Source organism: Tamandua tetradactyla, chromosome X (assembly GCF_023851605.1).
Source record: "Tamandua tetradactyla isolate mTamTet1 chromosome X, mTamTet1.pri, whole genome shotgun sequence".
Taxonomy (NCBI): Eukaryota; Metazoa; Chordata; class Mammalia; order Pilosa; family Myrmecophagidae; genus Tamandua; species Tamandua tetradactyla.
Window position 1 is genome coordinate 124129927 of NC_135353.1, and position 72089 is coordinate 124202015.

Sequence of the window (72089 nt, forward strand, 5' to 3'; positions counted from 1 at the left end):
TCATACATCACTTAAGGTGCAAATCTGAACTCTTCAGCTCATCTCTTTCCCTCATGACTGTATCCAGCATATCTAAATACAATGAGCCAACATTATTTGTGTTAGTTAGATTCAGTTATCAACTTGGCTAGGTGAGCATACCTAGTTTTGTTGCTGCGGACAGAAGCCAATGGTACGTGAACCTCATGTGTTGCTCATTACATCTGCAGTTGGCTGGGAGGCGTGTCTGCTGCAATGAGTGACGTTTGACTTAATTGGCTGGTGCTTAAATGAGAGAACGCAATGTAGCACAGCCTAAGCAGCTCAGCGTTCCTCATCTCAGCACTAGCAGCTCAGCCCGGGCCTTTGGAGATGCAGAAAGAAGTCACCCTGGGGAAAGTTGTTGGAACCCAGGGGCCTGGAGAGAAGACCAGCAGAGACCATCCTGTGCCTTCCACGTAAGAAAGAACCTCAGTGGAAAGTTAGCTGCCTTTCCTCTGAAGAACCAACAAAATGAATCCCCTTTTATTAAAAGCCAATCTGTCTCTGGTGTGTTGCATTCCAGCAGCTAGCAAACTAGAACATTATTAAACCTCTGAATTCCACAAAACTCTGTAAAGGTGTAAAAAACATTCTCACTCATAGACTTGCCTTGTATAAGCATACAGTTATCAGAATCTAATGGTGATATTTTGAGTATCTCTTTTGCCATCTCACCCCATTGACTGTCAGTGCCATCTTGATTATTGGAAACAGAGTCCTTAGTGCCTCTGAGTCTAGTCAGAGTAGAAAACCAATTTCAAAACCCATTTTAAGATTTTTGTTTCTCAAGAACTACTCCTGGTACCAAGCTGGGTTAGTCAGGGTTCTCTAGAGAAACAGAACTGACAGGAGAGATTTGTAAATATGGGACTTATAAAGGTGTCTCACACAACCATGGGCATGGAAGATCCGAAAATCTGTAGGGCAGGCTGTGAAGGGGGTGGCTCAAGTGAAGGGTCTGGACAGACTCCACAGGAGAGGCTTGCTGGCTGAAGAAACAGTGAAAGAGTCTCTCTTTTCCCTTAAAAACCTTCACCTGATTGGATTATCTTGTTGGGGGAGACATGCCTTAGTTGATCGCAGATGTAAACAGCCACAGATGCAATCAACTGACTAATGATTTAATACATCAGCCTTCCTGTTTATCAACCAGCCACGAAATATCCTTGCAGCAATGGTCAGGCCTGTGCTTGCCTGACTAGACAACTGGGCATAATCACTTAGCCAAGTTAACACAAGAACCTAACCATGACAATATGTGTATTAGTTTGCTAAAGCTGCCAGAATGCAATATATCAGAAATGGAATAGCTTTTAAAAAAGGAATTTATTAAGTTGCAGGTTTACAGTTCTAAGGCTATAAAAATGCCCAAACTAAGGCAAAGATACTTTGCTCAAGAAAGGACAGTAGGTCTGAAACACCTGTGTCAGCTAGCAAGGGATGTGGCTGGCATCTGCTGGAGTCTTTGGCTTTTCATTTCAAATAGCTTCCCTGTGGGCGTTTTCTTTCTTCATCTATGAAGGCTCTTTCAAAATGGTTCCCTCTTAAAGAGTCCAGAAAACAACTCCACTTTGATTGGGTAGAGACACATCTGCATGGAAACCATCTAATCAAAAGGTCCCACCTGCAATTAGATGGGTCACATCTCCATGGAAACAATAAAAAATATCCCACCCAGCAATATTGAATGAGGATTAAGGAACATGGTTTTTCTGGGGTACAGAACAGTTTCTAACTAGAAAGTATGCTAATGGCATCAGCATGTCCCAATGTTCGGAAGAGTAAAATGGAAACTGCCATCATTTATCAGGCATCTGCAATGGGCCAAGTCTTGGCCTTGGGTTCTATAGATGTTGCCATTAACATTCACAGAAGCCATCTATGCCAAGTGGTTCTGTGGCTATGGTATAGAAGAGGGACTGAAGCCCAAGAGGCCAGTAATTGGTGGAGTTGGAATCCAAGCTTTCTCTTCAATGGATTGGAAGATCCCAACAGCCTAGGCAGAAAGTGATCTTGGAAAACCCCTCAGCATGTCTTGCCTTCTGAAGGTCAATGTCATTACTAGGAAATGCTGACATTGCATGAGCAACAATAAGGTACCCCTTCCCCAGGCCTAAGCCAAAGTATCCAGCACTTATTTTGCAGAATCTGGATATGGGGAGAGTTTGGCCAAGACCACAAACCAGGTGTTTCTTTACTGTCCTCAGGAGTCTGCCATAGTATTTCTATTAACCTCCTACCTTGTGAAAGTGATCTCTGAGAAGAAGGTTATCAGGTCAAATCTCCTCTACAAAAGAATAGGTGGGTATTTCCAAACCCAGCTTTCATTTTCACATGCACACAAAATTCACAATACAACATTCACATGCCCAAAAGAAAAGAGGCTCTTTTCCTGAGACTTCTGGACATGGCTAGCAAAAGGTCGCTTGCCACAAGAACTCGGCCTTAGGTGGTAGGTTTGATCTGTGACTCATTCAAACCACCTAGGGAATGCAAGTTAATCTGTAGAGAACAAAGGGAAAGAAAAGGAAAATCAACATGATCAAGTGAGAGATTAAACGTGTGATCAATTCCATGATTGTTTTTGATACATGCGCCCGTGAACAGAGCCTGGCATGTGTTGGTCCCTGCACAGGAGGTATTCTAGTGTGTCTTAGACGGCTGAGACCCAGCTATGCCTGGCCCAAGAGGACCTGCTAGGTGACAAGGATGGTGGAACAAACCCAGAGTGCACACTTGGCCTCTTATCCTAGACTCTGACAGGAAAGAAAAAACTTTCTTCAAAGGCACACAGGCCTTTTTTTGGCAGGTTATACTGCTACTGGCTGACATTCTCAGAGAGAACAGTTATCTGATACCACTTTAAGTTTTCAAAAAAAAAAAAAGGAAAAAACAGATTCTCCTGGGCTTTTAGGGCCCCAGGAACTGGAGCTCCTCAAATAGTTACAAGACAATTAAGCAATGGGACTTCCCCCCCTTAATTCTCTAGGCTGCTGACCCTCCTACTCAGCTCCAAAGGCTCTCCAAGACATTTCCAAAACTCAGCGGGACCCCAGCTCTAAACAGGCTCAGGGTCTGAAATCAGACACCTGCTCTGTACGGAACTAGATGCCATCAAGATGGTCGCGCCCGTTGTGCCGCTATTGACGGACCCGTCGCGGCTATTTTTCTTCCTATTCCAAGGAACTGATGGAAGCGGAAAGCGTGAGGGCGCGAGGAGCAGGATCGCTGCAATAGTCCACTCTGAGTCGGCTTGCTCGCTGCCTAGAGACGCCTCCCCCCGTGTTCCGTGCGACTCATCACGGAATAAGGCCTCAACAGTGTATTTGTCCCTCCTTGGACGCCGCCATCTTGCCTTAGGGCAAACTCCGTCGGAATCCTTGTTGTCACACAGAAAGATATTGGCTATTGGCGACGTTGGGGCTACAAGCGGTTACTGCGCTTGCGCAGAGCTCTGGCCTGGGGCTCCTGGGATCTGAAGCGGAAATGTTCTAAGGCCCTGGGACAGTGGCTGGAGTTCAGACTGGCTGTGGTTATCAGGTCCTGAGATTTCTGGTTCTTGGTAGCCAAGTAAGGGCGGGAGTGTTAGGACGAGGTGTTGATGACGGGTTTGACTGTGTAGGATCGGAGGGGGAGTGGGGTAATTGCTTAGCTCCCTTGTGAGAGTTGAATGACAGGGGCATGGTGGTGAGTGTTCGTGGGTGGGGCTGCGGGGTGGCGATTGATTGATTCATTCATTCAGCGAATATTTATTGAGTGCCTAGTAAATGTCAGACATTTACTAAACACGTTCTAAATATTTTACTTTAATTTTCACAGTAGCCCTGTGATATAGGTACCAGGATTAACTTCACTTCATAGAGCGAAATAGGCACCGAGAGGCTTGGTAACCTGCCCAAAGTCACACTGCTTGTAAGCCAGAATGATCCTTTGTCTTTCTTTCTGTAGGACATACCCCTTTCTAACATACCCTATAATTTATTTTCATATTTATTGTTTGTTTGTCTTGTCTGCTGGAATATAAGCTAAGCATGAGCGGGGAATTGTGATATTTTGTTCACGGATGCATTTCAAACGCTAGAACGTTGGAAACAGGCTCATAGTGGGTACTCAGTACTTATTTGTTGAATGAATAAAAATGGTATAGCAGGTAGTCTGGTTGGTTCCAGAGCCCAGACTCTTAGGAAATAACACAGTGCTTAGCACACTCCCTGGGGATAATTGAGCCTTTAATCAGTATTAACTCTTAAAACTAGAATGAAGACCTATGCCTCCTTGAGTAAGCAGCTGGGTTTTACTTAACTCCTCTCCCTGGAAGATAGCTTAAGTAGTTCCTAATTGAATCTCACTGTGGGGTTAATTGTCTTTTCAGAGTTGGAGTGCATAACTGAGACCTCTGCTCACCTCCTGCAGACTCCACCTTATCTATCTCTACCTTAACTAAGTAACACAGTTTTCCTTAGTCTACATAAGAACCAGTCTGAGTCCTCAGAAGGAGGCTAGTTCAGAGGCAGAGATCTGTGATGTGGTGATGGATAATGGCTGCAGCTGAAGTGAGTTTGTCTCTGACTTGCTCTGCCTCAGTATGAACAAGAGAGCTCCTCTGAGGTGAATTGGAGGAGAGGCCCCAGCCCAGAGCTTTGACCAGAGGAGGGAGGGGACTGATAGGCAGCAGGTTCTGAAAATGGTGGGCCATCAGTGGCCCCTGATCCTCCCCCCAGCTGAGAGAGAGCAAGGTCTTTGTGCTGGCCAAATCCAGCTACCATCAAGGACTGTGTGATGTGGTTAGTTTGTTTCCTCTTTTGGTGACAGAGGTGAAAGAGAAGGATGGAGGGTTGTCTCCATGGGAGAAGGTGCTCTGCTATAGTATCTGCAAGGGCAGGATCAGGCTGGGAAACATCACCACCAGCCACAGAGGACACCATTATGCTCCCTTCTTTTGTCATTGGCTTTTTCTCGATTTAGTTAGTTCCACGGCATCAATATCCTGTCTGCCTTCAGGGTAAAGGCTGAATCCTCCTCCATCCTGACTGAAGTGCATGAAAATATATATTTTTAATTTCTAGTTCAGAGTAGTCTCTAGGTGTGCTGTCATCTAGCTCTGCTGCTTCATTTTCATGGTTAGTGAAACCCGGCTTGAGAACATGACTAGTTAAGCTAGCCATTGCTGAATCTTGTTGTCAAGATGCTGCCGCAGTGATTGCTGCGGTATAAAATGGTTATTCTGCAGAAACACTACTCCCTAAAACTTTTCTTTTGAAAAACTGCCAAACTCGGAAGAGTATGGCAATCAAATTGAAAAATCACGAGAAAAGAGGAAGTGATTGGGCAGAAACAGGGTAGTGATGAGGCCAGTGAATAACGGAATGAGTGTGTGGGAAAGTACAATAGTTTTCAGCTGTAAATATAACTGGGCTCTTAACCACCCTCTACCACTCTCTCTCTCGTCCCTTCCCCCAGCGTTCTGAGCCTTGGTTTGTTCTCCTTCCATCAAATCATCTCAAGCTATCCATTTCCTTCTGACTTTGCTGAGGACATCTCTAGGACTTAGTGTGGTAATAAGTGATTTGTGATAAACGTCAATATTCATTTTACTAGTAATTAATGTTCATCGTTAGAAATGAGATGTAAATAAAAGAAGAAAGTGAAATCACTGCTCAAAGATAATATCAACATATTAAGTGCTCTTCTGGATATCACGTACATATGTTTTGCCTCATAAAAATGGGATCGTGTTTGCATTTGCTTCTTTGTATCTACTGTTAAACATTTTAAGATATGAAAACAGAATTCATAGCATTTTTAAAGCCTGGCAGTATTCCTCTTTTAGTATGTGTCATATTATTTAACTAAGGTCCCTTTGCTGAACATTAGTTTGTCTACAAATTTTTGAATCTTGGAAACAACTACAGTTAATGTCCTTGCAGCTTTGTGCACATTTATGATTGTTTTGTTATGATAATTTTCTAGGAATAGAATTCTTGAAATAAAGGAAATATGTTATTAATGGCTTCTGAAGTAGGTGTCATTTAGCACAAGTCATACATCTGACCAGTAAGAGAACAAAATTTAATGTTCAAAATTTGCATGATCTTAGCAGAGTCCCAAGGGAGCAAGCTGGATCTTCCAGACCATGTTTCCAAATCATTGTCCCTTGTGTGCAAGGAGTTCTCTAGGCTGGTGATTGTGGTCCCATGGCTGTACCCACTGATCTCAATTCTCCTAATTCTGCTTTCGTAGATCTCCTTCCATTCTCCAGAGCAGAATACAATGGCCTTGTCCCAGGTGAGTTCCTCATTTACCCCCCCACTTTTTTTTCCCAATGAACTTGAGGCAGCTTTTAGGAATCTGTATTGTAGACCTAAAAAAAAAATCTATAGTCCCTGCTGTTCTGGCTCTTTTCTATTCAACCTGTAATCCTCAGGTTTCTTCAGTCTTTCCCCTCTTCACAAAGAAAGAGAAGGTTGGGTGGGGGAGGAGAAAGAGAGAGGGAGAAAGAAAGGGAGAGAAAGATGGAGTGACAGAAAGATGGGCAGACAGAAAGTGGAAAGTCAAAAATAGACGGACTGAAAGAAAGAAAGATGGAAAGTAAGGAGTGAAGGAAGAAAGGAAGGCACAGAGAGACTGATAGAAACAAGAAAGAGGCAGTTAGAAAAAAGAGGAAGATAGAAAAAGCTAGAGAGGAGAGAAACATACATACCTCTCTCATCTACTTCATCCTCTGGGAACTGTACTTTATCTTTTCTTTAGTTCCAGTTCACCTTGTTCTTTTAAATTATGTTTAACATAATTCATGCATAATGCTTTATTGTGAATACAAATGAAAAAGAAGCCAAAAGATCCTTATTTCTTCTTCAAGTACCACATTCTTTCTCTGAGATGCCCACTGTTAGCAGTTTGGTATAGCTAGTATAGATGCATTCACATTAATAAAATTAACCCAAACCACTTACGTATGTCCTGTATGTGTGTGTGTGTGTTTTTCACAAATAGCATCATACTCCCATACCCATCCTTTTTTCACCTGATTGTATTCTGGATGGTGCTCCTTTTTAAGAAGTAAAGATTATTTCAGTTCTGTTTCTTAATATGATGCATCATTTAGTTATCCCTTGATGGACATTTAAAATTTTAACATTATTTTACTATTATAGTGCCTCATGAAGTTTTCTGTATATATATTTGTTCTAGTGGAGGTATTTATAGGGGATACATCTAGAACCAGATTTTTGTATAATAGGTATTCACATTTTTTTTTTTTTTTTTTTTTTTTTTTTTAAAGGAAAGACAGAGAGAAGGAAGGAAGGATAGAAGGAAGGAAGGAAGGAAGAAAGGGAAACATTTTTAAACATTTTCTTGTTTTATTGTATTCTGTTTCTCCGTTTTTGTTACATGGGCTGGGGCCGGGGATCGAACCGAGGTCCTCCGGCATAGCAGGCAAGCACTTTGCCCGCTGAGCCACCGCGGCCCGCCCGGTATTCACATTTTTAACTTGCCATCCCGAATCCTGGACTAATTAATACCTTCACAAATTTTGCAAGACTAGATAATTTCTATATTCCAGATTTCCAGACTCTGAAAGATATAAAGGTACCCAATTTATTTTATGAATCCAGTTACCTTATATTTGATGAAGAGACTATCAGAAAGAAAATTATAAACCAGTTTCACTTTAAAATACAGATGCCAAAATTCTAAAAAATATTCTGAATAGAATATTGACAAGTTAAGTGAGCCTTTTTAAAGTAATATGTACATATGGTAAAAAAGTCAAAAGGTTTGTTTAGCAAAAGATGAAAAATAATTCTCCCTCATCCATCCCCAAGTCTCCTTCTTCAATTTCCTATGTATTCTTCTGAAGATAATGTCTGTATACCTATCACCTAGATAAACTAATTTGTTTCCTTTTTTAAACAAATTAGAACACATTCTGGTCTTTCTTTACCTTTTCTTAACTTAATGGTCATTCAATTTCACTGCCTACTACCCAAAGTTTACTTAGCCTCAGCACTGTTGCCATTTTGGGCCAGAAAATCCCTTGTTGAGGAATGGGGTGGTCCTAGGCATTACAGGATGTTTAGCAGTATCCCTGGTCTCTACCCTCTATATTCCAGTCACCACTCCTAAACCTCACCCCCAGTTGTGACAACCAAAAATGTCTTCTGACATTGCCAAGTGTCTGCTGGGGACAAAATCACCAAAGACCTAAAACTACCAGTCTATCTATTTATAAAAATGGCCACTTTATTCTCAATTGGGTTGAAATACCATTATTTTATTTACCTGTCTCCCAGTTATGGACATTTAAGATATTTCTAGTCTCTTGCCACCATAAGCAATGTAGCAGTGACTATCCATGTACATTCCAGGTTATATGAGTGCAAGAATAACTGAGAATAATTTTCTAAAAGTGAAATTTCTAGGTCAAAGACTATGTGCATCTGGAATTTTGATTCAAGATTGTCAAATTGCCTGCAATTTTCACTCCTAAACCACAATATGATGCTTTTCCTCATAAACAGGTGATCGTGCTGTTTATCCAGCTGTTTTATTTTTTTAATTTTTATGATAAAACAACGTACAAGCACATACATTCTTAACATACAGAGATTTCATACATGGCGTACAATCAATGGCTTACAATATCATCACATAGTTGTATATTTATGACCATGATCATTTAGCTGTTTTATTTTTGCCAAAGTGAGGGGAGAAAATAGCAGTACATTTTAACTTATATCTCTTGAATTGAGTGGAGTATCTTTTCATATTTTCAAAAGCGATTTATACTTTTTTCTTTCAAAAGTTTATTCAACTCATTTGCCTGTTTTTCTCTTGGGTATGAGATTACTTTGATTGCTGGACACCAGTTCTTTTTGTTAAGTTAATAAGACCTCTTTCATATGTTATAAATAGTTTTTCACAGTTTTTTTATTTGTTTTGAGTTGGCTTATCATATAACTTGGGAAGTAGCTACCTAAATTGTTTAATATGTTCAAATTTAACAATTTTTGTGGCTTTTAGATTTTGTGTATTGCTTGAAAGGCTTCTGAGAGTCAAGATTATAAAAATGACTTTTTGGTTATATTGGAAAAGGTTGGGGTTAGTGAATGTTGGTGGCACAAGTGAATCTCCATCTGAATGGGAACAAAGTTAAACTCTCCTATGTTATATGAAAGTAAATTCCAGATGGATTAAAAAGCTAAATATATATTTTAAAAATTAGATGAGAATTTACTAGGGCATTTGGATAACTTTTCAGTGTAAGAAACATTTTTAATAAAGATGGGAAACCAAGACACTATAAAGGCAAAGGTCATCGGACTAGAGTGCATTAAAATGTTAAAATCTACAGTCAACAGACATTTCAGGCTAGGAGAATTATACATGCAGTGCATATGATGCACAGGATTTATTTACAGAAAATGTAAAATGATAAGTAAACAGACAAATAATGTAGTAGAAAAATAGAGTAATTACAGGACAGGAAGTTTGTAGGAAGGAAGGTACATCAATCATAGGAAAAGATGCTTACCATCCCCAGGTTTCAGGCCAGAATACCTGGGCTCATTTTTATTCCTCCTTTTCTGTTGCATTCCAATGAATGAAATCAGTCTCTGTCATTCCACTAAACAGTTTCTCTTCCTTACCAACTTTCTAAAACGTATATACTGTAAAATCAAACTTGTGCATAGGTTGTTTCTAACAAAAACAGGGACATACTATTCATATTCTGAAATTTGTTTTTCATTTAACGAAAGTATCATGAACATCCTTTCATACTAGTCAATTTTTTTAATGGCAGTTATAATTCCGGATGATAGGTGTAACGATTTAACCAGTTTTTTGTTGATGGACATTTAGGACTTTCTCCCCCTAGTTTTTGCTAATACAAATAATGCTCTCTTGAGCATCCTTATGTGCATATAAATATTTCAGAAGACTAGGGCCTTAGAAATGCAACTGTTAGTTAAAATATGAGGAAAATAAATTAGATATGTATTGCCAGGTTACCTGTCAACCAACCTTATATGAAAGATCATTTTCTAATACTCTCACAAATACTGGCTCTTTTCTATCTATGTTTATCAATTTCATAGATAAAAGAGAGTATTTTATTGTTTAATTTGAATTTTAGTAAGGTTTAGAATCTTTTGTTCATGTGTTTATAAGAAAATGGTATTTTTGTTGCTATGAATCTGTGTCCCTTCTGGTTGTTCTTACTGAGGTATAGAGTAAAATTCTAGGAAGGGCATTGCTGTTTTAAAGGGAATTTCTTTGTAAATTTTGATGTTTGTTAACCAACTACTCCCCTCAAAAAAACAGTTTATAGCTTCTTTGGTATTTTTCTGTACACTTGACTGTAGTAGATATTATCAATCTTATTGATGCTTAAGAATTTGAAGCATGATAAGTAGTATGCTATTATAAATTTATTTCACATTTCTTCAGTTATTAGGTTGTAGCCTAATCTGTTAGAATTTTAGTGCATGAAGGAAGACCACTGTTATATATATTACAATTTCCCCCCCACTTTTGCTATTGATGTTTGATGACTTTTGCCATTTGGCAAAATGGTTTTCTTTTTGCCATTTAAAAAATACTAATGGTTATGTAGTCATATTTGTAAGTCTTTAGCTGTGTATCTTCTGAATTTGGGAATGCCTTAGAAATGCTTTCACCACCTCAATATTATAATAACATTTTAATTATTGATTTTATGATTTACTCATACACATTTAAATCTCGAATCGGTCTCTAATGTACTTGGAACCAGAGTGAGATAGAAAATTCAGTTTTGTGGTGGTTGTTCTTTTCCCCTTAAATGCCAAGCCAAGCCATGTTTTTATAATGATATCTTTTTCTGCAGTGGTTGGAGATGATACTTTTATAATGAACTATGTATTTGATTTATTTCAGACACTGGATATGTAGGATCTGTTAGTGGTTTTTACCTTCCACCATCATCATTATTATTGATGTATAATATTGAGTATGTAGTTAACAACTCTTTCTCTTTCCCTCTGGTAAAATGACCTCGGGTTTTCCTGCTTTTAGTTTTAGGTTCCTGGAAACTTAGTAATGGTGGAATGACAGCTGTATTACCAGGCAACATTACTTACGGTAAAAATGACCCCTAATTGGCAGTAAAAAAAACTGCATCTGGACTGAGAGGACTTGAATAAACTATAAATAGCTGGTGGGAAGCACTGAGTACACTGTAACTTTTGTTACTGGGCATGTCCTTTGCCAGGATCCTGGAAGCCATGCCTGCCTCTGTTACAAGAGATATTAGCATATGGAGCAGTTTAGAGCTTTTAAGCCAGGTGGCTCCCTACACTAAGCAGTGTGCTCTTGTTCCCTGGTACCTAAACTGTCGTTTAGAGGGGGAGGGAGGAGTTCAGAGGGCAGTGGATTGGGCTTTGAATAGCTCCTGGATTGCTCAGAGAACTCCTGCTGAAGAAATATGCCTGACACTGCCTTTCTGGCACACAATATTTCCTGTCTTATATTCTTCAGAGCAAAGTAAACTGGTGCCTCCCAGGTATGGCTATTTGGGTCCTGTGTGTACAAAATGTCTCTTTGAATTTAAGACTACCAAATGTGAGTAAGACAGGATAAGAGCCAGAGTATAAATAAATGGGTTATTGGTCATTGATAGGAATTAGGGCATTCACCAGAATTGAGTCCTTGTTTGGTGGTGACAAGGACCAAAACAGATCTTTTCTCTTTTCCCTCAATCTGCTGACCAGGCCAGGCACAAGCTCACCAACTTTCATTCTTTCTCTCATAATTAATTAGTTAAGATTAGAACTGTTTGTTCTACCTCTACATCCCCTAAAAAGCCTTCTCTGTCAGCCCCAAGCAGAATTGCTTGCTTGCACCATGTTGTACTACCTTTACCCAGTGTTACAAATGTCATCGACCTTGTAAGGCAGGCCTTTGTCCCTCCCTTCCTTCTTTCCTTTCATATATATGTTTGCAAGTGTTGGCTTTTATTTCACTCTATTAGACTGAACCTCCTTGAATGCTGGAGGTGTATTTTATTAATCTTTACCTTCCTGGAACTTACCAACTTGGTCTCCTCCAATGAATATATGTTGAATGAATAAATATCTAGGGTAATATATTTCTAACACCCTATTTCTTTGTCCTAAATACTTTCAAATAATTTCAGTAACATAAACACTATATAAAATATGTCAAATTCTGATCAGGGTACAAGATGAGAACAAGTTTACACAGAAAGGCAGTACAGTGTGGTGTTTACAAATATAGACTTGGAAATCAGGCCACATGGGTTTGAATCTGTAATGACTAGCTGTGTAACCCTGGGTAAATTACCTTACATTCCATGAACCTTGCTTTCCACATCTGCCATGTATCTCTAGGGTGGTTGTGAGTTTCAAAAATCTCTAAAACATGGAAATGGGTATGGGGAACATAGTAATCACTCCATGTATGTGAGATAATATGTCCTAGTCCCTTGTACTGAACACTTCGAGCTAAAAAAGAATGCGCTGTTACAGGAATCATTGACATTCAAGGATGTGTTTGTGGACTTCACCCTAGAGGAGTGGCAGCAACTGGACTCAGCTCAGAAGAATCTCTACAGGGATGTCATGCTTGAGAACTACAGCCACCTGGTCTCAGTGGGTAAGGAACCACTCAACAGTATGACTTAGAACCCAGTAGTATCTTCCTCTCCAAGTGCTATGAGCTCAGAGGCTTCTGAAACCCTTCATGAGTATGGGCTTAAGTGTCACGGTCAAGAGTTCATAATCCCTTTGGATAAGGGGCAGGATGGTTATGCCCTTGCCTTCTGTGTGACTGTTCTATATTGAGGCCTAGTAGCTCTATTCCTTGGCACTCAGTGAGCCTATACTATATCAGCCTGCAAGAAAGAGCTCAGTTCTGGAATGCCTTCAGCACTGATAATGAAGTCGTGTGTCATTTCCCCTGAACAGGATATCTAGTTGCCAAACGGGATGCAATCTTCAGGTTGGGACAAGAAGGGGCCTGGATGGCAGATGGAGAAAGCCCAGTACAGAGCAGTCAAGGTGAGCCTGTACTTGGCAAGTCAAGTTGGGGGAAAGAAGACTCTGTTGGTCTCTTAGAGGCATGTGCTGAGGAGTTCTTCTCAGAATCTTCAGAATTTTGGGAATGATTCAGGTCTGAGGAAATGAGCTGTTTCACAGCCAAATGTTGCTTCCACCTGTCATCTTCTTACAGTCTCCATGTGTTTCCTTAGGATTAGACAGATTGTGGCCACTATTTAGATTCCATTGCTACCTTCTAGCATCCTGGGTTGCTAGTGAGAAGTGTCAATCCTACTTGCATTCCTTTCCCTGCCCTCCTTTCAGGGCACCTTTATGATTTACCCCATTGCTTGGGCTTTTGCATTTTCATCAAACTAGGCATAGGTGTCCATTTTCCTTCTTTATCTGGTGTGCTGTAAGCCCTTTCACTCTGAAACTTTGAGTCTTTTTTCTCACATCAAGGAAATTTTCTTATATAATTCATTGGGTTGGGTGTGGACAAAAAAGCTTTGATGATGATCTTTAACTCTACCAGGTCAGGTACCCACCATGTTCTTGTCTGCCCTCACTTAGTAGCTAAACAGAGTAAACCTTGACACACTTTTATCTGTTTTCTCTTTTTATTTCTTCTAAAAAATCTGACTTGATTCCCCCTTTTATGAGATTCCACCTCTTATCAATACTTCCCATTCAACTATTTTGCTTTTTGTTTTAGGTCTTTATTTATTTAAAAAATAAGTGAGTTGAGGGGAATTTGCGCCTCTGGAGGAATGCTTTAGTGGAATGTATTTCAGTCATGGATAGATCTATATGCTTTTTCCTTTTTTTTTTTTTTTGTTTGTTTTTGCTCTGGGCACTTACAGAGTTCTAGAAAATTCAGGTGTTGATCTGCTTCTTTGCTGTCCTCATTCACTGTACCTACTCAGTGGGTCCTTTTGGAGAACTATTGCTCCTCAAAATGTGAGTGTGGTCTGTGAACCAGACACAGGAGCATCCCCTGAACTCTCATTATTAATACAAAATCTCAGCCCCACCCAGCCTTCTGAATCAGAGTCTACATTTGAACAAGATCCCCAGGGATACTCAAGTTTGAGAAGCCCTGCTTTGTGGAGCTGAGTTTTAGACCTCAATGAGACTCTGGCCTGCTGTTCCACAGGTGACTCCCCGAATGGCTTCTCTAGTGCCCACTCCACCTTGGCAAACTGGTCCACAAACTGCTTTGAGTTCCCTGGACTGGCATGTGGGGCTCCCGCCTCTTTGAGGCTTCTCCCAGGAATGCTTTGATTTGTAATTTCCCCTTTATGGATATGTACAGTGCCATATCTGCTGCCTTGTGGAAATTTATCAGGATTCCTGCTCTGCTGGTAGTATACTTGCTCATTTCCAGTGATACATACTGTGGAACATAATGGTTGTGTGCCACTGATTCTTTACTCTCATTTCAGTTGTATCCTAGAGGGGAGGAAAAGCAAACCCAAGGACACAGCTCACACTCTTGAATCAGAAGTCTCTTATATTAAAAAAATCAGTGTATTAAAAGTAATACCTGTGCATGTTGGTGAAAGACCGAAGATCAGAATATGAGCAAAAATAATCTCAGAAGTATTCCTAGTCCCTTTTCCCAAGGACAACCTCTTCTAAAAGTTTCTATTTTTTAAATTCTTCTGATGAGCACCTCCATGTGTCTTGGTAACAACTTCAGATCTCTTTTTCTCGAATCTCAATTTTATCTCCTGTTTTAGTTTCCTGACTGCTAAAACAAAGAGCATGCAATAAATTATCTTAAACAATGGAAATTTATTAGCTCAAGATTTTGAGGCTGGGAGATGTCCAAAATCAAGGCGTCATGAAAGCCGTGCTTTTTCTCGGAAGACTGGCATTCTGGAGCTAGCTCTAGTGATCCTTCATCATTTGATGATTCTTTACCCTTGGCTTTTCTCTCATGTGGGCAATGTATATAGTGGCGGCCTCTCATGAATTTTCTTCTGCGTTCTATTGACTTCCAGCTCTAGCTTCCCCACCTGTGGCCTTTTTTATAAGGCCTTCATTAAAAGAACTAAGATGCATCCTGATTCAGCTGGATCACACCGTAACCAGCATAACCTCATCAAAAGTCTATTTTCAAGGGTTTACACCCATAGGAATGGATTAAAGTTAAGAACATGTTTTTTCTATGGTACATAGCTCCAAGCCACAACATATCACCTCTTAAGGATTTAGTCACTTACACTATGGCCCTTTGCTCCCCAGCTCTTCACATAGTTTGATTGTTCAATTATTATTTTTAGTTCTTTTATTGGTTACATTTGTAACTTAAATAATATACTTCAGCTTCTTTTGTTCATTCCATACTGTAACTTTCTTTTTTTAAACCTTGCATCTTATTCTTCCTTATTCTGTTGTGGTGCTGGTAGAAGACATTCAATAAATATTTCATTGTTTTGAAACTCAGTGACTGAGGAGGGCAGTTTGCCATTCATCACCACACCTAGTGGTTAAAAGCTTGGATTTTGGAGCTGCACTGCCTGGGTTCAAGTTCTGGTTTCTTCACTTACTAGCTGTGCTGGTCTGAATCTATGGTGGACCCCAGAAAAGCCATACCCTTTGATCCTCATTTAATATTGCTGGGTGGGAGCATTTTGATTGTTTCCTTGAAGATGTGACCCACCCAATTGTTGGTGGTAACTTCTTTTTTTTTTTTTTTTAAAGGAAAGACAGAGAGAAGGAAGGAAGGAAGGAAGAAAGGGAAACATCTTTAAACATTTTCTTGTTTTATTGTATTTTGTTTTTCCGTTTTTTGTTACATGGGCTGGGGCCGGGAATCGAACCGAGGTCCTCCGGCATAGCAGGCAAGCACCTTGCCCGCTGAGCCACCGCGGCCCGCCCTGTTGGTGGTAACTTCTGATTAGATGATTTCCATGGAAGTGTGTCTCCACTCACTGAAGGTGGAGGTGCTTGCTGGAATCCTTTAAAAGAGGAAACATTTTGGAGACGGTCCCTTTTTTGGTAGAGCCACGTGAAAGCCAGCAGATGCCACCATGTTCACCATGTGCCCTTCCAGCTGAGAGAGAAACGTTGAATGTTGTCGGCCTTCTTGAACCAAGGTATCTTTCCCCAGATGCCTTAAATTGGACATTTCTGTAGATTTGTTCTAATTGGGACATTTTCTCGGTCTTAGAACTGTAAACTAGCAACTCATTAAATTCCCCTTTTAAAAGCCATTCTGTTTCTGGTATATTGCATTCTGGCAGTTAGCAAAGTAGAACACTAGCTATCACTTTGAACAAGTTGTTTATCCTCCCTTTGCCTGTATATAAAGTGGAGGTAGTGATAGAACTTACATTATTTTCAGAATTAAATGAGCTGATGCGTGTAAAGCACATAAAATGGTGACTGCTATAGAGGAAACTCTCAGTAAATGCCATCACTCTTTTTATGGTTGTTGTTATTATCCATTCATGGTTTTTTTTTTAAAATAATGGTTAGAAACCTGGGATAGATCATATATTACCTATGGAACTCTCAGAATACTTATAAGTAGGGGCCCCACCCTCTACAAACAATGTTTCTGTAGGTGCAGTATGGCACCTGGTTATGTGTATTTTGAGAAACACTCCAGATAATTCTGATGTCCATGCCTAGTCAAGTTCTATTGCTTTAAATATCCCCTGAGAGGAGTTCTAAGGAAATGAGAGACAGAGGAAGATAGTCACCTAGGAGCATGGCACTGAAGTTGGAAAGTAAAGATGGGAACACATAGAATCACTGTTAGACAACTTGTAGCACACCCTGGGGAAGATCAGAAAGCAGCTTGATTTTCTCCCCCTATTCCTCTATATTTAAACTTGATTCATGGACTGTATTTTTTTTCCCTCTTTTGTTCATTGGATGAAATCTCTGGCAGGTAATATATCTTTACTGATTATATGGAAATGATAAAAATCTTCTAGGAACTTTTAATCAAAAGAGTAGCCTTCTTGTAGTAATAAAAACTTTCTAATCCCATGTAGTAGTGAAAATTCTGGAGTTCATTTAATATTTGTTGATCTTTTCACAGATGGAACTTCTAGATTAATTAATTTTCCTATTTCCTATTTTGTTGATTTCTGGTTTTATTTTATTTCATTTCATTTTTTTCTACTTTGCATTTCTTTAGCTTCTTTTTTTTCCCTAACATTTTTGTTATGAAAGTTTTCATACAGAGTAAGCAAAAGAATTGTAGATTGAACACCCATATAACCACCCCCTAGATTCTGTTATAAACATTTTGCTGTATTGGCTTTATCTCATTTCTGCCTGTCTGTCCTTCCGTTAATGTCTTGTTATTTTTGTGATCAACTTCAAAGTTAGTTGCAGAGATTAGTACAGTTCACCCCTAAATAACTCCACAGGCATCTCATTAACTAGAGTTCAATATTTGTTTGCATTTTTTAACATTAAAGTTTGTTATTTTAGTAAAAGAAAATGATTCAATAACACCATATGATCTCTGACTGTGTGTGGTAATGTTTTAACTTAATTCTCAGTATGCATTTTCCATGTATTGTCATTTTAATGCTGATGTCACTACCTTCTTTTTTTCCATTAGATTTATTAATATAATTTACATACCACAAAATTCACCCTTCTTAGCTATATGTACAGTTCTATAGTTTGACAAATAAATAGTCATGTAACCACCACCACAATGAAGATATTGAACATTTTCATCTCCCCAAAAAGTCCCCTTATAGTCTTTTACAGTTACATCCCTCCCTGAACCTCCAGATCTGATCATATTTTTTGTTTTTCTAGTTTTGCCCTGTGCTGGTTTGAAAGGATTCATGTACCCTATAGAAAAGCCATGTTTTAATCAATCTTGTGGGAGCAACGATTTTTTCTAATCCCTATTCAGTACTCTAGGTTGGAAACTTGATTAGGTTATCTCCATGGAGACGTGATTCAATCAATCGTGGGTATTAAACTTGTTTAGATGGAGACATGTCTCTACCCATTCTACATGAGTCTTGATTAGTTTACTGGAATCCTATAAAAGAAGAAGTATTTTGGAGAAAGCTTCAGAACGCCATAGAACCACAAAGCAGAGAGTCCACCAGCCAGTGACTTTTGGAGATAAGGAAGGAAAACGCCTCCTGGGGAGCTTCATGAAACAAGAAGCTGTAAGAGAAAGCTAGCAGACTTTGCCATGTGCCCTTCCAGCCAAGAGAGAAACCCTAAAGTCATCAGCCTTCTTGAACCAAGGTATCTTTCTCTGGATACTTTAGATTGGACATTTCTATAGACTTACTTCAATTTGGACAATTTCACAGCCTTAGAACTGTAAACTTGTAACTTATTAAATTCCCCCTTTTAAAAGCTATTCCATTTCTGGTATATTGGATTCCAGCAGCTTGTGAACTATAACATGCCCCTTCTAGAATGTCATATAAATGAATCATGTAATATGTAGCTTTATATGTCTGGCTTTTTTCACTACTTTAATGCTTTTTATATTCTTCTATATTATGGCATGTCTCAGTAGTTTGTTCCTTTTATAAACTGAGTAGTTTTCCAGTATGTTTATCAGAGGTCTTTGTGTAGATTTGTGCTTTCACATCACTTACACCAGATACAAGAGATACATTATGCTTAGTCATATTGTAATTGTACGTTTAACTTTACAAGACCCTACCAAAGTGTTTTCCAACATGGCTGAACCATTTTGGTTTCCATCCAACAGTGTATGAGATCCCAGGTGTTTCACATCCTTGCCAGCACTTGTAATTGCTGGTCTTTCTAGTATGTGTGCAGTAGTATCTTATTGTAATTTTTAATGATTAAAAATGTCCTTATTCACAACTATATGATTTACCTAGAAAATCCCAAGGTAACCACACAAAAGCTAGTAGAACTAATATGTGAGCTCAGTAAGACCCCAGAATGTGAGATCAATATACAAAAATGAATTACAGATTGGGTGGGCCACAGTGGCTCAGCAGGCAGAGTTCTCGTCTGCCATGCCGGAGACCTGGGTTCAATTCCCAGTTCCTGCCCATGTAACAAAAAAAAAAAAAAAAAAAAAAAAAAAGAATTACTACAAAGTTGCAATGACCAGTTCTTTATCTTCCTTCCCAAACCATATGCCTTTTACTTCTTTTTCTTGCCTTATTGTATTGGTTGGGATATTCAGTAAAATGTTGAATAGGAATGGCGAGAGCAGAAATCCTTGCCTTATTCCTGATTTTAGGAGTTAAGCGTTCCCTCTCTCATCATTACATATGATGTTCTCTGTTGGATTTTTCATATGTGTCTTGAACTTGAGGAGGTTTCTTTATATTTCTCGTTTTCTGAGAATTTGATCATGAATGATGTTGAATGTTGCAAATGCTTTCTCTCCATCAATTTGGTACAACAGTTTGTTTTCTCCTTTTAATTGTTAATTTGATAGAATACATTGATTTGCAAGTATTGAACCATCCTTATATTTCTAGGATAAAACCCACTTGGTCGTTGCACATTACTGATTTTTTTGTCATTGCTAGATTCAGTTTGCTTATATTTTGTTGAATATTTTTTGCATATATGTGTATGTGGCATAATCATCTGTAGTTTTCTTTTTGTCTGTTTTTGTCATCAGCATTATCCTGGCTTCATAAAATGAGTTGGGACATGTTTCCCCCCTCCTGTTTTCTGACAAAATTTATCAGAGAAATAGCATTATTTCTTTTCTTACATGTTTTGTAGACTTTACAATGAAAGCATCTTGCCTGAGAGTTTTCTTTGTGGGTGGGATTTGAACCATTAATTCATTTTTTAATAGTTATAGGGATATTCAGATGACCCGTTTCTTCTTAAGTGAGTTTTGGTAGTTTGCAGCTGTGAAGGAATCTGTGTTACATCTAAACTATCCAATTTTTGATAAAAAGTTGTTTCATAATATTTTGCTGTTATCCTTTTAATATTTGTAGGATTTATAGTGTTGTTCTCCATTATATTCTGGATATTGATAATACGTGTCATCTTTCTTTTATGGATCTGTCTGGCTAGAGATTTATCAAATTTGTTGAGCTTTTCAGAAAGTCCACTTTAATTACATTGCTTTTTTCCTATTTCCTTGATGTTTTGGTATATTTTTGTTATTTTTAATCTATATTGAGAATTATATTATAAATAGAATAGCTTTTAGAACACATATATACATTTTTAAAAATTTTAGTGCAATTTTATTGCTATGTATTCACATACAATGTAATCATCCAAAGTGTATAATCGATGGTTCGCAGTATCATCATATAGCTGTGCATTTATCATCACGATGGACTTTTTTTCCTTTTTTATGAAAAATAACATATACAAAAAAGCAATAAATTTCAAAGCACACTGCAACAATTAGTTGTAGAACAGATTTCAGAGTCTGGTATGGGTTACCATTCCACAATTTTAGGTTTTTACTGTCAGCTGCTCTAAGACACTGGAGACTAAAAGAAATATCAATATAATGGTTCAGCAATCATACACATTTGTATGTATTTGTATTTACCCTTTCCATATAACTCTACCATCTTCTTTGATCTTTCTCCCACTCTGTAGGGGTATTTGGGCTATGCCCATTCTAACTTTTTCATGTTTGAAGGAGCTGTCGATAATATGGGATCAGGGAATGGAACTTGTTGATTTTCTGGAAGGACTGGGCCTATACATTATAATAGGGACCCATCTGGGGGTTATAACATACATACATACATTTTTAAGAATTACACAGCTTACATCAGAGTAATCACCACTCAGCTTGAGAAAAAGAACTGTACCCCTCCCAGACTGTATCCTCCTACCTCTCTTCTGGATTTAACATCCATCCTGAATTTGAGAATAATTATTTACTTGATTTTTGTTTCAGCTTTGCCATCTGTTCTAGTTTGCTAGCTGTTGGAATACGATATACCAGAAATGGAATGGCTTTTTAAAAGGGGAATTTATTAAGTTGCAAGTTTATCGTTCTAAGCCTGTGAAAATGTCCAAATTAAAGCAAGGCTGTAGAAATGTCCAAATTAAAGCAGCAACAAGAGGTTACGTTCACTCCAGAAAGACTGATGAGGTTCAGAGTTTCTCTCTCAACTGGAAAGGCACACGGTGGACGTAGCGACATCTGGTAGCTTTCTCTACAGGTTTCTTGTTTCATGAAGCTCTGCCAGGGGTGTTTTCCTTCTTCATCTCCAAAGGTCTCTGGCTGCGTGGGCTCTTGTGGTTCTCATGGCTCTCCAGCTTTCTCCATAATGTTTCCTCTTTTAAAGGATTCCAGTAAACTAATTAATCAAGACCCACCTGGAATGGGTGGAGTCACATCTCTAATCAAAGGTGAATATCCACAATTGGGCATGTCATATCTCAGTGGCAATATTCTAATCTAGTTTCCATCCTACAACATTGAATAGGAATTAAAAGAAAGGGCTGCCTCCACAAGATGGATCAGGATTAAAACATGGCTTTCCTAGGGTCCATAATCCTTTCAAACTGGCACATTCCACACACTGGACCCTAAAAAAGACAGTTTTTTCCCATATACAAAATATATTTATTCCATCACAATATCAGAAAGCCTTAAACCATTTCAGTAACAATACAAATACCATACAAGGTTAAAACCAGTACAAGATCACATCAAAGTTAGTTACAGGCATAATCTGTCTAAAGCAAAATTCTCCTCTGGCTCTATATCTGTAAAACCGTCCAAGTTTTGTATGCCCAAACATACAAAACATCCTTTGTATGTTAGCAAGCTATTTGTTGCCAACATACAAAGGAATGCACATCTGGTGAGTGTGAATTGGTATTATACTGTAATTTTTATCTTCCTGATTACTGGGAAAGGTGTTCATCATTCTATACATTACTATTTGGATTTCTTCTGTGGTTTGCTTATTCATATCCTTTATCAGTTTTTTTTGTTTGGTTGGGTTGTTTGTCTTTTCTTATTGATTTGTAGGGATTCTTTATATATTCTGTATTTCAATTTTGTGTAGAATCAATATCTTTTCTTAATTTTGATTGTTTATAGTGTTTTTTAAGTAGAAGTTTTAATTTTAATATAATCAAATATCAATTTTTATGGTTTGTGACTTGTGTAATTTTAAGTAACTTTTTCTAGATAAGCTCATTAAGGTGTTTCCATATAATTTTCACCCAGAATTTAAAATTTTGCTTTTTACTTTCTTAAAATCTGTCTGGAATTTTTTTTTTTTACATGGGCAGGCACTGGGAATCGAACCCGGGTCCTCTGGTATGGCAGGTGAGCATTCTTGCCTGCTGAGCCACTGTGGCCCACCCTGTCTGGAATTTTTTATGTATCTTGTGAGGAAGAGTTTTAACTTTGAAAAATCCTTTCCACAGTAATATGCAGTGTTCTTTTAGTCATATATTAAGTTTCCAAATACCTGTGGGTCTGTTCCTAAGCTCTATTTTGTTTTATATGTCCAATTGTTCCTTCACCATTATGTTGTTATAACTTTTTACTAATGAGTTAAAATACATGAAGCACTTAAAACAGTGCCTGACATTAGTGAATGCTATGTAAATGTTAACTATTGTTGTTCCATTTTTATTGTTATTGATGTTGCTAATAGCTGGTAGGATGAATCTCTCTTATCTTTTTGACATTTTGGTCTTCTCTAGAAATTTTGGAATCATTTGTTGAGTTCCACACAAAAAAATCCTGTTTCGGATTTCTTTTGCAACTGTATTGTCCTTGGAGATGAGTTGGGGATACATTGAGGTTGCAGCTAACTTTCCACTGAGGGTCTTTCTTACGTGGAAAGGCACACGATGGTCTCTGCTGACCTTCTCGCAAAGCCTCTGGGTTCCAACGACTTTCCCCGAGGTGATTTCTTTCTGCATCTCCAAAGGTCTGGGCTGAGCTGTGAGTGCTGAGATGAGGTATGCTGAGCTGCTTAGGCTGTGCTATGTAGCGCTCTCTCATTTAAGCACCAGCCAATTAAGTCAAACATCATTCACTGCAGCAGGCACACCTCCTAGCCGACTGCAGATGTAATTAGCAACAGATGAGGTTCATGTACCATTGACTCATGTCCACAGCAACAGAACTAGGTGCCTTCACCTGGCCAAGTTGACAACTGAATCTAACTACCACATGTCCACCCCTTGTCAACTTGGCAACTACTTGCATCACCTTAAACAGTATTAAAGTGAAAAAAAATTCTCTTCTGGCTGTGGACCTGTGAATCTCAAAACAAGTTCTCTGGTGCCAATATGCAAAGGAGGATATTCACAGAATACAGGTTTTCATTTCCATAGGGAAAAATTGGAAGAAACACAGATGTAAAACCTGCAGGGCAAACACCATCGGATTTCAAAGTCTGAAAGTCATTTATCCATCATCTTTAGAAAGTGGCAGTCCCACCCTTTCCAAGGGTCTATGCAGTGGCCTGCCTCTTTCCGAATCAACCTCAGGGAACATTGAGGAGACCAGCCTTTTCTCAGCTCCACTCTCTCCAGGCATCAGGGCCACCCCTGGGCTCTCTGCCATTTCCAGGGCACACGCTCAACCCCTCCATGTGGTGGCAGCCGGGCTCTCCCCAGTCCCCCAGGGAGTATGCTCTACCTTCTCCAAGGCCTGAGGCTGCACAACTCTTCCACTGCAACAAGGTGGGAGACTCATCCTCACCCTTCAGGGTAAACTCACCCTCTCCATGTATATGGTTGGGTCCACTCTCCTGGCCGAGGTTTCTTGGCTTCCGACCTGAGCTTCCATAGTTCTCACTCTGCAAACTCCAATTTGTCCCTTTGTGTCCCCCTTTGTCCAGACTGGCAGTGGTTCCGTTTACAACCAACATTCTCTTCAAGCACTCCAGGACTTCTCCATAATTCTCTTCACAGGTCCTCTAAAATCTTCCCTTTAGCCATCCAAAAAACCATTCCAACATATCTGGTATTTGCAAACCGCAGCAGCACCCCACTCCTGGTACCAAATCTTTTCTAGTTTGCTAGCTGCCGGAATGCAACACACCAGAAACACATTGGCTTTAATAAAAGGGGGTTTATTTTGTTAATTCTTCAGAGGAAAGGCAGCTAACTTTCTACTGAGGTTCTTTCTTACGTGGGAAGGCACAGGGTGATCTCTGCTGGCCTTCTCTCCAGGCCTCTAGGTTCTACCAGCTTTCCCCAGGGTGATTTCTTTCTGCATCTCCAAAGGCCTGGGCTGAGCTGCGAGTGCTGAGATGATGTATGCTGAGCTGCTTGGGCTGTGCTACATTGAGCTCTCTCATTTAAGCACCAGTCAATTAAGTCAGAGTCATTCACTGCAGCAGGTATGCCTCCTAGCCGACTGCAGATGTAATGAGCAACAGATGAGGTTCACATACCATTGGCTCATGTCCACAGCAACAGAACTAGGTGCCTTCACCTGGCCAAGTTGACAACTGAATCTAACTACCACACCACCTTTACACTATTGAGTTTTCCTGTCAATGAGATCTTATTCAGCTTTCCTTTTATATTATTTAATTATCTTTTGAACTTCTCTTCTGAAAAATCTTGCACATCTTTTGTGAAATTTTTCCTAGGTACTTCTTAATTGTTGTGTAATTAGGCTCTTTTTTTCCTACTATGCTTCCTAATTTGTGAATAGCAGTGTATGAGAATGTTAGTGATATGTATATATTCATCATGTGTACAGAAACCTTTCTGAATGCTTTTATGTAATAGTTTTTGGATTCCCTTGGGTCTTCTGGTCTTCTATATAAACATATGTCTTCATAAAGGCAATTTGATCCTTTGCCAATTATATATTTTATTTCTCTGTCTTCTCCCATTGTATGAGTCAGGACTTGTAGTACAGTGTTCAACAGATGCAGTGACAGTGCGCTCCTTGTCTCTTCCTGAATTTAATGGAAATATGATGAGGGAGATGATAGTGGCGTAATGATAGGCAATATCTGAATGTTTGCTGTGTGCTACAAATACACTGTTCTTTATACTTTCCATATATTAAATAGTTAATCTGCCCCGCGACACTGTAAAATATATTGTGTTGTTATCCCCATTTTACAGAGAAAATTGAGACCCAGGGAAGTGACATAACTTCTAACAGTTTTACCATTAAGTGTACTACTTACTGTAGTGTTTTGAAAGATTCCTTTCATCAAAAGCTCCATTTGTGTTCCTAGTTTGCTAAGTTTTTAAAATCATAAATGAGTGTTGAATTTATCAAATGCTTCTCTTCTGCATCTATTGAGAAACTAATTTTTTCTCCTTTAGTCTGTTAACAGTGAATTACCATAATAGATTTTCTGACAGGCTGTTCTTGTATTCCTGTGCTAAATTGTACTTAACTGTGAAGCATTTTATTGTTTTAAATTAATTGAGGTTCTTTTAGTAGTCTTTAAGGTTTTGCATTAGTGTATAGAACTGAGATAGATCTTTGATTTTCTTTTTTTTGTACTGTCTTTGTATTCTGATACCCAGTTATACCTACTGCATAAAATAGGGTGTATTTTCTTCTTTTTCTAAGTCTCTGAAACTGTGTTGAATTAAGGTTACCTGTTTCTTGAGAGTTCGATAACAGTCATCTGCAAAACCATCTGGACATGGTACCCTTTTTTAAGGTGAGACTTTTGAGTATGGAGTCAATTTTTAAAATAATGATTGGCTTATTCATATTTTTAAATCTTTTGTCAGTTGCCATTTTTCTTGATAGTTGTTTCATCTAAGATGTCAAATTTACTCACCTAGCAAATTTGATTTTATTTTTATCAAAGTAAATTATGTCCAAGGTTTAAAGTGTAAACAAAAAGGTATTAAAAATATAAAGGAAGGCAAGGGCATATTAAACACAAAATTTATGTTCCCTGAGAAGAAAGGGAATGAAATGGACACATGAAGAACTTCAGGGGTAATGATGATTTGTTTTTTATGGTGATGGCTACTCAGGTTTTTTTTTATATCACTGTTCTGTATAACTTTCATATACCTTGCAAAAATTATTCAAAATTTCACACTATAGAAGATTAGAATTTAGCTTATTTAAATGCCTCCTGTCCCCACCCACAGATTTCTTGTTCTTCTACCTTTCTAATATGATTATACCATAAATTTGGTTTCTATCAATACTATTGGTTGCAGTATAATAACTAAACAAACACTATACTCAGCTAAAACGTAGTAATCTATGTTTAATTTACCTTTCCTACGTAACTTATTGTTTTCTTTGGTTAATAGTTTGTTTTTTTTCATTTGCTTATTCCTTTATATACCTACCTCCATTTTAACTTAAATACTACAACACTGATTGTTTAGAGTATCTCTGACATACTTACAGAGTTATCAAGTGTTTCATCATTTTCATATTCCAGAGTTTGTCTGGAGCCTTCTGACCTGCCCCTATCTGGGTAGATTCTCCTTGTTTCATCTTGCACAGTGGTCATTCTGAGACTTCCTTTCCCCATCATTCCGGCGGATTCCCTTTACTCTCTCCATTGTTGGATTTCCTGTTTTCTTTATGCCATCACTTATTCCTCATTTCATTGGAGCACATTTTTCAGTACTTTCTTAAGAAAGGATGCAGGACCATGGGAGGTAAATTTTTTTGAGATTTTTGAATGTTTGAAAGTATCTGTTATATCCTCATCCTAGATAGAGAGTGTTCTAGTTTGCTAGCTGCCAGAATGCAGTATACCAGAAATGGAATGGCTTTTAAAAAGGGGAGTTTAGTAAGTTGCTAGTTTACAGTTCTAAGGCCGAGAAAATGTCCCAATTACAACAAGTCTATAGAAATGTCCAATCAAAGGCAACCAGGGAAGGAAACCTTGGTTCAAGAAGGCCGATGAAGTTCAGGGTCTCTCTCTCTCAAGTGAGAAGGCACATGGCGAACACAGTCACAGTTTCTCTCTCATTTGGAGAGGCATATGGTGAACATGGTCAGGGTTCGTCTGTCAACTGGCGGACAAGGCATCATCTGCTAGCTTCTTCTCCTGGCTTCTGGTTTCATGAATTTCCCCGGAGGCGTTTTCCTTCTTCATCTCCAAAGATCGCTGGCTCGTGGACTCTCTGCTTCGTGGTGCTGCAGCATTCTATGCTCTCTCTGAATCTCTCATTCTCCAAAATGTTTCTTCTTTTATAGGACTCCAGAAACTTCTCAAGACCCACCCAAATGGGTGAAGATATGTCATCACCTAATCCAGCTTAACAACCACACTTGATGAAATCACATCTCCAGGGAGATCATCCGACTATAGCTTCAAACATACAGTATTGAATAGGGATTATTCTGCCTTTACAAAACAGGATTTTGATTAAAACATGGCTTTTCTAGGGGATATACATCCTTTCAAACAGCACAGAGAGTTTGACATAGGTTAGAGTTCTAGGATGGAAATTTCTTTCCCTTAGACTTTTGAATGCATTGTACATTGGATTCTGATTTCCACTGTTCATTTTGAGAAGTCTGAAGCTCTGTTTATTGATACTTTGTTTGCAACTTGAGTTTTTTTCTCTCTGTATGCGCCTAAGATTTTTTCACTTTATCTCATGTGGTCTGACATTTCTCCACATGCCTTGATATGGATTTGTTTTCACCAGTATTGCTGGGCAGTTGGTAGGAGATAAACTCCAGCAGGGATAGTTGCTCCCTTCTCTTGCAAAGCTAAGATACTGCAAGGACAGGCAGCTACATTTCAAGTTCAAGTGGTGAGCCATGCTTTTTTTTTTAAAAACCCTTTTCACCTTATCAGTTGGAGATTCCAGACTGGCCATCACTCAAAATAGGCACATGAGAATATCTTCAACCTCTAAGTGTCAGGGGTATAGACTCCAAAGAAAAACAGATGATTAGTGCCCCAGGCAAGCAGAATAGTCTTATGAGCATGGGGAACATTCCAAAGCCAAGTTACCAGACTTTAGCCAGAAGCAAGCCCTGCAAGCAGGCCCTTCTAAAGATAACAACCTCAAGCTTGCGATGATAACTCTTTCCTGTACATCACCTTTACTAGTGCTCTTTATATGTTTGTGTGGTTTGAGTTGTTGTCCTTTCTTTTCTTATTACTAAGTTCCAAGTTAGGTCAAATAGTCATGATGCTCTGGGGATAGGGCTTTTGGTGGAGCTCAAAAGCAGATTAGCCCCCTCAAATTTTCATAGCTCTTGTGCCACAAAGTTGGGTGGGTTGGGATGTAAGTAATACCAAGTTGTTCTTATTGGCTGTTCTTTCTGAGATTCTGTGCTTTTTTTATTGTAATTTTTTGTGTGCCTTGGGATAATTTCCAAGTTTGGAAAAGGATGATTTTGATAATTTTGCTTTTACTGGGAAGGGGATTTACTGAGATCCTCATTGCCATTCCAGAAGTTCTGCCACAAGGCATTTTTTTCAAAATTATAGAAAAGTACAGAGAATCAATCTGTATTCCCCCAAATCCATATTCCCAAATGTCAGCCAAAGGCCAACTTTGTAAGCTTTCTTTCTAATTATAGCAGTATCAGGCATGCTATGTTAACCCTTTTCTTGGCATATTGCCCATCTTCCTTTTACTCTCTTCTCTCCATTTAGATCTTGAACCTATATTGGAACTTTTATTATATCTGTATTTCTTTCATATTTCCATTTCTTTATATCTTGTGCTACATTCTGGGTGATTCTCCAAGATCTGTCATCTAACTCATTAAATCTGTCTTCATCTGTGACTAGTCTAATATTCAACCTATTTAGAGCTGTTTTATGCCTGTATTTTAAAAAATAAAGTCCAGATTGTTCTGTTAGCTACAGTTAGGAATGAGAGTATTTAAAAATATATCTGCTTATTCTCCCTTATGGTGGTTCATTTCCTTGTGAGATTTGTTTTCAGTAAGTTGGTTTTCTGTAGAAGTTCTGTGTGCCCTGAGCTATAAAAACATCACAATATGCTGTTTTGGAAAGTTTTCCACTATTAGGAGCCTACTAGTACATGACCAATTTTATGTTAATTTTGTGTTAATTTTCCAGCTTGTGGGTTCTGTACTCTTAAGGTTATAATCATCTTGATTGAGGAAGAGGACTAGGCTTTTGATTTCTTATATATAACATCTTTCTTGCCAATCTCCTTGGCCAGTGGGGAGTCTTTCTAGTTTCTGTTTAGTAAGCATGGAATCCCCTTTTGATTCTAGTTTTAAGCATAAATTAAGTTGTTCTAGTCTCTTAGACGTTTGTACTCTTGTGATCTGGATTCCCCTTGGAAAGCCTCATGGCCTCAGTTTCTGTTCACCCAATCACTGTTAATTCCCATTTCATTTTTAAAAAGTAATACATTTCTTTTATTGGTTTTGAGCTTGGTTGTATATTAAATTTTTGTTGTTGTTGTTAAATTTGGGCCAGCATTTCTTTGTATTTGCAGTCAGGGGAGGTAGAGGTAATGGAGCATGGAGACAGTTTATCCACATTAGCCTAGTCATATTGTTAGGAGGTCAGAGCAGGGCACTTATGAATTAATTGTATCATGTAAAATTATAGTGGAAATATTTACAACTATGATGAATCATTGTATTTTCCCTAGAAATCTGGCAAGTTGATGACCAGATAGATAACTACAAGAAAAGCCAAGACAATCCTCTGAGGCAAATTGTGTCCATAGACAAGAACACACTGAAGGATGAAAGTAGTCAAGAATGCAGAACATGTAGAAAATTCATTTATCTGAGCACAGACTTTGTTTCTATAGGACAAAGACTCCCTAAGTGTCATTCATGGGGAAAGTGTTCAAAACAAAATTTAAACTTTCTTTGTCAGAAAAGAAGCTTTGTAAGCATGAAAGATGATGAATGTAAGACACATTGGAAATTGTGCTTCCATTATAATCTTGATAAAGCTCAAGATGGACAGAAATTCTTTGAATCTAATCAACTTGGAAAAGCCCTTCACCATAAGCAAGCACTTAATAAAAGTCAGAGAATTCAAACTGGAGAGAAACTCTTTGAATGTACTGAATGTGGGAAAGTATTTATCCAGAAAGCAAACCTTATTGTACATCAGAGAACTCATACTGGAGAGAGACCTTATGAATGCTGTGAATGTGCAAAAGCCTTCACCCAGAAGTCAACTCTCATTGCACACCAGAGAACTCACACAGGGGAGAAGCCCTATGAATGCAGTGAATGCGGCAAAACCTTTATTCAGAAGTCAACTCTAATTAAACATCAGCGAACTCATACAGGAGAGAAACCATTTGAATGCAGTGAATGTGAAAAAGCCTTTAAGAGTTCATATCATCTTATTAGACATGAAAAGACACACATTCGACAAGCATTTCATAAAGGTCCCAAATGTGGTAAGTCCAGCATTATATCTCAAAGGACTCATATAGGTGAGAAACCTGAGTACAGTAAACATAGGAAAGGTATTGGTGAGAAGCCCACCCCCATTACACATCAGAGAATTCATTCAAAAGAGAAACCTTATGAGTGCAGTAAATGTGGAAAAAGTTTCAGAGGAAAATCTCACCTCTCTGTGCATCAGAGAATTCACACAGGAGAGAAACCTTATGAATGCAACATATGTGGGAAAACTTTCAGTGGAAAGTCACACCTCTCTGTACATCGTAGAACTCATACAGGAGAGAAACCCTATGAATGCAGAAGATGTGGGAAAGCCTTTGGTGAGAAGTCAACCCTTATTGTACATCAGAGGACGCATACAGGAGAGAAACCCTACAAATGCAATGAATGTGGGAAAGCCTTTAGTGAGAAGTCACCACTGATTAAACATCAGAGAATTCATACAGGAGAGAGACCCTATGAATGCAGTGACTGTGGGAAAGCCTTCAGTAGGAAGTCAACTCTCATTAAACATCAGAGGATTCATACAGGGGAAAAACCTTATGAATGTAGTGAATGTGGAAAAGCCTTCAGTGTAAAATCAACTCTCATTGTACATCACAGAACTCATACTGGAGAAAAACCTTATGAATGCAGGGAATGTGGGAAAGCCTTCAGTGGGAAGTCAACACTTATTAAACATCAAGAGAAATCATGCAGAAGATAAAACTTGTGAATACACGCGATACTTGAGAGTGGAATAATTTTACCAGTAGTTTTACCTCATTGTATTGTATATCAAATCATTCATCCTGGAGAGTAATCCTGTAAATCTAAAGAATATCAGAAATTCTTCATATATTTGTTTAATGTTCATTTAAATTTATAAAAGGCACAAAGGTATAATTTCTGTAGCATGCAATAAATATGATAAATTCTTCACCCAGAAGTAAAGAATTGTATATCAAAGATTCTTAAAGGGGCAAAACTCTGAGTGTACTGATGTGGAAAAGCCATTAGAAAGAATTTAAATGCCATTGTCTGAAAGAGTATGCTGATGAAAATTTAATGTTTATAAAACCATGTTAGAAATTATGAGGGAAATCATGTTCCAGATACTATACTAAACATTTTGTGGAAAAGGCTGCTGAAGTTGCAAACAAGCTTTCAGTAATAAAGTTAAGGTATGTTCACTGTGGGATAGAGTATGTTTTTGAAAGGAGAAGAGTATATACAAAATTTATCAAACCTTGCTGGAGTAAACTTTCATGTTATTCCTTAAAGAAATAGTAAAAGTGCGTTTTTAAATAGAGTGAGAGAAGAAGAATCAGCAGGATCCCTGAAGCAAAGGAGCTCAAAAGGAGACCTTACACCTACTGTTTATCAATCTTCAGTACAAAACTGCAGACTTCTTACAGAAAAGGCATATAGTAAGCTTAGCCATGCCTCACTTAGAAGCAGTGATTACAACCTATTCTGTCTTTTAAGATAAGAATGAGTAATCATTATATGGTGAGGCAATTAAGATTTTTTTTTAATTTCCAGGATATCTCCCATAGCAGCAGTATATTTAAAACAGTGAGAATATTAGGAGAAAATTGAATAGCCAGTGGTATTTGACTATTTTAATCAGTTAATTAAAGTTGATATATCAATAAAATGGAATATACATCAACTAAGATTTATCTTTTCTGTAATATGTTCAAGGATTTGGGGTAATGTTCATGGTAAATTATTAAATGAAAAACATTTTAAAACAGTGCATTGTATTAAAAAACGGAAGGATATGTATCTTTATAAGTGTTTCTGGGTGGTAGGAATATAGGCAATTTTATGATTAGTAAAAATTATGTGTGTATACATATATATATATATTTGTATTATATCTATTTTAGACACATGCATGTGAATTTGCATGTGTTTGTATAGATGGAGCAGAAAGTTAGGAAGTATTTATACCAAGTTAAGTATATTACCATTTTTGGTGCTGGAATTGTTAATTATTTTTAATTTTTGAAGTGTAGTCCCCAGAACTACCAGTAAAACATGTTGTTTAAAGTAATTTTGTGCATATTCGGATGATTCTGTCTTCACAATTGTTTTCCCATTTGGCCTTGTCTTTAAGATATGACATTATCCTCTTGGTAAAGATGACCCCATTTTCAAATATGTATACATACTCCCTGTTACTTTTTCATGTGGTTGTTATGGTGATGAGCATATATTTTGCATCTTTGAGAGTGTGTATCTTGTAATTTTAATATATGGATGTGATTTTTTTCTTATAAAAAGTAAAATATCTCCAAAATTTATTCTGACATCACCAAATACTGTAACATAAATTGTCAGCTAACACATTTTCAGGTGATTGATGAAGTGAATGGAAAAGATATCACAAGTAATGAGACAAAAACTGATTTCTGATACAAAATAGAATGCTCTTTCCACTGTGATATATGTAAGTGGTATTGATTGCTCACATTCCCTCTGTTCTTCCTCTCCTGTTGTCACCACATGTTGTGGACACACCCTAAGATGACCGCCAATGATTTATGCCATATATGAGACCCTCCCCTTGGGTGTGGCAGGAACCTGTGACTTCAAGACAAAAGTGATGGAATCTTGCTCCTATGATTATATAACTATAAGACTCCACCTTAGCAGACTGAAGTGAGATTTTCTTTGCTGGTATGATGAGTAAACAGTCAAGGTGAGGAAGCCCTGTGTGGCAAGGAACTGTAGGTGCCTTCTAGAACCTGAGGTAATCCTGAGCACCTAAGGCACCTGGGACTTGAGTGGCAAGATCCTGGAGACAAGAAAAGTGAAGAGAAATAATCCCAATAGTCTGAACTACTTTTCCTCTCAAAGAGTTCACTGATTTGGTAAATGGCATGGGACAAATTTGGAGACACAGCAGTCAAATGGCTGAGGTCCTAGAGCTTTCAACAGAATATGTGGCGGAGAGATCAAACTTGGAGTACAGACCCCACCAATGATGATGGGCCCTGGTAAATATCACAGGCTTTCACTTGGAACCTCTGAAGGACTTTGCCTAGGAATTAGGGGGAAGTAAAAATAGACCAGGTCTTGAAATGGACAAAACTCCAGCTTGAATTGGCTGACTAGCTAACTAGCTAACTGGACTTAGGTAATCTGTTCCTACTATAATTGTCAGAAACCAAAGCTCATCTAGAGGTTCTATAATCTCTGATACCTAGTGGCATTCAAATAAACTGCCAGGCATACCCCGAGTCAAGACTAAGAAAAAGTGGGCAGTAAAGGCAGACACACAGATAATTAAGATATAGAAGTTACAGTTCATGAACTTTGTGAATGATATGTTCATGAATATATATGGTAAGAGGAAGATCTTAAGAAAATTAATTGTTTCCAATAATTTCCTTTTTTGGTTAGTTTTTAAAAAATTCCTGGAGAAGGGTCAGGGCCAAGATAGCAGCTTAGTGAGGTGTGGGATTTAGTTCGTCCTCCAGAGCAGCAAGTAAATAGCCAGGAACAGTACAGAACAACTGCTAGGGCCACGTCAGTGACAGGACACACAGCGTACCCCAGTGTGGACAAGCTGGACTGACTGTGAGCCCACCCAGAACCATGAGTTCCCGAAGCCACAGCAGCTGGCACTCCTCCCCCACAGTCTGCTTTCCAGAGGAGAAAGGAAAGAGACTTTACTAGCAGCAGGGGCTGAGTGAAACCAAGCTCCAATTGGGGAATTAATTAATAAATTCTGACTACTAAAAATAGGCCCCCAGCTCAGCTGAACCTTGAGTAAAAGCTGAGGTTGCTGGGTTTTGCCCCTACTCAGAGGTGGCAGGGCTGACGGAAAAAAGAAAAAAGGTGAGGTATTTTGGATTGGATAGCACATAATACTTGAAAGAGTCTGGGCCCTGAAGGAAAGGAGGGGGCACATAAGACCTTGAGATACACAAAACAACATACCAAATTAAGCTCTTGATTGGCAAACCCAAGGAACTGGGGTCCTGCTCTGAAAAGGATTTTTCGTTTTCTTTTTTGTGGCTGTGTTTCTACACTTGACTACTCTTTGTACAGCTGCAGGGCTTCTCAGGCTCCAACTGCCCTAGGCATGGGCAGAATTAAGCTTGTTTGAGAGTTTGTCTCAAATTCTGCATGGGCAGAATTAAGCTGGTTTGAGAGCCTGTGCCTTCCCCAGGAAAGGGTTGGGTACCAGCTCAGGTGGAATCCCTCCCTCAAGGAATTCAGACCCCAGGGTCTGGAAAACCGAAGCAGTTAAAGCCAGCCTACAGCCTCTCCTCTGTCTCAACCATGCCCCCAGCATGGAGAGTCTGCTGAAGTTAAAGGTACCACATCACCTTATGCTGGTGGTACCTGTAGGCAGACAAGCACCACATGCCAGGCAGGATAGGAAAAACACAGAGTCCATAGGCTTCATAGGAAAGTCTTTCAACCTGCTGGGTCTCACCTGCAGGAAAAACTGACACAGGTGACTCTTTCCTCCTGGAGGTCAGTTTTGTCTGGGAAAATCCTGCTAGGGTCTATAATACTGAAGTAGACCCTACTAAGGGGGGAAAAAGGTACCGTACAGGCAGGGCAAGAAACAAGAAAACAAGAACTGAAAAATCCTGGTCTGTTAAACAAAACCTAAGCTAGAGATCAAGAATAAGCTGAACTGAATGTAAAAGAACAGATAGATGAGAAAGTCATCCAGCAAGAAAATCTTAGGTTAAAAAAAGAGAACACAATCTCCAGAATAAAGCAATTAAGGAAATTAAATGCCTAGGCACCAGCAAAAAATAACAAATCATATGAGGAAAATTGAAGATATGTTCCAGTCAAAGAAACAAACCAACAATTCAAATGAGATACAGGAGTTGAAACAATTCAGAGTGTTCGAACAGACATGGAAAACCTCATCAAAAATCAAATCAATGAATTCATGGAGGATATAAAGAAGGCAAGGAAGGAACAAAAAGAAATTGAAAGGCTGAAAAAAATCACAGAACTTTTGGGAATGAAATGCACAGTAGAAGAGATGAAAAAAACAATGGAAACCTACAATAGATTTGAAGAGGCAGAAGAAAAGATGATGAACTAGAGGACTGGAAATCTGAAATCTGATGTACAAAAGAAAATATAAGGAAAAGAATGGAAAAATATGAGCAGGGACTCAGGGAGTTGAATGACAACATGAAATGCATGAAGATACATGTTGTGGGTGTCTCAGACGGAGAAGAGAAGGGAAAAGAACGAGAAAAACTAATGGAGGAAATTATCACTGAAAATTTCCCAACTCTTATGAAAGGCTAAAAATTACACATCCAAGGAGTACAGCATACCCCAAACAGAATAGATCCAAATACATGTACTCTGAGACACTTACTAATCAGAATGTCAGATATCAAAGAGAAAGAGAATTTTGAAAGCAGCAAGAGAAAAGCAATCCATCACATACAAATGAAACCTAATAAGATGACATGTAGATTTCTCAGCAGAAACCATGGAGGCGAGAAGACAGTGGTATGATATATTTAAGATACTAAAAGAGAAAAACTGCCAACCAAGATTTCTATATGCAGCAAAATTGTCCTTCAAAAATGGGGGAAATTAAAATATTTTCAGACAAAAAAATCACTGAGAGAGTTTGTGACCCAGAGACTGGCTCTTCAAGAAATACTAAAGGGACCAGTAGAGACAGATAGGAAAAGACAGGAGAGTTGTGTAGAAGAGTGTAGAAATGAAGACTATCAATAAAGGTAAAAATTAGAAAAATTAGATATGACATATAAAATCCAAAAGGCAAAGGGTAAAAGAAAGTACTGCCTTTACAGTAACAATACTAAATGTTAATGGATTAAACTCCCCAATCAAAAGACAAAGACTGGCAAAATGGCTTAAAACACAGGACCCATCTATATGCTGTCTACAGGAGACACATTTTAGACCCAAGGATAAACAGGTTGAAAGTGAAAGGTTGGGAAAAGATATTTCATGCAAACAGCAATCAGAAAAGAGCAGGAGTAGCTATACTAATATCCAACAAATTAGACTTCAACTGTAAAATAATTAAAACAGACAAAGAAGAACACTATGTATTAACAAAAGGAACAATTCAACAAGAAGAGATAACAACCATAAATATTTAAGCACTGAGCCAGAGTGTTCCAAAATACACGAGGAAAACACTGAAAAGAGAAATAGACACATCTACCATAATAGTTGGAGACATCAATTCCCCACTTTTATCAATGGACAGAACATCTACACATAGGATCCATAAAGAAACAGAGAATTTGAGTGTGGTAGTTAGATTCAGTTTTCAACTTGGCCAGGTGAAGGTGCCTAGTTCTGTTGCTGTGGACATGAGCCAATGGTACGTGAGCCTCATCTGTTGCTCATTACATCTGCAGTCGGCTAGGAGGCATGCCTGCTGCAATGAAGGACGTTTCACTTAATTGGCTGGTGCTTAAATGAGAGACCACAATGTAGCACAGCCCAAGCAGCTCGGCACAGCTCATCTCAGCACTTGCAGTTCAGCCCAGGCCTTTGGAGATGCAGAAAGAAATCACCCCTGGGAAAGACATTGGAACCCAGAGGCCTGGAGAGAAGGCCAGCAGAGATTGCTTTGTTCCTTCCCACGTAAGAAAGAACCTCAGTAGAAAGTTAGCTGCCTTTCCTCTGAAGAATTAACAATATAAATCACCTTTTATTAAAGCCAATCTGTTTCTGGTGTGTTGCATTCCGGCAGCTAGCAAATGAGAACATTGAGTAATACAATAAATGAGCTAGACTTAACAGACATTTATAGAACATTACACTCCACAGCAGCAGGATACACCTTTTTCTCAAGTGCTCATGGATCATTCTCAAAGACAGATCATATGCTAGGTCAGAAAGCAAGTCTCAATAAATTTAAAAAGATTGAAATCATACAAAACACTTTCTGAGTTCATAAAGGAATGAAATTGGAAATCAATAATAGGCAGGGTGCCAGAAAATTCACAAGTATATGGAGGCTCAACAACACATTCTTTAACAACCAGTGGGTCAAGGAAGAAATTACAAGAGAAATCAGTAAATATCTCGAGGCAAATGAAAATGAAAACACAACATGTCAAAATTTATGGGATACAGCAAAAGCAGTGCTAAGGGGGAAATTTATTGTCCTAAATACCTATATCCAGAAAGAAGAAAGAGCAAAAATTGAGGAATTAACTATCTACTTGGAAGAACTAGAGAAAGAACAGCAAACTAACCTGAAAGCAAGCAAAAGGAAAGAAATAATGAAGATTAGAATAGAAATAAATGAAATTGAGAACATGAAAACCATGAAGAATATCAACAAAACCAGAAGTTGGTTCTATGAGAAAATCAATAAGATTGATGGACCCTTAACAAGGTTGACAAAAAGAAGAGAGGATGCAAATAAATAAAATTAGAAATAGAAGAGGAGACATAACCACTGACCCCGCAGAAATAAAGGAGGTAATGAGAAGGATACTATGAAGCACTTTATGTAAATAAACTCAACAATATAGATGAAATGGACAACTTACTAGAAAGGCATGAACAACCAACATTGACTTGAGAAGAAATAGGTGACCTCAACAAACCAATCACAAGTAAAGAAATTGAAGAAGTCATTAAGAAGCTCCCCAAAAAGAAAAGTCCAGGACCAGTTAGCTTCACATATGAGTTCTACCAAACATTCAAGAAAGAACTAGTACCAATCTTGCTCAAACTGTTCAAAAATATTGAAGAGGTGAAACGGCTACCTAATTCATTCTATGAAGGCAACATCACCCTCATACCAAAGCCAGACAAAGGTATTACAAAAAAAAAAAATAGAAAATTACAGACAAATCTCTCGAATGAATATAGATGCAAAAATCCTCAATAAAATTCTTGCAAATCAAATCCAGCAGCCCATTAAAAGAACTATACACTATGACCAAGTAGGATTCATCCCAGGTATGCAAGAATGGTTCAACATAAGAAAATCAATTAATGTAATGCACCATATCAACAAATCAAAGCAGAAAAACACATGATCATCTTGATTGATGCAGAAAAGGCATTTGACAAAGTTCAACATCCTTTCTTTTTGAAAACACTTCAAAGGATAGGAATAAAAGGGAACTTCCTCAACAAGATAAAGGGAATATTTGAAAAAACCACAGCTAACTTCATCCTCAATAGGAAAAACTCAAATATTTCCCCTTAAGATCAGGAACAAGACAAGGAGGTCCACTATCACCATTGTCATTCAACATTGTGTTGGAAGTTCTAGCCAGAGCAATTAGACAAGAAAAAGAAATACAAGGCATCAAAATTGGAAAGAAAGAAGTAAAACTCTCATTTTTTTTTTTTTACAGATGATATGATACTATATGTCAAAAACCTTGAAAAATCCACAGCAAAACTGCCAGAGGTAATAAATGAGTACAGCAAAGTGGCAGGTTACAAGATCAACACTCAAAAATTTGTAGTGTTTCCATACACTAGTAATGAACAATGTGAGGGGAAAATCGAGAACTGAATTCCATTTACAATTGCAGCCAAAAGAATAAAATATTTAGGAATAAATTTAGCCAAGGATACAAAAGACCTATACAAACAAAACTATAAGTCATTGCTAAAAAGAAATCACTAGGACCTAAATAAATGGAAGGGCATACTGTGTTCATGGATTGGAAAACTAAATATAGTTAAGATGTCAATACTACCTAAATTGATTTATAAATTTACTGCACTACTAATCAAAATCCCAAAAACTTACTTTTCAGAAATAGAAAAACCAATAACCAAATTTATCTGGAAGGGCAGGGTGCCCTGAATAGCTAAAAAATGTCCCAAGAAAGAAAAATGAAATCAGAGGTCTCACACTACCTAACTTTAAGGTGTATTATGAAACTACGGTGGTCAAAACAGCATGATACTGGAATAAAGATAGATCTACTGACCAATGGAATCAAATAGAGTGCTCAGATATAGACCTTCTCTTTTATGGAGAATTGATCTTTGATAAGGCATTCAAGCCAACTCACCTCAGACAGAACAGTCTCTTCAATAAATGGTGCCTAGAGAACTGGATATCCACATGCAAAAGAATGAAAGAGGATCTATATCCCACATCCTGTACAAAAATTAACTCAAAATGTATCGATGACCTGAACGTTAGATCTAAGACTATTAAACTTTTAGGAGAAAATGTAGGGAAATATCTTATAAATCTTATAGTAGGAGGTGGTTTCCTAGATCTTACACCCAAAGCACAAACATTGAATAAATAAATAAATAAATGGGAACTCCTCAAAATTAAATACCTTTGTGCATCAAAGAACTTTGTCAAGCAAGTAAAAAGACAGCCTACACAATGGGAGACAATATTTGGAAACGATACATCAGATAAAGGTCTAGTATCCATAATATATAAGGAGATTGTTCAATTCAACAACAAAAAGACAGACAACCCAATTACAAAATGGGCATAAGACATGAACAGACACTTCTCAGAAGAGGAAATACAAATGGCTAAAAGGTACAGGAAAAGATGCTCAACTTCCCTGGCTATCAGGGAAATGCAAATCAAACCCAGAATGAGATATCATCTCACACCCACCAGAATGGCCATTATCAATAAAACAGAAAATGACAAGTGCTGGAGAGGATGCAGAGAAAGAGGCACACTTATCCACTGTTCTTGGGAATGTCAAATGGTACAAATGCTGTGGAAGGCAGTTTGGCAATTCCTCAGGAAGCTAAGTATAGAATTGCCATATGATCCAGCAATACCATTGCTATGTATCTACTCAGAGAACATGAGGGCAAGGACACAAAAGGACATTTGTATACCAATGTTTATAGCAGCATTATTTACAATTGCTAAGAGATGGAAACAGCCAAAATGTCCATCAACAGACGAGTGGCTAACTAAGCTGTGGTATAAGCATATGATGGAATATTATGCAACTGTTAGAATAAAGTTATGAAGTATGTAACAACATGGGTGGACCTTAAGGACATTATGCTGAGTGAGATTAGCCAGAAATGAAAGGACAAATACTGTATGGTCTCACTGATATGAACTAACATTAGTGAATGAATTTGGGGAATTTCAGTTAAGAACAGAGACCATCAGGAGATAGAAATAGGGTAGATATTGGGCAATTGGACCTGAAGGGATACAGATTGTGCAACAGGACTGATTTTAAAAATTCAGAAATGGATAGCACAATTCTACCTAACTGTAATACAATAATGTTAGGACACTGAATGAAGTTTAATATGAGAATGATAGAGAGAGGAGGGCTAGGGGCACAAATGAAATCAGAAGGAAAGATGGACAATAACGACTGAAATGGTGTAATCTAGGAATGCCTAAAGTGTATAATGATAGTGACTAAATGTACAAATTAAAAAATGTTTTTGCATGTGGAAGAACAAAGGAATGTCAATACTGCAGAGTGTTGAAAATAGATGGTAAGTCATATTTTAAAACTAACTTATGTGTGAGGCTAAAGAAAAGATGTTTATTTGGTACAGAATTTATATTTTGACTAGTACATTTCCTAATATAACTTATGTGGACAGTTTAACTGAACACTATAAGTACATGGAACCTTGAGTAGGGCATGAAATTTAGGAGGTTTGTCCAGAGTGATGCCCCGATAAATCTCCGAGTGATTTGAACTGTGAATAATAAAGTATTTGCAAAGTCCCCTCAGGGAATGGCGAATAAGGGGGAAAATTCAACTTCCCTGTTTGGAGAATTCCTGATATTCTCGTAAGCAGTGGGGACAACCAAAGCAACAGACCAAGCCCTCAATCTTGGTGTTTGTTCATATGAAATTTATCCCCACAGAGGATAGGCTAAACCTACTTAAAGTTAGGCCTAAGAGTCACCCCCAGAGAACCTCCTTTGTTACTCAGATGTTGCCTCTCTCTCTCAGCCAACACAACACGCAAACTCACTGCTCTCCCCCTCTCTACATGGGACATGACTCCCAGGGTTGTAAACCTTCCTGGCAATGTGGGACAGAAATCCTAGAATGAACTGGGACTCAGCATCAAGGGATTGAGAAAACCCTCTCAAACAAAATGGGGAAGAGTGAAATGAGACAAAGTGTCAATGGCTGAGAGATTCCAAGCAAAGTTGAGAGGTTATCCTGGAGGCTATTCTAATGCATTATATAGATATAACCTTTTCAGTTAAGGTATATTGGAGAGGATGGAAGGAGGTGCCTGAGAGTGTAGAGCTGTGTTCCAGTAGCTATGTTTCTTGAAGATGATTGTATAATGATATAGCTTTCACAATGTGGCTGTGTGAATATGAAAGCCTTGTGTCTGTCTGATGCCCCTTTTATCTACCTTATGGACAGATGAGTAAAACACATGGATTAAAAATAAATAATAGGGGGAACAAATGTTAAAATAAATTTAGTAGATTGAAATGCTAGTGATCAATGAAAGGGAGGGGTGAGGGGATATGGTATGTGTGAGTTGTTTTCTTTTTTTAATTTCTTTTTCTTAAATGCAAATGTTCTAAGAAATGATCATGGTGATGATGAATACACAACTATGTGATGATATTGTGAGTTATTGATTATATATCAAGAATGGAAAGATCATATGGTAAGATTGTTCGTGTTTGTATGTTGTTATGTTTTAAGAAAAATTTTTAAAAATTTTAAAAATTTCTGGAATTTCTAATTGCCATTTTTCCCCTTGTTCATTTTGCCAGGGTTTCAAACATATTATCCTTTAGAATTCCCCCTTTCTGTGTTAGAATTTGGGATAGTTATTAGCTTTGAGTGGTATGCCTATGAAATGTCAAAGGGACCCTTGATTAGAGTCAGTAGCAAACTAGAAACTTGTTCTCCAAAGAAAAGTTATCTGTAGAAGATGCTATGGCTTGTTCCAAAATTCTAATGGACTGTACTCTGATTCACATATGGAAACCATCCAAAAGCCATATATCATTCCTTTCTCCCACACTTCAAGCAACATATGATGTGCAAGGTCATATGGTCCAAGAGAGTGTGCATGGCAGACCAGATCTATTTCAAAGTGTATTTTTGCTCAGGGCTACACTGAAAATTGGCAGTTTTATAGGTTATTCAGTAGATGGGCTGAAGCATCATGACAAATGACATTGATGGAGCCTACTAGTGCCCATTAACATTTCAGGAGCAGTTTCTTAAGAGTGGTGTAATTTTCTATTGTAGATGCAATGGTCTTGCTCCAGAATTCCAGGTACCTGATTCTTACATTGCAACTTTTTTCCACCACTGACACCTTCAAGACAATAGGGCCACCTGGATCATATGGTCTGAGCCACAAGACAGCTTGCACTACAGCCTGACTTGCTGCAGAGCTTTTCCTGCTCTAGGCCCCACTCAAAGCTGGCCGCCTTCTGTGTCATTTGGTATATGGGCCAGAGCAGTATTTCTAGGTGGGAAATATGTTAACCCCAGATTCCAAAGAGTGCTATACTTTCTCCTTTGTGAGCTTAAGATTTGTGTGATCAAGCTTATGGTAGTCTGCAGTCATTCTCCAGAAACCAATTGGTTTCTACAAGGGCCAGAATAGTTATTTAGACAGAAATATGTAGGTACTACCACCATCTGAATTTTTTAGTCCTTTAATGAGTGGCACTAATCTCCACCATCTTCCTAGGATGTGATATTGTTTTTTATTTACCATCTTAGTCAATGGGGAATTGGGGGAGGCAGAGGTTTCCATTTGTTTCTCCCCAGTATGAAAGCTCCTGCTACATAGGCCAAGAATCCAGTGTGGAAGTTAATTTAACTGCCATATGTATCAACTCCAATTATATGCTTGAAGACTGGAGAAATGACCCCTGGATAGGTCTGCAGATGCAACAGTCCACTGTGAGCCAGATTTTAGCCAAGACTCTATTTGCTACCTGGATCCTGTAAGCCCCCTCTTTAACAGGAGGGCCATGATGCAGCTTTGAGTGTCTGGGTGTCAAGGCCAGCCCAGAAAGCTCTGTCCAATAGTCCAAAAATATCTGAGTATTTCCATTTTCCCAGTGTACAGTCACTGAATAAATGGCCATAAGCCCCTTTAAAGAAGGACTGAGATAAGCAATATAACATGCCAGCTATGATGTTGTACTGTCCTTGCTTTGAGGGACATGGGTTTCTCATCATTCAGTGGGTTCCATATCTGAAAATTGACTCAGGTCTGGGAACTCAGCAAGGGATCCTAACTTTTTACTGGGGTAACTTCCCTCAAACTACTTCTCTTACGTTCTTGCCTATTTCTGATTGTAATGCACCCTTGTTGACTGCCCATCAATTTTACTCCTAGGAGTGCTAGGCTTATCAGTAGACTCAATATAACCTAGAAAAGATTTAGTGATTTTGAAGAAAAGTGTTTCCTCAAAAAAAAAGCTTTTTTTTTCAAAAAAAAAAAGCTTTCGCCATTTAATATGATGTTAGTCACGACTTTTTGTAGATGTCCATTAATAGGCTGAGAAAGTTCCCTTCTCCTCACAGTTTACTGAGTTTTTATTATTATTATGAGTGTTTATTGAATTTCCCAAATTATTTCCCTATAACCATTAAGATGATCAAATGGTTTTTCTCCTTTATCTGTAATATTGTTTAGTTAAATTGAGTTCTGAATGATAAATCAACCTTGATGAATGAATCAATTCATTTTCATATATTACTGAATTCGATTTGCTAAAATTGTGTTGGGTGTTTACATCAATGTTCCTGAGAGCTATTAGTCTATAGTTTCCTTTCTTGTAAATTCTTGGTCTGATTTTGGTATCAGGGTAATGCTGCCCTCAAGAATTAGTTGGGAAGGAAAAGGGGGAACAGAAGCAGCCCAGTTGTTATATGATTGGCACTCAGGCTGTGGCTGCTGTGGTGGCTAAAGCAGTCCCAGGGTCTTTGCGAATTGAGGAATGGGACACAACCCCCTTCTTTCACTGGTCATAAGAAGCTGGCTGTGGTTCGATAAGGAATTTAAAGCAAAGATTTTTCGTGTCCATTCTACTCAAGTTGTTAATGGCAATAAAAAGTCATTCTAGTTATTAAAAGCAGAAGGTTTTCAAGTCTTGCATCATAGTCAACTTCACAGTGACCAAAGTTAAAAAGTGTGATGAAAGGAAAGACCAAACCTCATGGTAGAGAAGAAGATGCAGTATTAACTCCAATTCAATGCTCTTTTCTCACCCATGCCTCAGAAGTTCAGGAGATGGAGAGAGGGCTCCTAATCCTTTTGAATGATTTCCACTATGGAAAACTAAGCATTTGGAAATGGATGTTCCATTGAACAGATGGAACAGGTTTGGGGAGTGAAAAAGAAATCACCTCACTTATTTTGGAACTTTATGGGGAGTTAGAGGAACTTTCTGAGAATAAGAGAAAAACAGCCAGTGACTCCTGTTTGGATAGGTTTCTGCTTAATTTAGAATTTAATTCTCCATAAAAAACTGCATTTGGCAGATGTACATGATATTACAAATACTTTTACCAGTTAAAAGGAAACATAGTTTGCTTTCTTATGATTTGAAAAAAGCAGCATTTTTCACTTTCCCTGCTGAATCCAATAGAAGAATCATCTTCCACAACAAGGAATTAAAGTGCAAGCACAATGATTATTTTCACATTTTTTTTTTAGTAGACTGCTGCAGTTCACCGTAAGTTGTTGCAATTCACCCATAACCACAGCCCAAGGCCTTGTGGGAGGTTTAATTAGGAAATGTATCACAGAGGTTGTTGCCTTATGGGATTATAGTTGAACTTCATTGTGCTAACTGTTGATAGGGCTAGAGGATTTATCCTTCCTGAGCTCACCAAACTTATTCCAATGTTGATCATAAATTGATGATGCACAGGCTTTTTGTGGCAGCCTAGCTTCAGTTTATATTATACAATCAGTACACATTCTGGTATGGTCTTCACTGGCCATTGACAACAAAATGTTAAATAAGCATTTGTGAAACTTCCTGTTTTTAATAATGTGATTGTTTTAAACTAGAAAAAAATTAGTTCAGAAATATTACCACATTTTCTTAAAGTATAAGATTGATATTCTATCACCCTAAAATGTTAGCTAACATTGACCAGTAAAGTCCCTGGGTGTAGTGTTTTCTTCATGGGTAGATTTAAAATTCCTAATCCAATTTCTTTAATAGAGATAGAGCTATTCAGGTTTCCTATTTCTTTTTTGAGACAAAATTGATAATTTGTGTCTTTCAAATAATCTGTTCATTTCTTCTATATTGTCTAGTTTATTGACATAATTGTTCATAATATTTCCTTACTATCCATTTAATATGTCTCAGACTGTACCTTCCTTCATTCCTGATATTACTAATTTTATCACTCCTCTTTTTTGTTAGAATTCTGTCTAGAAGTTTTTCAAGTCTATCTTTTCAAAGAACTGGCTGTTGGTTTCATTTATTTTTTTCTATCATCTATCTGCTTTCTATTTCATTGGTTCTTATTCTTATCTTTATCATCTTTTTCATTCTATAACTTAGGGATTAACTTCCTTTACCATTTCTAGTTTTTTAAGGTAGTTAGTTGGTAGTACTCAAAATTATCTGCCCATTGAGGTCATGTGGGAAGTTTTTAAAAACTCTTGTACCTAGGTTTCCCTCCTCACAAGATTTTAATTTAATTGGGCTGGAGTTTGGCCTGGGTGTTGCAATTTTAAATAGTTTAACATGAGATTCAAATACACAGGAAGCTTGTGTATTGAGAACCCTACTAGCACAGGTCATTGTGTTGGTCCTTTCTTCCTTTCTAATATAAACATTTAAAGTTATAAATTTCCCTCTAAATAATATTTTCACTATATTCCTCATATTTTGTATATGTTGTATGTTCATTTTTATTCAGTTAAAAATATTTTCTAATTTCCCTCCTTGTGATTTCTTCTTTAACCCTTGGGTTATTTTAAACCCATGTTGGTTAATTCCCAAGTATTTGGAGATTTTCCAGAAGTTTTTGCAACTGATTTCAAATTTAACAATGTTTTGGTTCAGGGACATTCACTATATGAGTTTATTATTTTTAAATGTTTTGAGACTTGTTTCATGATCCAGAATATTGTCTCTCTTTGTGAAAGTTCCACAGGTACTTGCAAATAATGTGTATGCCACTCTGTTGGAGTTAGGGCAAGTTGGTTGGTGGTGTTCTTCAAGCCTCTTCTATCCTTACTTATCCTCTTTTTTGCTTGGTCTATCAATTAAAGTGAGAGATGAGTGTTGAAATATCTAATTATAATTGTGGATTTGTCTAAATTTTTTTCAGTTCTGTCAGGATTTCTTCATCTATATTGAAGTTCTATTCTTTGCTGCATAAATGTTTTGGATTTTTCAGCCTTCTTTGTGAATTTATCCCTTTATCATTATGAAATGCTCCATTATCCCCAGCAATAAACTTTTTTTTCTGAAACCTTTGTCTAATATGTACATGGTCATTCAGGTTTCTCATGATCATTGTTTCCATGGTGTTCTAATTTGCTGGCTCCTGAAATGCAATATACCAGAAACGGAATGGATTTTAAAAGGGGGAATTCAATAAGTCGCTAGTTTACAGTTCTAAGGCTGTGAAATTGTCCATATTAAATCAAGTCTCTAGAAATGTCCAATCTAAGCCATGCAAGGAAAGATACCTTAGTTCAAGAAGGCCGATAATGTTCAGTGTTTCTCTCTCAGCTGGAAGGACACATGGCAAACATGGCGGCATCTGCTAGCTTTCTCTCCAGGCCTCTTGTTTCATGAAACTCCTTGGGAGGTGTTTCCCTTCTTCATCTCTGAAGGTCACTGGCTGGTGGACTCTGTGGTTCTCTTGACCTTTTGTCGCAGTTCTGTGGCTCTCTCCTCATTCTCAAAAGGTTGCTAGCTGGTGGACTCTCTGCATTGTGGTTCTGAAGTGTTCTCTACTCTCTGAGAATCTTGTGGCTTTCTCTCTTGTTCTCTAGCTTTTTCCAAAGTGCTTCTTTTTTTGAAGGATTCCAGTAAAATCTATCAAGACCCACCTGGAATGGGTGGAGACATATCTCTACCTAAGCAAGTTTAGTCCCCATGCTTGATTGAGTCACATGTCCTTGGAGATAAGCTAATTAAAGTTCCCCACATATTATATTGAATAGGAATAGAAAAAACCATTGTTCCCACAAGGTTGATTAGGATTAAAATATGGCTTTTCTAGGGTACATAAACCTTTTCAAACCAGCACATTCCACCCTCTGGACCCTAAAAAAGACAAAATACATTCATTCCATCACAATATCAGAAAACTTTAAAGCATTTCAGTAACAATCAAATACAATAAAAGGTTAAAACTAGTACGGAGTCTCATCAAAGTCAGTTACAGGCATGGTCTGTTCTAAGGCAAAATTCTTCTCTGACTCTGTACCGGTAAAACTCAGAACAAGTTATTTGCTGCCAACATACAAGGGAGGAACATTCATATGATACATATACCCATTTCCACAGGGAGAAATTGGAAGGAACTCAGGGATCACCAGACCCATACAGTTTTGAAAACCTGCAGGGCAAAGTCCATTAGATTTCAAAGGCTGAGAGTCATTTATCATTGGGGTTTTAGAAAGTGGCAGTCTCACCCTTTCCAAGGGCCTATGCAACTTTGGGGGACATTAGGGAGACCACCTTTTTCTCAGCTCCAACCTCTCCAAGGAAGGGGGCTGCACCTGGGCTCTCTGCCAACTTTGGGGCATATGTTCAATCCCTCCATGTGGTGGCAGCCAGGCTCTCCCCAAACCCCAAAGAATATGCTTCACTCTCTCCAAGGTCTGAGGTGGCATGGACCTTCCACTGCAAGGAGATAGAAGGCCCATCCTCTGCCTTTGGGGCAAACTCACCCTCTCCATATCCTTGGGTGGGTCTGCTCTCCTGGCCTGAGTCTTCTTGACTCCAGACCCAGCCTCCATGGTTTTGCCTCTGAAGTTATTTTTCCTCCAATGTGTCCCTTCTCTGTCGCTCTTAGTTCCTACTGGCAGTGTTTCTCTTTAAACAGATCCCATAATACTCTCACTGGCTTTCTATGCAGTATGCTCAGCTCATGCCCATCAGACATAAGAGGTTTCCACAAATCTTTCCTGGATTGCTCCATGTCCAATGCTGGCTTTCTCTGAGATGGTTGACTGGTTCTGCATTTGGCCAAATTCTCACATGGGGCACTATTCTCTGGGGTCTCCCTTCCTGGAAGCTCAGAATTTTCCAGAACACCTATTTCTGTTTTCCAAGAGTTCAGTTTTCAGTGTACCTCTTTCCTGTTGCATTTCACTATAAAGTGTGAGGAGAAACCAGGCTGTGCCTTCCACATTTAACTTGGATATCTACTTTGCTAAATATCCAAGTTCATGGCTTTTTAAAATTTGTTTTCCAGCTGAAGCCACTATTCAATTTTGCCAGTTTATCTGCTATTTCAAAACAAGGCTCACCTTCCTTCCAGTTTGTAACATGCTTCATTTCTGTCTAGTGCCTGGCCTGAGCATCTGTAGAGCCCACATTTCTACCAACAGTCTCTTCAAAGCATTCTAGGCCTTCTCTATCAAGGGCCTCACAACTCCTCCAAAATCTTTCCTTTATCCATCTAAAAAGCGATTCCAACATGTTTGGTATTTGCAAACCACAGCAGCACCCCACTCCTCTGGTACCAAAATATGCTCTAGTTTGCTATTTGCTGGAATGCAATATACTGGAAACAGAATGGCTTTTAATAAGGGGAATTTAATAAGTTGCTACTTTACAGTTCTAAGGCTGTGAAATTGTCCAAATTAAAACAAGTCTATAGAAATGTCCAATCTAAGGCATCCAAGGAAAGATATCTTGGTTCAAGAAGGCCAATGATGTTCAGCATTTCTCTCTCAGCTGGACGGGCACATGGTGAACATGGCAGCACCTGCTAGCTTTCTCTCCAGGCCTCTTGTTTCATGAAGCTCCCCAGGAGGTGTGTTTTCCTTCTTTATCTCCAAAGGTCGTTGGCTGGTGAACTCTGTGGTTCTCTCGTCCTTCTGTTGTGGTTCTGCAGCTCTCTCCTCATTCTCGAAAGGTCACTGGCTAGTGGACTCTCTGCTTTGTGGTTCTGTGGCATTCTCTACTCTCTCAGAATCTCATGGCTTTCTCTCTTGTTGTTCTCTAGCTTTTTCCAAAGTGCTTCTACTTTTAAAGGATTTTAAAGGACATGTCTCCAGCTAATCAAGTTTAATACCCACACTTGATTGAATCACATCTCTTTGGAGATAAGCTAATTAAAGTCTCCAACATCTAATATTGAATAGGGATTAGAAAAACCATTGCTCCCACGAGGTTGATCAGGATTAAAACGTGGATTTTCTAAGATCCATAAACCTTTTCAAACCACACACATGGTATAACTTTTATTAGTCTTTTAATTTTAACTAACTGTGTATTTGTATGTAAAGTCTGTTTCTTGTGGGTAGCATATATTAAGTCTTGTTTTCCATCACAGTCTGACTATTGCTGTATTTTAATTGGAGTATTGAAATTTGATGTAATTATCAATATGAGTTGGATTTCATTCTACAACCTTGCTCTTCGTATTTTATTTGTTCCATATGCTTTTTTTGTTTTATCTTACTTTCTTTTGCACTGTATATTTTTAGGTTTTAATTTTATATTCACTATTGGTTTATAAGTTTGTCTCTCTGCTTTACTTTTTTAGTGGTTAATGTGAATAAAATATCATCTTCAAACTATCAAGCCTAAAGTCACATAACATTTTATCACTCATATACAAGTACCTTGAAAGACAATACTTTCATTTTTCCACCCTTCCTTTGCACTGATTTTCTTCTTTAAATGTTAAAAGCACCATAATAGATTGTTACTGAATTTACTTTAGCTTGACAATTACCTTTTCAAACTGAGAAAACAAAAGTCCTTACTATTTATCTAAATAATCCAACTTTGTTCTTGTTTTCAAGATTTGTTTTGACTGTTAAGTTTCCTTGTATTTCCATATGAATTTTAGGATCAGCTCATTCATATTTGCAAAAACGCAGTTGGAATTTTGATAGGAATTGATTTGAACCTGTAGATCAGTGTGGGGTATATTGCCATCTCAATCATATTAAGTCTTCTAGTCCATGATCATGGATGTCTTTTGTTTATTTAGGTCATCTTTAATTTCTTTCAGCAATATTTTGTAGTTTTCAGTGTACAAGTCTTGCACTTCTTTGATTTAATTTAGTCCTAAGTGTTTTATACTTTTTGATGCTATTATACATGGAATTGTTAAGTTTGTTTTCAGATTGTTCATTTCTAAAGAATAGAAATACAACTTACTTTTGTATACTTATCATGTACTTGTAACATTGCTGAATTCATTGGTTACCTCTAATAATACTTTTGTGGATTATTTAGGGTGTTCTATATAAAAAACAATTCATCTGCAAATAGCTATAGTTTTACTTCTTCCATTCCAATCAATATGCCTTTTATTTCTTTTTCGTACCTGATTGCCCTGACTAGAACTTCCAGTACCACGTGAAAAGGAGTGGCAAGAGAGGACATCCTCCTTTTATTACTGATCTTAGGGGAAATGTTTTCAATCTTTCACTATTAAGTATGATGTTAGCTGTAGTTTTGTATATATGACCTTGAGAAAATCACTTCTATTTCTAGTTGTTGAGTGTTTAACTTATTGAAAGGTGTTGAATTTGGTAACACTTTTCTTTATTTATTAAGGTTATCATATGTTTTTGTCTTTTACTCTATTATTATTATGTATTACAAATAATTGATTTTTTTAAATTTTGAACCACCCATGCATTCCTAGGTTAAATCCCACTTGGTCATGTGCACAATACTTTTAATGTGCCACTTTATTTGAATTGCTAGGTTTTTTTGTGTGTGGATTTTTGCATATACACTCATAAGGGACATTGGGATATTGGTCTGGTTTGATATTGGTTTTGGTAATACTGGCCTCATTGAATGCATTAGAAAATGTTCCCTACTTTGTTTTTGGAAGTCTTTGTGAAGGATTGGCATTAATTCTTCTTTAAATGTTTACTAGAATTCATCAGTGAAGCCATTTGGTTCTGGGCTTTCCTTTGTTGGAAGGTGTTTGATTACTGACTCAATCCCCTTATTTGGTAGAGGTATATTCAGATTTTCTATTTCTCCTTAGTTTTGTAGGTTGTGTTTTTCTAGGAATTTTTCCACTTCATCCAGGTTTTCTAATTTGTTGTCATACATTTTTTCATAGTAATCTCTTATAATCCGTCTAATTTATGTAAGGGCTGTAGAAATATCTTGGCTTTCATTACTTATTTTAGTAATTTGAGTCTTCTTTTTTTTTTCTTTTCAGTTTAACTAAAGGTTTGTCAACATTGTTACCATTTTCAAGGAAGCAATATTGGTTTTGATGATTTTCTATATTGTTTTATATTATATATTTCATTAATTTAAAAAATCATTAGAGAAGTTTTGGGTTTACAGAACAGTTATGCATAAAATACAGGATTCCCATAAACCTCCCCACCAGCAGTACTTGCATTAGTGAGGAAAATTTGTTGCAATTGATGATAGCACTTTTTTTTATAATTCTACTATTTTTTAAAACAGTAATTACATTTGTTATAATTGATGAAAGATTATTAAAGTAGTAATATTAACTATTGTCCATGGTTTTCTTAGTTTTTTTCCCCCACATATTTCCAGCCTGTTTTTTCATGTATGTCTCTATTTTATTACTCATCTATCCATACACTGGATAAAGGGGGTGTCAGTCACAAGGTTTTTTACAATCACTTGGTCACAAAATGAAGGCTACATAGTTAAACAATCATTATTGAAGATCAATGTTACTGGATTACAGTTCAACAATTTCAGGTATTTCCTTCTGAATCTTCTAATACACTAAAAACTAGATATTTCTTCTATATAATGAGCCAGTACTTATAATCTTTTGTTGAATTTTAACTTCTCAGTTACAACCCCTCCCTCTCATTTGATCATTCTCTCACTCTTCAGAGATATCAGAGCAATGGCCATTCTAACATCTTCATGCTGAAAAGGTGTGTCAACATGGGGTAGAGGAATAAACTGGTTGATGTTTTTAGAGAGACTGGACCTTTTGGTTCCAAGGCTTACCTGATATGTTATAATCATCTGGAGGCTTAAATTTCTGAAAAAAAGTAAACATAATAAATAAATTTTTTATATATTCTTAAATAGAGCTCAGAATATTATTTAGGATTTTCAGAAATACTGTTGTCTGGGGCTTGGGCATACTGTGCAATTTGCGATATCTGACCAAAGCTTGCATAAGAATAAATGCTAAAATGACCTCTCAACTCTATTTGAAATCTCTTAGCCACTGAAGCATTATTTTGCTTCATTTCACTTCACCCTTTTGGTCAAGAACACATCATCAATCCCATGATGCCAAGGCCAGACTCTTCCCTGGAAGTCATTTCCCATGTTGTCAGGGAGACTTACATCCCTAGGAGTAAGTAAGGGTAATGTGTATGTGTGTGTGTGTTTTTTGTTTTTGTTTTTTTTTTTTTGGCAGAGTTTGGTTAAGAGAGAGAGGCAACATTTGAACAGCAAAAGAGTTTCTCTGGATGTGACAGGCATTATTATAAGTAGGCTTGGCCTCACCATTACAGAAAAAAAGTCTTATAAGGTCAAGTCTCAAGATTGAGGGCTTCACTTATTAAATTGGAAGTTCTTGATGCTTGAGAGAATATTAGCTTTTCTCAGGTGGGGAAGTTTATTAGTCCTGTATTTTTTCTCCAGTCCCTCAAGAAACTTTGCAAATACTTTTTCTTTTCTGTCCAAAATACTCTGTAATATATCAGGGTATTGCAATAACCTGTATGGAATAGCAATATATAATTCCCTATTCTATGTTCCAGGTAATTAGGTTGTTTAAATGAACTGACCAGACAGGTTAAATTAGGTAGTGTGCTGAAGAAAATTTAAATCTTGGACAAAATAAACATCTCTTCCTTTAGTCTCACACAGATTTGACATTTTAAAATACAGGCAATATCATCCTTTACCTTGTATTCTGATTTACCTTACTTCTAGTCTGATCCACTTCTTTCATATCTCTAATTGTTGTCTGATCTCTTTTTCAGTTTCTTTATCAGTTGCTGTATGGAGTAATGCTGACTTTCAGAGCTGCAGAACTCTAACTCTGAGTCTCAGGTGTCACACAGATACCTAACGTTCCAGGGAACTACTAGGTTATACACAAAGAGCACAGCATCTCAGAATTTAGAAATAACAGTTAAAATTCAGGAATAGATGTGACTTCTGTAAGAGCTTACAATCTAAGAACCTTTACAATGAGCCTTATTGAACATTCTGTACTCCTTAATCAACAATTGACCAGTCTCTGCACACTTTCTATCTCCTTATAATCTATGTGCCTGAATTTAAGTCTGAGTTTGCTCATTATGATTACATTATATGAGGCCAACCAATATTTGTTCTTTTTCTTCTCACTTATTTCACTCAACATAATGTCCTCAAGTTTCATTCACCTAGTTGCATGCTTTATGATTTCATTTTTTTTCTGCAGTCCCACAATATTCCATTTATATATATACTATAGTTTGCCCATCCATTCATCTGTTGATGTACCCTTAGGCCACCACTATCCATTGACAATCGTGAACAATGGAGCCATAAACACCAATGTCTTTTCCCTGTTTTTAATTCTTCTAAGCATATGCCTAATTACAGGATTGCAGGATATAATGGCAACCTATACTTAGCCTCCTCTGGAGCTACCACACTGCCCTCCAGAGGGGCTACACCATTCTACTTCCCTACCAAAAGTAAATAGGTATATATCTCTGTCCACATCTTCTGCAGTGCTTATTTCTTTCTGTTTATTTTTTAGATGGTTTTATTTACACACCATACAATTCATCCTAAGTCATCCTAAGTGCATTTCCCTAATTAATGGCTCCTGGTGTAATCACATAGTTATGCATTCAACACCGCAATCTATATGTGAACATTTCCATTTCTTCTGCAAAGAAAGAAGAGAAAGAAACAAAAGAAGTAAACAAACAACAAAAATTCCATACTCCACCCTTATATCCCCCTCTTTTTGACTTTTAGCTTTAGTATATTGCCTTTGTTACACTTAATGAAATAATATTACAATGTTACTGTTAACTATATACCCCAATTTGATTAATTGTGTTTTTTTCCATATACCGTTCCATGTTTTAGACTAAAATTGAGTATTTAAAAAAGAAATTCTTAAAGACCACATAAAAAATTATTTAGTATATGCTGTTGAAAAAAACAGACCAGGGAAAAGGTACATTCTCACTTTATGTTCTATAACAAGTGAAGTTCCCAGTGATTCAAGAATAAAAAAACATAGAAAAACAGGAAGAAATTCAAAGTCTAAATTTAATTTCTGATAGGCTAGCCTTAGGAAATAATAAAAATTCTGCAAAAAGAAAAATGGAGAAAGATATATTCACATATTAATGTTCAATTAAAGGGTACAGTTACAGAAACAACAGTGTTTCAACTCCATGGAATAAGTGGTGCCATTTGTTAGGTCTCAGAAAAAGAATTCTAAGAGCAAAAGGGACTCTTGACACAGAGCCCCCTCAGCCCCACTCCTCAGCATTCTTGGCAGGTCCAAGGATCCAGATATAAACCAATAGCCATAATGGCTGGTGTATCCTCCAGATGAATGAAGACATCCCAAATAATTAGAAATATAGTCATAATCTGTCTCTGCTAACACCCTCTCCTACCAACATCTCACTCTGCCTGGTACATGCAGCTGCACATCAAAGGAGAATAGTGTGTCAATACCTCAGCAATCTATCATACCCTAAGTCAACAAGCCCACATCCAATCAAGGGATAGCACACCACCCAGTGGGCACCCTCCCCTCCTGGTGTCACTCTCCCTTTATGATACAGCTCCCAGAACAAAGAAGGGGAGCCACTTTTTCTTTCCTTTCACTGGCTTCTGTCTACCTGCTTTCTTCTTGCTTTCTCTCTGCTCTCTCTTTCAATAAATCTGTTAAGATTTATCTCATGTAGATTCCTTAATGACTCCATGCCTAACACATTCAAATAAGTTATAAAGACTGTAGCAATACAGAAAAGTGTTTATGCAGGATGCAACTATGAAAAGTATAGTGTATCAATTTTCTACTACTATTACCACAAATTTAGCCCCTTAAAACAACAATTACAATTCTAGAGACTAGAAGTTTGATGTGGGCCTTGCTGGGCTAACATCAGATGTTAGCAGGGCTGATTTCCCTTCTGGGGCTTCCAGGGGGAATCCACATTCTTGTCTTTTCTAGCTTCTCAAGACCACCCACATTCCTTGGCTCCTGCCCCCTTCCTCCATTTCCAAAGCCAGCAACTGCTGCTTGAGTTCCCCTGCCATCACATCACTCTGACCTCCACCCATAGTCACCATCTCTCTCCAATCTTACTCTCCTGTCTGGTTCTCCTACTTTTAAGGCTCACACAGCTAATTCAGGATAATCTCCCTATTTGAAAGTCAGCTGATAACAACCTTAATTTCATCTGCAACTTTAATTCCCCTTTTTCATGTGACCTAATATATTTACAGGTTCCAGGGGTTTGGATGTGGACATCTTTGAGGGACCTTAATTCTGTCCACCATGTATGGTTTTCAACAGATTGAGAAAAATATATAAACACGTAATTATATATTGTTAGTGGGATAGTGAGTGAATATTTTCTATTTTCCAAATTTTTCATATTGGCATAGTACTTCTCTAATTCTTTGCAGATCAAAGAGGGGTGGCTGTTGGGGCAAAACATGGGAAAGATTTGCTAAATTTCAGCATAATAAATGCTAGGCTAGTGCATTAAAGTCTACCACATTGCTGCCATCCTGGCTTTTCTTCTTGAACAATTTTAGCTTATCCTCAATCCACGTTCTGACCCATCAGGGTGGTCAAAGGTCCTTGCCAAATACCCCACAACCCCACCTGGCACACATGCATCACCACCATTAATTTCCCTGGGCATTTAAGCACATATCTGGAGCCTTTCTATAACAGTGTCCAGCAGAGGCAGTGCTTTGGCCTTGGGCATATTTGCTAGGGGACCCAGGAGGAAAAGTGAGGGGCTCAAAGCCCCCAGAAGTGGGGAGCTGGGAGGAGGGAGCAGTCTTCTCCAAGCAAGTCACCACCTGTGTGCAAGGAAGCAAACCATCCCATTTTTAATACCTTACAATGCAATGGTGACATTCATTTGTTCTCCCCCATGTAAAAACTTTCTTACACTTGTACATTTAATCACCAACACTGACCACTCTAGGTTTTGCTAAGTTACACAATCCCAGTTTTTATCCTCTATCTTTCCTTCTGATATCATACATACCCCCAGCCTTCCTCTTTCAACTATACTCACACTCAGCTTTGTTCGTTATATTTTATTTGTAGTTATTTGAAATGCTTTCTGTTAATTCTAATATCGACGTCTTCTGAATCTTCTGTGCTAGTTTTCTATTTCTGCTAAAAAAAATCATCAAAAATGTAGTGACATAAATCTTTAACAGCTATTTATTAGCACTCAGATTTGTAGGTTAGAAGTCCAGGTGGGCTTAGCTGGGATCCATCTCACAAGGTATGAATTAGTTCTTATCTGGAGAGGGTGTGGGGTAGAATCCACTTTTATGCTTATTTGGTTCTTTAGCCAAATTTAGTTTGGTTATAAGACTGGGGCTCCCATTTCCTGGCTGGCATTCAGCCAGGGTCCAATCGCAGGTCCTTTAGGCTGCTTACAGTTTCTTGTCATGCCCTTTCTCCACAATCAGCAGCAGAGAATCTGTCTTGTACTGAATCCCTTTCATGCTTGAAAGCTCTCTTCCTCTTCTGCCAGCTAGGAAAACCTCTTCTTTTCAAGGGCTCATGTGAAAAGATTAAGCCTACCCAGCTAAGCTCCCTTTTGTCATATAATGTAACACATTAACAGAAGTGGTATCTCATCATATTTACAAGTTCCATCAACACTCAAAGGGAGATGGTTGTACAAGGAAGAGTATCTTTGGGGATCGTTCTTAGAATTTTGTCTACCATAACTGTTATTGTTCATTTTCTCTCTTAACCATCATATTTTCCTGCTTTTTCTCATGTCTAGTAAATTTTTGTTTCAGATATTGTGTGTTAAAAAGTGGCTGCACTGAAAATATGTGGATGAAACTTGAAGGACAGTATGTTGAAGGAAATAAGCCAGAAACAAAAAGACAAACATTATTTTGCCTACTAATATGGACTAACTATTATGTGCAAACTCTGAGAATTGAATTTGAGAGCATAGGGCATCAGGTGAAGGTCTAATGCAAAAGTTCCTGGAATGTAAGTTCTTGCAGCAGTCACATCTATTCTGGAAATGTAACTGTTATTTATAAATTCTGAGATGCTCAGCTCTTTGTGTACAACTTGGTAATTCCCTGAAACATTGGGTATTTGTGTGACACCTAAGACTCAGAGCTAGAGTTCTGCAACTATGAATGAAGAATGATATTGACTGTTTTAAAACTTCATCTTCTGAGTGGGACCAAAGGAGGGGTTGTTTATTTGGTGAAAAATTTATATTTTCAGTAGTACACTATCTATTTTTACTTGTGTAGTCAGCTTATTCAAGCACCATAATTACATAGAATCTTGAATAGGGAGTGATATATAGTTGGTTTGTACAGATTGCTGGGATACCCTATGCAAGAGTATCTGGTCAGAAAGTCCCCTTGAGGGACTGGGGGAAAAGGTGTAAATATTAAACTTCTCCACCTGGGGAAGACGTGATATTCTTGCAAACATTGGGGTCTGCCAATTTGATGGGCCAGGACCTTGATCTTAGGCCTTGAGCTTATGAACTTATTCCTGCAAAGGAAAAGCTAAGCCTACTTATGATTACGCTTAAGAGTAACCCCCAGAGAACCTCTTTTGTTGCTCATATGTGACCTCTCTCTCTAAGCCAACTCTGCAGGTGAATTTACTGTCCTCCCACCCTCCCATGTGGGACATGATTCCCAGGGGTTTAAATCTTCCTGGCAGTGTGGTACATGACTCCAGGGAATGAGCCTGGCATCATGGGAGTGAGAAAGCCTTCTTGACGAAATGGGGGAAGAGAAATGAAACAAAATAAAGTCTCAGTGGCTGAGAGATTTCAAATAGAGCCAAGAGGTCATTCTGGAGGCTATTATTATGCAGTATATAGATATACCCTTTCAGTTTTTTGGTATATTATAGTAGCTAGAAGTAAATGCCTGAAACTGTTGAACATTAATTCAATAGCCTTGTTCTTGAAGATGAATGTATAACTATATTGCTTTTATGGTGTGACCATGTGATTGTGGAAACCTTGTTACTGACACTCCCTTTATCCAGTTTATGGACAGATAAGAAAATATGACAAAAAAGTAAATAAATATTAGGGGGAGGGGGACATGAGATGATTTGAGTGTTCTTTTTCACTTTTATTTTAACTTTTATTCTTATTTTTAGTATTTTGAGTTAAGAAAATGTTTAAAAATTGATTGTGATGATGAATACACAACTATATGATGATACTGTGAATTGCTGATTGTACAATTTGGATGATTATATGGTATGTGAATATATATATATATATATCAATAAATAAAGAAGTTGCAGTTGCCTTTTCCTCTATTTTGTGGAAAAGGTGAGGGACTGCTCCATTCAAACCAATCAGGGCTGGTTTGATTGTTATTAAGACAGTCCAGCTCTTGTTCAACACTTTCTTAGGTGTGTCCTTCCTGAACTTTTGCTTGAGAGTCTTGAATCTCTTTCTCCTTAGACATGTGTGAGTCCTGGAGATTTAGTTCTCCTCTTCAGAGGTTTTGATTTTAGCTCTTTAGCCTCTACATCCATAACTGCAGCAGGCCCTTTTCTCTGTTGGGACTGTTTCCAAAGCACAGTGAGATTGAAGGAAATTTCACTTTGCCATATCAGTGTAGCTCCTCAAACCTCATTACAAATTCAACAAATATCCTATGGACAAAATTAGTCATGTTCTTTGGTCTCCTCTAGTTTCTAAGTCAGCCTTATATAACCTCCAAAAACTCTCTGGCTCTCTTTCTCCTTGGAGAGTCTGTCAGCCTGGCCAAGCCCCATCCCCAGCTTACACTCAGAAAGCCCTCAGGGAAGATAATGACCCACAACTGTCAGCTCACCTAGAAAAGACATTTCCAGCTCTGGAATTTCAATTCCTCTAGTCCTCATTGCTTCCACAGCTCTACAATATTTTTAAACTAATTTTTTCAGTGTATCCCTTTTTCCTCCTAGTTGTTGCAACAAGATTGCTGGTCTGGCAAGACCAACTACAATATACAGAGAAATGAAAGTCTGCTCATTAATTTCTTCCTAAACATTTAAATTAAGACAAAAATGAGAAGGTATTAAATAACCATAACAAAACAGGAAAAGGATGGTCCCTGTTTTCCTTGGATGAGATCCGGAAGGATGACATTGTGGAAGAGCACACAAATTGGCTTCACAAAGGAGCCATGGAATATTAATCAGAATAGGTGGCTCCTAGAGCCTGCTATACTGCTTTCCATCTATGAGCTTTAAGTAAATAAATTCCTTATGATTTTATTTCCTCATCTGTAAAATACTTAGGGTGTGTGCTTGTTTGGGGGAGGGGGTACTGTCATATCCTTCCTACTTAATAGTGTTAATATGAGAATCAGAGGAATTCATTAATATTTTTTTATTTAAATGAAAAGCCTTAACTTATGTAAAGAATCAGTATTAAAAGATACCAACCACAGTATAATTTGAGAATAGGTGAAAAAGAGTAGAAAAAAAAAGGAAAGGAGAAAATGAGCATTCTATAGTAATCACAAGGATCAGAATGAAAAGTATTTTGTATTTGATGTCTTTTGGTTTAGGTTTGAGTCAGTTTGTTCTTATGACCTGTGGGGCCTTTACTCATTCACTGCAATGCTTTTCACTTTAAATTTGGAAGCCTATAAGTTAGAAATTGGTGAGGAAGAAGTGAAAAATCAAAGATGAGGATGTTTAATTTTAATGAGAAAAATCACTATACAAATTCAAGTCATAATATATCCATTTTGAAAGGTATGATGTATTCTTTTTTTTGTATGCTGTATGGTGGGGGTCCCATTTCATTATCTTTCCATGTGAGCATCCCATTATTGCAACACCATTTCTTGAATTTTTGTTTGTTTGTTTTGGGAAGTGCATGGGCCTAGAATCAAACCCGGGTCTCCCACATGACAGGTGAGAATTCTACCACTGAACTACTATTCCACCCCCATTTTCAAAGGTATGATATATTCTTATAATGAGATCAAACAGACTACCACCCGGAAAACTAAGAGAGAATATGTGTAGATATGTCAAAGTGGGATGATATGTGCAGCATAGAAAATAGCAGAATAGTGTCATATATTGAAGGTAGAGCTGAATAGAAAAATTGGAAGGGAGGAGGTAAAGAAAGGAAAATAAGAAAAGTATGTAAAAAACATTTCGAATAATTTTTATTGGTATTTTCTGGAAATTCATGACCAAAATCAAAGAGGAATTTAAAAGACAATAATTCTAACACCCAAATATAGCAACCATTATATATAAACAGTATGATGTATTTTCTTCCTTTTTTCAGTGTGTGTCTATCTCCACTCATGAAGATAAATACTGTGCTGGTTTGAAAGGATGTATGTCCCCTAGAAAAGCCATGTTTTAATCTAAATCCCATTTCATAAAGGCAGAATAATCCTTATTCAATACTGTATGTTTGAAATTGCTTTCAGATCATCTCCCTGGAGATGTGATTTAATCAAGAGTGGTTGTTAAGCTGGATTAGATGACAACATGTGTCCACCCATTTGGGTGGGTCTTGATTGATTTACTGGAGTTCTATAAAAGAGGAAACATTTTGGAGAATAGGAGATTTGGAGAGAGCAGAGAATGCTGCAGCACCATGAAGCAGAGAGTCCATGAGCCAGTGACCTTTGGAGATGAAGAAGGAAAATGCCTCCTGGGGAGCTTCATGAAACCAGAAGCCAGGAGAGAAAGCCAGCAGATGATGCCATGTTCACCATGTGCCCTTCCAGATGAGAGAGAAGCCCTGGCTGTGTTCACCATGTGCCTTCTCACTTGAGAGAGAAACCCTGAACTTCATCAGCCTTCTTGAACCGACGTATCTTTCCCTGGATGCCTTTGATTGGACATTTCTATAGACTTGTTTTAATAGGGACATTTTCTCGGCCTTAGAACTGTAAACTAGCAACTCATTAAATTCCCCCTTTTAAAAGCTATTCTGTTTCTGGTATATTGCATTCTGGCAGCTAGCAAACTAGAACAAACACATACATTCATAAAATAGGCATACATGCAATATAAATATATATATCCAGACATATGTAATTTTTTCTAATAAAATATGCGTAGTAATTCAGTAGTAGAATTCTTGCCTGCCATGTGGGAGACCAGGTTTCAATTCCCAGCCCATGCACTTCCCAAACAAACAAACAAGCAGCAAACAAATGAAAATCCAATAAAAAAAATTCAACAAAATGGTGCTGCAACAAGGAGAAACTCACATGGAAAAAGAATGAAATGTTACTTCCCATCATACAGCATACAAAGAAAAAGAATATACCTATATTCCCACCACACAGAGACACTGAAATCATAATGATGCATAGCCTTTTTTAGATGTCATTTTACAGATCATAAAGTAGTTTTTGTTTATATACCTAGTGTTTCATGGAGTTGACCTTTATTTAAAGTAGCACATTAAGTAAAGACAGAATTTATCACGTGATTTCTGAAGTTTGCTTATCATTTAGGGTGGCAGATGAACATTGTCCACTTCCACTGGATTTATATTATGAGTTCTTTCATATAACATACCATCAGACCATCTACTAAGAGCTTTGATACATAGCTGACATTCATGTCGTTTTTCTCCTATATATATTTCTGTAGAAAAAATGAAATAGTATGACTAAAAGCACTATCACATTGATTGCAAACACAGTGTTTCTTCAGTATGTGAATTCTCTAGCATGCTTAAAGGTTAAATCTATGGCTTATATTTCTTCCATATTAAAAATATTATACTGTGAGTTTTCTCATTCCATCTAAGATCAGAATATTACCCACACAGAAGGTATTCATAGGGCATTTCTCAAATTTGAATGATTTCTTGTTGTCTAAAAATTAGGGTTTCACAAAATAGAAGTTATTCTTATGGTTTCTATCCACTGTGCATTCTTTCATATTACCTGAAGGCATAACTATGAGTGAAAGCTTTCCCACATAGATGGAATATATTCTAGTTTGAAAGCTGCTGGAATGTGATATATCAGAACTGGAATGGCTTTTAAAAAGGGAAGTTTAATAAATTACAAGTTTACAGTTCTAAGGGAGTGTCCAAATTAAGGCACCAACAAGAGGTTACCTTCACTCAAGAAAGGCTGATTGGTCTGGAACACCTCTTAACTGGGTAGTCATGTGACTGGCATCTGCTGGTCCCATGCTCCTGGACTCCATTGCTCTCAGCTTCTGTCCATGTGGAGGTTTCTCACTTTGCTTCTCTGGGGCTAGCTTTCATCTCTTTGCTTCCCTTGGCTCTGTTTTGGTTCTGGCTTGCTTAATATCTCATGGTAATGTCTTTTGGGCTCCAAGAAATTACAAGTATCCGTGTCTCTGTTCTTCACATGTCTGCATCTGTGTCAGCTCTGCTGTGAAATTTCTGTGAGCTTTGAGGCTTCTGTCCTTTCTCTAGGCTCTGTGTTTGTAAGATATCTCCAAAATTTTTCCTCTTTTAAAGGATCCCAGTAAACTAATGAAGACCCACCTGGAATGAGTGGAGTCACGTCTCCATCACTCTGAAATTCTGCCTTCCTTTTATAAAGAATGCCTTCCTTCCAATTTTCAACAATATGGTCATCATTTCTGTCTAAAGCCCTATCAGGAGTATCCTCAGAGTCCACATTACTACCAACAGTTTCTTCAAAGCATTCTAGGCCTTTTCTATCAAGTATATCACAATTCTTCCAGAAATCTTCCCTTTATCCATTTAAAAAGCTGCCCCAACATGTTTGGTATTTGCAAACTGAAGCAGCATCCCACATCTCTGATACCAAAATTTGTTGTAGTTTGGAAGTTTCTGGATTGCAATATACCAGAACTGGGTCAGCTTTTAAAAAGGGGAATTTAATCAGTTATAAGTTCACAGTTCTAAGGAAGTGAAAGTATCCAAATTAAGGCAGCTATAAGAGGTTACCTTCATTCAAGAAAGGCTGATTGGTCTAGAACACCTCTGTTAGGTGGGAAGCCACATAGTTGACATCTGCTGGTCCTTCTTCTGGGCTCCATTGCTTTCAGCCTCTGTTCCTGTGGAGGTTCCTCACTTTGCTTTTCCAGGACTTGCTTTCATCTCTTGACTTCCCTTGGCTCTTTCTAGGTTCTGGCTTACTTCACATCCCAGTGATGTCTACTTGGCTCCAAGTCATCTCCAAACATCTGTGCCTCTATTTTTCACATGTCTGCATCTGTTTCAGCTCTGCTATGAAATTTATGTTGGCTCTGAAATTCTGTTGGCTCCTTTCTCTAGGCTCTGTCATTTCTAAGTTTTCTCCAAAATGTTTCCTTTTTAAAGAATTCCAGTAAACTAATCAAGACCCCCCTGGAATGGGTGGAGTCACATCTCCATCTAATCAAAAGTTAAGACCCACCACTGGGCACATCACATTTCCGTGGAGATAATCTAATCAAAAGATTCCAACCTAAGTTATTAAATAAGGATTAATAGAAATTATTTCTTCCACAAGATTGTATAGGATTAAAACATGGCTTATCTGAGGTACATAATACTTTCAAACAAGCACAGCATGTATAGGCTTTCTCTCCAGTGTGAGTTTCATCATTTTACTTAAGGGAAGAGCAGTAACTGAACACCTACCTCCATGGATGGCATTCATAGAGTTTCTCTCCAGTGTTAGTTCTCATGTTGTTAAAGATCAGCAGATTGATGGAAGGCTTTCCACATAGATGACATTCATGGGAATTCTCTCCTGTGAGTTCTCTCATGTTGTTTAACAGATGAGTAATTGCTAAAGACTTTCCCACATAAATGACATCTATGTGGTGTTCTAGTTTGCTAGCTGCCAGAATGCAACACACCAGAGATGGATTGGCTTTTAATGAAAGGGGATTTATTTTGTTAGTTCTTCAGAGGAAAGACAGCTAACTTTCCACTGAGCTTCTTTCTTATGTGGGAAGGCACAGGATGGTCTCTGCTGGCCTTCTCTCCAGGCCCCTGGGTTGCAACAACTTTCCCTGGGGTGATTTCTTTCTGCATCTCCAAAGGCCTGGATTGAGCTGCGAGTGCTGAGATGAGGTATGCTGAGCTGCTTTGGCTGTGCTACATTGGGTCTCTCATTTAAGCACCAGCCAATTAAGTCAAACATCATTCATTGCAGCAGGCACGCCTCCTAGCCGACTGCAGATGTAATCAGAAACAGATGAGGTTCATGTACCATTGGCTCATGTCCACAGCAGCAGCACTAGGTGCCTTCACCTGGCCAAGTTAACAACTGAATCTAATTACCACATGTAGTTTCTATCCACTGTGACAGTTCTTATATTGTTTAAGGGAAGAGTAGAGGCTGAAGGCTTTCTCATGTAGATGACATTCATGGGGTTTCTCTCCTGTGTGAATTCTGTCATATTTTTTAAGATGATAAGATTGACTGAAGGCTTTTCCACATAGACATTCATAGGGTTTCTCTCCTGTGTGTGTTCTCTCATGTTGTTTAAGGTTAAAGCAATTACTGAAAGCTTTCCCACATAGATGACATTTATGGAGCTTCTGTCCTATGTGAGTTCTCTCATGTTGGTGAAGATAAGCAGATTGGCTGAAGGCTTTTCTACCTATATGATATTCATGAGGTTTCTCTCCTGTGTGCATTCTCTCATGTTGTTTAAATGAAGATTGTTGACCGAAGACTTTCCCACATAGATGACATTCATGGTTTCTCTCCTGTGTGAATTCTCTCATGCTGGCAAAGGTTAGGATGACTGAAGTCTTTTCCACATAGATGATATGCATAGGGTTTCTCTCCTCTGTGTGTTCTCTCATGTTAGTGAAGGTTAGAATGACTGAAGGCTTTTACACATAGGTGACATTTATGAGTTTTCTTTCCCTTGTGAGATATCTCATGTTCTTTAAGGGAACAGCAATGACTGAAAGCTTTCCCACATAGAAGGCATTCATGGAGTTTATCTTCAATGTGAGTTCCATTGTACTGTCTGTTTTCAGAGCTTTTAATGAAGGCTTTAGCACTTTGAAGACATTCATGTGGATTACTTCAAGTGTGATTAAAAGATGACTGGGGAGTCTCCTAAGTGTTTTACAGAAAGATGTTTTCTTCTCATTTGAATTAATTCTTGTTGACTCATTTTTTGGATCTGTAAGTGACTCTTCTTTCAAATAACTAGATTTAATGCAATTCCATTGAGTGTGAGATATCTGCAATGAAATGATGTTAGAAGAGTCTTTCCTGCAGGTAGATTGCATGAATATCATTTCTTGTTTTTAAAAGGCTCTTTTCATGACCTGAGTTTGGTTTTGGAGAAAGCCTATTCTTTCTCTTCACTTCCTCTCCTTGGGCCAACTGGAAAAGCACATCCTATTTGAAGACCTGGCATCCCACTGAGACCAGATGATTTCTATTCTCCAGCATCACTATCTGTGGGATAGGTCTAGCAGGGCCCACTCCTCCTGGGTGAAATCTATAATGATATCTTTGAAGGTCGTGAACTCCAGAGTTATGGTTGCCATCGCCATTTTGTATCAGTTGAAGACAACTGATCAGAGAAGTGATGCTGGAGAATAGAAATCATCTGGTCTCAGTGGGATGCCAGGTCTTCAAATAAGATGTGCTTTTCCAGTTGGCCCAAGGAGAGGAAGTGAAGAGAAAGAATAGGCTTTCTCCAAAACCAAACTCAGGTCATGAAAAGTGCCTTTTAAAAACAAGAAATGATATTCATGCAATCTACCTGCAGGAAAGACTCTTCTAACACCATTTCATTGCAGATATATGCATGCCTCTAAAGAAGTTTTAAAATCTGTTTCTTTACTTGGTTTACCGTGAACATTTTCCAAAATGCTTAAACAGAATATGGATACATAATTAATGGTAGCATATTCTTTTACCTTATGTATCAATTGTTTAGTAAATCATGGATTATTGGATGTTCAAGTTGCATCTAATTTTTATTTTAATTAACACTTACTCTTTTGGATATTTCCTGGACAACCTCTACCTCTTTTGTGCTGCCCTAAATAATTAATTCATTCTAAGAGCAAATATAATAATAAGTTGTGTTCACTGTTCTAAGAAAAGTATACCATAAGGGTATACTCTTTCTCCATAAGTTGTTTGCACTTTTGTACTGATGATGGATGAACTGTATGTGGTAAGGCCTCCTGCTTGGGTTCCTTTTCTTTGGGGATCCTGCTGGCTCATCCTTTCTCAAGCTAATCTAGCTAGGGATTAACTGTTTAAGTATTAATCTGGGGAGGCAGGGTAAGATGGCAGCATAGTGAGGTATGGAATCTAGTTAGTCCCCCAGAGCAGTTAGTAAATAGCCACAGACAGTACAGAACAACTGCTATGGGAACATTAATGACTGGACACACAGCATACACCAGTCTGGACCAGGTGGAATGGCTGAGATCCCACACAGAACTGTAGGTTCTCCCAACCATGGAGGCCAGTGCCCTTCCCTCATGGGCAAAGCAGGCTGGTTCCCTGAGGGGAAAGGAAACAGACTTTACTAACAGCAAGGGCTTAACTCAACCAAGCTCCAATTACAGAATTAATTGACAAATTATGACTACTGAAAAGAGTCCCTCAGCACAGATTAACCTGGAATAAGCACTAAAGGAACTAGGGTTTTTGCACCAGCAAAGAGGGGGTGGGGCTGATGGAAAAAAACAAAACAAAACAAAGACTTTTTGAGTTGGACAGCACAAAATACTGGAAAAGTGCTGGATCCCAAGGAAAGGGGGCACATAGAGCCTGGAGATACACAGAGCCACATACCAACTCAAGTTCTTGATTGGCAAACTGGAAGAGTGGGGGTCTGGCTCTGAAAAGGGTATTTGCTCTTTTTTTTTTTTAACTTCTTAACAGCTCATTAGATATAACTACAAGGACTCTCAGGCACTAGCACTGAATATGCTCTTAGAATTCTGCCCAGGGTAGGGCAGAATTAAGCTTGTCTGAGAGACAAAGTAACTAGTCAAGTGAAAGGGGTTAATTCCCTAAAGGGTGTATCTTCCTGAAGAAAAAGGAGGCGGGTCTGAGCTCAAGTAGAATCCCTCATTCAAGGAATTCAGGTCCCAGGGACTGAAAAACAGAAGCAATCAAAACCATCCTACTACATCACCTCTGTCTCAACCACGTTCCTGGCAGGGATAGACCACTGAAATTAAAGGCACAAAATCACTTTAAGCTGGTGGGAAGCCATGGGCAGACAAGCGCCACATGCTGGGAAGGATAGAGAAAGCATAGAGTCTAGAGGCTTCACCTGTGAGTCTGACAACCTGCTGGGTCTCACTCTCAGGGAAACTGATGCTGGCTACTCTTTCCTCTTGAACATGAGCCTTTCTTGTCTGGGAAGATCAGAATGATGTTTATAATATCTGAGGAGATCCTCCTTAAAAAAAAAAAGAGGCTCCATATAGGCAGGAAACAGAAAAACAAGAGCAGAAAAATTATAATTAGTTAAAAAGAGCCTCTGCTAGAGGTCTAGAATAAGTTGAACTGTATGTCAAAGAACAAAGCTGTAGATAGTGTCAGTGTGAAAGGATTATGTGTCCTAGAAAAGGCATGCTTTAATCCTGATCTATCTTGTGGAGGCAGCCTTTTCTTTTAATCCTTATTCAGTATTGCAGGTTGGAAGCTTGATTAGATTATCTCCACAGAGGTGAGACATGCTCAATTGTGGGTATTAACCTTTGATTAGAGGGAGATGTGACTCCACCAATTCCAGGTGAGTCTTGATTTGTTTACTGGAATCCTTTAAAAGAGGAAACATTTTGAAGACAGCCACAAAGCCACAAGTACCAGGAGAGCCCACACAGCCAGAGACTTTTGGAGATGAAGAAGGAGAATGCCCCTGGGAGAGTTTCATGTAACAAGAAGCATGGTGAGAAAGCTACCAGACATTGCCATGTTTGTCATGTGCCTTTCCAGTCAAGAGAGGAACCCTGAACATCATCAACTTTCTTGAATCAAGGTATCTTTCCCTGGATGACTTAGATTGGACATTTCTATAGCCTTGCTTTAATGTGGACATTTTCACAGTCTTAGAACTGTAAACCAACAACTTAATAAATTCCCCTTTTTAAAAGTTATTGTTTCTGGTATATTTTGTACTGGCAGCTTGCAAACTAGAACAGCCATCAAGCAAGAAAACTATAGGTAACATAGTGAAAACAAACTCCAGAATAAACTAATTAAGGAAATCAATTTTTTTTGCTTAGATGCCAGCAAAACATAATGAATCATACTAGGAAAATCGAAGATATGGCCCAGTCAAAGGAGCAAGCTAACACTTCAAATGAGACACAGGAGTTGAAATACATAATTCAGGATATATGAACTCACATGCAAAATCTTGTCAAAAAAATCAAATCAACAAATTGAGGGAAGACATTGGGTGAATAAAAGAACTCAAAAGTTTGAAAAAACAAATCACAGAACTTATGGGAATGAAAGGAACAATAGAGGAGATGAAAAAACAGTGGAAACCTACAATAGATTTGAAGAGGCAGAAGAAAGGATGAGTGAACTAGAGGACTGGAAATCTGAATTCTGATGTACAAAAGAAAATATAGGGAAAAGAATGGAAAAATATGGGCAGGGTTGCAGGGAGTAGAGTGACAAAATGAAGTTCATGAGTATATGTGTTATGGTTGTCCCAGAAGGAGAAGAGAAGGGAAAGGGAGGAGAAAGACTAATGGAGGAAATAATCACTGAAGATTTCCCATCTCTTATGAAAGACATAAAATTACAAAGATCCAAGAAATGGAGCATACCCCAAACAGAATAGATTCAAATAGAAATACTCCAAGACAATCAGAGTGTCAAATATCAAAGACAAAGAGAATTTTAAAAGCAGCAAAAGGAAAGCAATCCATCACATACAAGGGAAGCTCAATGAGAATGTATGGATTTCTCAGCAGAAACCATGAAGACAAGAAGGCATGGTATGATATATTTAAGATTCTAAAGAGAAAAACTGCCAAACAGGAATTCTATACTCAGCAAAACTGTCCCTAAAAATGAAGGGGAGATTAAAATATTTTCAGACAAATAATCATTGAGAGAATTTGTGACTAAGAGACCAGCTCTGCAAGAAATACTAAAAGGAACACTGCAGGCAGATAGGAAAAGGCAGAGAGTGAGATGTGGAGAAAAGGTTAGAAATGAAGACTGTTGATAAGGCAAAAAGAGAAAAAAATTAGATATGATGCATAAAATCCAAAAGACAAAATGGTAGAAAAAAGTACTGCCTTTACAGTAATAACATTAGATGTTAATGGATTAAACTCCCCAATCAAAAGACATAAACTGGCAGAATGGATTAAAAACAAGACCCATCTACATGCTCTCTATGGGCGATTCACTTTAGACCCAAGGACAAATATAGGTTGAAAGTGAAAGGTTGGGTAAAGATATTTCATGCAAACAACAGTCAGGAAAAAGTAGGAGTAGCTATACTAAAATCCAACAAATTAGACTTTAAAGGCAAAACAATTAAAGGAGACAAAGAAGGACACTATGTATTAATAAAAGGAACATTTCAACAAGAAGACATAACAATCATAAATATTTATACACCAAGTCAGAGTGTTCCAAAATACATGAGGCAAACAATGACAAGACTGAAGAGAGAAGTAGACACCTCTACCATAACAGTTGGAAACTTCAATTTCCTGCTCTCATCAATAGGTAGACTATCTAGACAGGGGATCAGTAAGGAAACAGAGATTTTGAATAATATGATAAATGAACTGGGCTTAATAGACATTTACAGAACATTACACCCCACAACAACAGGAGACACTTTTCTCTCAAGTGCTCATGGATCATTCTCAAGGATAGACCTTATGGTAGGTCACAAAGAAAGTCTCAATGCATTTAAATGTTTGAAAGCATACAAAACACTTTCTTGGGTCATAATGGAATGTAGTTGGAAATCAATAACAGACAGAGGGCCAGAAATTCACAAATATATGGAGGCTAAACAACACACATTTAAACAACCAGTGGGTTGAGGAAGAAATTACAAGAGGAATCAGTAAATATCTCGAGGCAAATGAAAATGGAAACAATATATCAAAATTTATGGGATGGAGCAAAAGCAGTGCTGAGAAGGAAATTTATTACCTCAAATGCCTATATTAAAAAGAAGGAGCAAAACTCAAGGAATTAACTGTTCACTTGGAAGAACTAGAGAAAGCCATGTACAGAATCCATGTGTGTGAAAATTTATCAATAAGAATATTTTTAAAAAGAACTACAGAAAGAACAGTAAACTAGCCTCAAAGTAAACAAAAGGAAATAAATAATGTAGATTTGAGCAGAAATAAATGAATTTGAGGATATGAAAACAACAGAGAAAATCAACAAAACCAGAAGTTGGTTCTTTCTGAAAATCAATAAAATCAATGGATCATTAGATAGGTTGACAAAAAGAGAGAGAGAGGATGCAAATAAAAAAATCAGAAATGGAAGAGGGGACTATAACCACTGACCCTGGAGAAATAAAAGAGGTAACGAGGGGATATTAGTATATGAGCAACTATATAATAATAAACTAGAAAACATAGATGAAATGGACAACTTCTTAGAATGGCGTTGAGTCGATCAAAATTGACTCAAGAAGAAATAGACGACCTCAACAAACCAGTCACAAGTAAAGAGATTGAATCAGTCATTAAGAAGCTCCCTAAAAAAGAAATGTAAATCAAAACCACAATGAGATATTATCTGACACCCACTAGAATGGCCATTATAAGAAAAGCAGAGAACAACAAGTGCTGGAGAGAATGTGGAGAAAGAGGCACACTTATCTACTCTTGGTGGGAATGTAAAATCACCGCTGTGGAAAGCAGTCTGGTAGTTCCTCAGGAAGCTAAGTATAGAATTGCCATATGGTCCAGCAATTCCATTGCTAGGTATCTATTCAGAAGGCCTGAGGGCAAGGACACAAATGGCCATTTGCACACCGATGTTTATAGCAGCATTATTTACAATTGCCAAGAGATGGAAACAGCCCAAATGCCCATCAACTGATGAGTGGCTAAACAAGCTGTGGTATATACATACAATGTAATATTACACAGCTGTAAGACACAATAAAGTCATGAAACATGAAGCAACATAGATGGCTCTTAAGGACATTAAGCTAAGTGAAATTAGCTAGAAACAAAAGGACAAATCCTGTATGGATTTGTGATATGAACTAACATTAATGAGTGAACTTGGAAAATTTAAGTTAAGAACACAGGTTATCAGGAGATAGAAATAGGGTAGAGATTGGGTAATTGGTGCTGAAGGAATACAGATTGTGCAACAGGACTGATTGTAAGAATTCAGAAATGGATAGTACAATACTATCTGATTATAGCACAATTATAAGTACACTGAATTAAGCTGAATGTGAGTATGATAGAGGGAG

General features: G+C 37.8%; 1 protein-coding gene and 1 pseudogene across 1 annotated transcript; both read left to right on the top strand.

Moving 5' to 3' along the window:
• The first annotated feature begins 3528 nt into the window (after positions 1-3528).
• On the top strand, positions 3529-37308 carry ZNF674 (zinc finger protein 674). Its single transcript, XM_077146379.1, is given in 6 exon segments — positions 3529-3591; positions 6262-6306; positions 12552-12678; positions 12990-13082; positions 29571-31030; positions 31032-37308. Coding segments are annotated over 5 exon segments (1755 nt in total). The 5' UTR covers positions 3529-3591; positions 6262-6291; the 3' UTR covers positions 31092-37308.
• Positions 37309-44189: 6881 nt separating this feature from the next.
• On the top strand, positions 44190-44836 carry LOC143672072 (coiled-coil domain-containing protein 28A pseudogene; annotated as a pseudogene).
• The last annotated feature ends 27253 nt before the right edge of the window (positions 44837-72089 follow it).